The following is a 72,089-nucleotide window of genomic DNA, read 5'->3' as shown; positions in this document are numbered from 1 at the left end:
GACATTTTTATTAATGATATGTCATCCATACAAAATACCTCCCTATAATGTTGACATTTTTTATGATATGCTAATATGTTTTTTGCAATCTAATTGATATAAAATTTTAGACTTTCAAAACACGAGTTTTTATCGATTGCATCTACTTAAACCTTGATATAGTACTTATTTTTTTTATGTGTTATCTACTTAAACCTTGATATAATACATATTTTTTTATGTGTAGTGTAAGTTTTAATCATGTATCTGTACATAGGAATACATGACCAGATGCTGGAGGATAAGGTAAAGACATTTTGAAACTACCTTCTGCTGATGATATATGGTCTGAATTTAGGTAAAATTTTCAATCTTATACGATTATTATTCGAAATGATCCTTTTTTATACAATTTTGAATTTTAATTAGTTGAATAGTTGAATTAAATTGGGTTTCAGATCTGAAAGTTAGATTTAATTGGAACAACTAACATCATATACAGCTTCTTATAGTATAATTGTTTCGATCATTTACATCAATCTAATTATGTTAGATTTTTTTTTTTTTTTTTGAAAAATGAACTTCATTAAAAAACCAACCAAAACCGACAACTATCTCCAAGACGGAGAAAGAAGCCGAACACCAAGAAAATACAAAACAACCAATTACATTACATCAAAGGAACACCAACGGTTCCAGTCTACTACCCCACCCTTAAACCTATGTTTGTACCATAAAAACCCTAAAGTCTTGATATCCGCAACCATATCCACCACATTAGACACCTTACTATTGAAGACCTTATTTGAATTGTATGCAAGTATTTAACAAATTTCGAAAGTTCTTTTTTATAGTAACCACCTCTCACAACTTACCTTTTGACATATTTTGGTAACATTTTGACAGCTACTTCGGTGCTGTTTGTTTTTGCTTATAACATCTGCAAAATGCTTATGTCTGCAGGCGGACAGACATAAAATGTTGAAGACTGTTTGTTTTTTTTTTAAACAGATCTACAAATAGCTTCTTTCATCTTAAAAAAAGCTCAGAACCTTTGCTTCAAACATCTTCACAAAACCTAATCCAAACACCTCACACCACAAAAACTTCTCCCCTGCCACTACCACCTCCGCCACCACCACCGCACCACCTCCGCCACCACCTCCACCACCATCGTCAAAACCCACCACCACCAAACCCATCACCACCAAACCCATCTGTGAGAGAGAGAGAGAGCGTAGAGAGAGAGAGAGACCTGTAGAGAGAGAGACATGTGAGAGAGAGAGAGAGAGACCGTAGAGAGAGAGAGACCCGTCGGAACAAGGCACCGCTGCTGCCGCCGCCGCGTGTCGCTTCTGCTGCGTCATCACCATCAAACGCCGCCACCACTGTTGGTGGCCGGCTGGTCACCTTCGAGCGAGGGAGAAAGAGATCGAGTGGGTGGGGGGGGTGGTGCGGTGGTGGTTAATCAGGAGGAGGGAAGGGGGTATCGAGCTGGATGTTGTGGATGTTGTGGCTGGATGTGCTTCTTTTGTGCTTCATGGCGGTGGTGTGATGGCGGAGGTGGTGCGGTGGTGGTGGCAGAGGTGGTGAGGTGGTGGTGGTGGTTGTAGAGAGAGAGAGTTTCTAGAGAGAGAGAGCAGAGAGAGAGAGCTTGTGTGTGTTGTTTGGTTGAAATTGTTTTTGAAAAAAAAAAACAAACCCTCTTCTCCTTGCAGACTGCAGACATTTGGGTCACATCTTCTCTTGCAGATGCCTGCAGATGTGGTTCGCAGACTACAGACATTTTACATCTGAAAAAACAAACAGCTTCAAGTGGTAAAAATGATGTCTGTGTTTACAACACATAGTAAAAAAATATGAAAGTTATCTACATCACATCATAAGTTAAAATAGGTGATAAGTTAGATACATGTTGATGCAGTTAAACCTTTAATTTTGTACAACCTCTTAAATCATTTTATTTAAAACCTTTAATTTTGTACAACCTCTTAAATCATTTTATTTAAAAGATAAGATTGTGGCAATATAAAAAGTTTCTAATCAAATGGTGAGTAAATTTGAAAAGAGGAAAATGCAAAGAACAGGCAAGCCCGGCCCAGAATGAGTGAAGTGGTTGAATGATTAGGAAAATCATCAATGATTTGTTAGTTCCACAAGCTGTAAACAATCCCATAAACGAATTCTAGTTCGTTACAGAAGAAACTGCAATAGAAATAGTAACAAAAAGTTATCTGTTTTGACCCATTACCTAACCCACTTATTTTTTAGCATGTTTTTTTTTACCATTTGATTCTAAATATAACGACAGTTTTAATATAGTTTCTTGAGATTTGAGAGGTTCTTCTTATAGGATTTTTACTAGATTTGTTCATTTTTTGCATTTGTGCGTGTGTGTAAATGCAACATTATCATATATGATACGTATGGCGACTCACTCATCCTTTAAGATAATCAATCATCTGATAAAAAGGTCGAGCACGAGGCAAGGTACCACTAGGGATGAGATTTTTTATCGAAATACCGGTACCGTACCGTACCGGTACCGTACCGTACCGGTACCGTACCGTACCGGTACCGTACCGATCATAAACGGTACCGGTATCGGTAATAGATTTTTCAAGATTCGGTATCGGTAAAAAACGGTATTGGTACCGGTATTTTTCGGTAAATACCGGTATTAATACCGAATTTAATAATGACTTTATGTATTTTGCTATTATCTTAGATCTCACTATGAAGTTATATTTTCTTGAACATTGTTTTACAAAAACCAATATTAAATTTCTTTTTTTTTTTGTTATTTTTAATCAATTATGATGATTTTTTAGACATGTTGGAATTTGAATGTTAAAAGTCAAACGCGCATGGATGCTTACCTTTTGATTTTTTTGACTACTTAATATGTTTACCCTTTGTTTACATTCCTCTATATATTACTCTAGTTCAATTAATAATCGATGGATGAGTTGCACATGAAATTTTTTTAGGTAAAACAATGGATTACACCAAAGCGGTACCAATACGGTAAAGTACCGAAATACCGGTACCGATACCGATACCGGTACCGAATCTATAAATACGGTACGGTAATCAGTATCCACATTTTCTCAATTACGGTAACGGTATTTACGGTATCGGTACCGGTACGGTACCGGTATCGTACCGATCTCATCCCTAGGTACCACTACCAGGTTCCTGAAAAAGGTCCTCTTATTTCTTCAATTATCTAAAGTCTCATCTTAAAATTTGTTTCATGTTAAAAACTATCTTCCTGTTATGTTTGTAACCTGAAGAGTTGACCCTTAGGCTACATGGTATGGGGTCGTCCCCCATCCGTCCTAGACCGTCGACGCGCGCTACACCAAACCACCGCCCCCGTCCCCGTCCTCGCCGTCTCTTCTTGGACGTTGGCGACGAAGCAAAATGTGGGTCCCCTCCTTCAAAAAGTTACCGTTATTAAAAAAAATAATTTCCATTTTACAAAGACAAACAAACGGTCATAAATTTAAAATATATATATTTCCATTCCATTTTCACTTCCATTCACAAATTTAACCCCAAAATTTCATCTCTCTCACATAATTTTTATAAATCTTCTTCCACTTTTATAAACCTTATACTCTATCATGGATCCCTTCAACAACCCGAACAATCCCAACAATCCAAACAATCCCAACAACCCGACCCAACCGAATGTTTTCTCGGTTCCGGGATATTATCCGACGCTAGAACCGAACCAATTCTCGCAATATTCATCAAATGCATTTGCATCGTTCGAATACTCGCCAAACCAATTCGCTCAATTCTCTCAAAATCAAGCCCTTCAACAAATGATGATGCGGGGTGTTTTGAGTTTCCCACCGAACCCGACACCACCCGTTCAACCCCAACCGATCCCTACGCAACCCGTTCAACAATCCGAACCCGACGATGATATCGAGGTTGTTCCCGAAACCCAACCGTCTAAAGAAAAAGGCAAATGGAAAAAAGGCAAGCAAGTGGTGGGTGAGCAACTGTCCAAACCGAAGTCGACTAAGTGGACGCCAATCGAAGAAGAAGCCTTAGCCAAGGCTTACATAGACACATCTACACACCCGACAAAAAGGTTATCTTTTTTTTTTTAAGTTTATACATTTTTTTGTTTATTTTTTCTTAACAGTTTGTTTTTTTTTTTTAAGTTTAAGCTTTTTTTTGTTTTTTTTCTTAACAGTTGGTTTTTTTTAAAGTTTAATTTTTTTTTTGTTTATTATTTTTTTAATAGTTGGTTTATAATTGTTTTAAAGTTTGTTGATTTTTTTTTAAAATATAATTTTTTGTTAACAGTTCCTATTTTTTTAAAGGTTTTTTATTTTTGTTAACACTTTATATATTTTGTTTGTTTTTTATAGGTAATAATCAAACGGGTGACGAATTTTGGTCCAAGGTTTTGGCGAAGTTTCTCGGCCTTATGGACCAAGGCCCGTATCGGATATCGACTCGGTGTCATCAAAGTGGCGGAAAATGAACGCGTCCGTCAATAGGTTTTGCGAGGAATATAATAAAATATATACAAGTGAGCGTCGTAGCGGCATGAGCGACGACGATGTGTTCAAAAAAGCGTTGGACAAGTATAAGGCGAACAATGGTAATACCAACTTTGCTCACGTTCGCGCGTGGGGAATTTTGAAAAACGAACCAAAATGGGCGCCGATTCCCAACGAGGTGGAGATGGCGAGACGCCAAAAAACATCGGAAACGGGTAGTTTTAGCGCCGGTGGATCAGACGCGAGGTGTCACATAAACTTAAATGATGACGCCGACTTTGACGAAGAGGAGTATGCCGTACATGAAGCGGAGCGTCCATCGGGCCGAGACAAATCAAAGAAGGAGCGGGCCAAGGGGAAAGAAAAGGAAAAGGTGGATCCGAAGATGGAAGAGTTTATGGAACAGTTAAAAATGTACAACGACGTCTCGGCCCAAAAGACGAAGGCGAAGGAGCGGGCCGTCGAAGAAAAAACTCGTGTAGCGGAAGAGAAGTTACGCGAGAAGGTCCGATTGTCGAATGAGAAAATCCGAATTTCCGATGAAAAAATTCGGTTCAAGGAATGGGAAATAATTACGATGGATGTCGATCAGTATCCCGAGCCGAAACATTCGATGTTGAAAAAACTACAAACCGACATCATGAAGAAGCATGATATTATTTAAGTCTATGTTTTTTTTATTAAGTTTATGTTTTGTTTTAAATTTATGTAATGTGGTTTTACTATTAATGAAAATATTTTGTTAGTTTATTTATTTGTTAAAAAAAGTAGAAGATTAAAAAAAACATAAAAATGGTGGAGAGGACTATGACTAGGACCATCCTCCCATACCCTCTACTTTTGGGGGATGGAGCATCCTTGGGAGGACTATAACGTGGCGGATCATCCTCCCTTGGAGGACCATCACCATACCTTATAGCCTTAGCTACTTGCAAGCCACCTTGGTCAAAATCGTTTTGACCTGAAGCAAACTGATTATTTTAAATGACCCATCAAGACTTGTGGCCCACAAAATAGAGTTGTGGCCCACAAAATAGAGGATAAAAACGGAGGAAAATGATATAAACTTGAGTTGTACGACGGTCGGGTCGGGTGAGTTTAAACAGGTCTAAACGGGGCATGTAAGCTGCAGGCTTGCTAAGACTTAACTCTCCACTTAGAAATTAAGAAAAAACATATTAAATAAATGAGTTAATTATTATTAAGAAAAAACAATATTGTTACATTCATAATCACATTTTTTTGTTTTTTTGAAATAAAACAGTTTAGGGCTTAACATATATAGGGTAAAGTTCTTGTACAAATAATCTTAACATACTAAACATACAAATTGAAGGAAAACTCAAAAAGACAAGGTGGCATTTTTGTAATTATCAATAACTATCAAAGTTACTCTACAAATACCTCTAAAAAAACCTAACCACTCCCCCACCCCCAAAAAAAACCTAAACCCCCCACCCCCACCCCCACCCTCAAAAACCTAAAAAAAACCTAACCCCCCCCCCCACACCCAAGCTAAAATGCTAAAAACTAAACCCCCCAAAAAACCTAAAAAAAAACCTAACCCCCCCCCCCAACCCCCAAAAAACCTAAAAAAACCTAACCCCCCCCCACCCCCTACCCCCAAAAACCTAAAAAAAACCTAACCCCCCCTCCCACCCAAGCTAAAATGCTAAAAACTAAACCTCCAAAAAACCTAAAAAATCTAAAAAAATGAAAAAAAACACACAAATTATTTTATTTTATTTTTTTAACATTTTTATTAAAAAATCGCTACTTTTAGTAGCAGCAAAAAAAAAATCTTTTTTTTTTTTTTTGCTAACGAAATGTAGCGATTTTTTAATAAAAAATGTTAAAAAAAATTGTGTTTTTTTAGGTATTTTTGGTTGTAACTTTGATAGCTGGTGGTAATTACAAAAATGCCACCTTGTCTTTTTGGGTTTTCCTTCAATTTGTATGTTTAGTATGTTAAGATTATTTGTATTTGATCTTTTGCCAACATATATATCCTGTTGGTTTGGGTTGATTTCAGAATTTGTGAAATTCTATGTTATGCCCCTGGTATGGTACCTTTAAATTGACCCGTTTCAACCCAACCAGCCTGTTTTAGCCAGGCTTAGCGAAAACTATAAAGAAATGCCCAATGAAAACTATAAAAAATAAGAAGTACAAGAACATATCCGCATTCAGATTTTGCTTCATTACTCATTGTTTAGATTATATTTCTGTCACGGCCCCCGACCCGGTTTGACCCGTTTCAGGAGCCGCGGAACAGAAATCCCGTGATATTTATTTATGTGATTTTAGCAGCGGAAATTTTAACATCAGGATCGTTGTAAAGCTAAAACTTTTCCCGATTATTCTATTTCACAATTCGGGATAAACCCCGATAATTCACAATACATAAGTTTTAGTGATAAATCCTTATTTCAAAACATATTTCTTTATTTTATACTGAGCCACTATTTTAAGCTTGAAATGCTCCTCAGCACTTTTCCTGATTTACAGTAGATCACCTGAAACATGTTTGAAAAAGGTTTTGTCAGCGGGGAAATACTGAGTGAATCATTCTATTTACTGAAAACGACACATTTGTTATAATTTACAGTATCAAGAGTTTTTACATATGTTTATTATCAACCAACTTTCAAGAATAGGTATTTGTCACAGACCAGCTCTGTGACTGTGGTCATATCACCATTGGCTGTCCCAATGAGTGACGTATATCACTTTAGGCTCGCCCACCTAATGTGAAGGAAACAATAATAATAATAATAATATTGTGCACAATACCCCACATACCGGCTGTAATTTGGTGATTACATAAACTTAATCACTGTAATTATAACTTTGAAAAATGATTTGGAGTATTGTGAAATAGTTGATAAAAAGAGAATGACTCACAAACTGTGAGAAAAGAGTTTATAAAAGAGGAATGACTCACATTGCAGATTTAGTATGGATAGAATATGATTTAGCCCTGTTAACCTAATTTCAACAATAATGCACACAAAACAGGGTTAGTGATCAATACAGCAGTTACGATAACTCACAAGATCAAATTCTCACAATGAACGACAAAGTGCGATACTTAAACTCATTCATCGAATTAACGACGAACGACAAAGTATAACCCTAATGTGGGCGGCACTTAAACATCCATTGGATATATTGATCTCGGAAAATGAATCGTAATAGCGATCGAGTGATTACCCTGTTCCGCGACAGCAATTCGATAACAGTGTGTGTGTTTAATTGTAGTAAAACGACCTTAACTCGACGTACAGACAACGATTTTACGTCGTTCCAACTCCCAGATTCAAGTCCCAAGGCCCTCTATTTATACTGAAAATTGGCTTCTCCCGTGTGTCGCGGCAGAATTCGGGGAACCTCCCGCGTATCGCCTGGGATGCCAATTTAGGGTAGGGTAGGTTTCGTGTCCAGTAGCTTGGGTGAGTTGACAGTTTTATTAAATTCAATTCAGACAACGAATAATAAGGATAATATCGATTAGGGTTTAACCCCCCCCCCCCTCCTAAGTTTTAGGGGCCCTGATCCTGATTCCGATTGTTTCGAAAATTTTAGGGTTAGTACAGAATTACTTGGGTGTCTCAATTAGGATTTCCTTATTGAGTAATTATTATTCTAATTACGGATTTTAATGAGAGTTGTTACATCCTCCCCACCTTAAGAAAAATCTCGTCCTCGAGATTCACTGAAATAGATGAGGGTATTTCCGCTTCATTTCTGACTCTAGCTCCCAAGTATATTCAGCTCCTCTCTTTGAATTCCATTTGACTTTCACCAATACTAGTCGCTTGTGTTTGAGAAACTTGACTTTTCGATCTTCTATTTGTAAAGGTTTCTCTATGAATTTCAGTTTTTCGTTTACCTCTACATCTTGAAGAGGTACTACCAGGGATTCGTCTGATAGACATTTCTTGAGATTGGATACATGAAATACATCATGTACTCCAGCTAGTTCTTCTGGTAGTTGTAAGCGATAAGCAACTGGTCCGATTCGTTGAATCACTGGGAATGGTCCAACATATCTTGGACTCAGTTTTCCTTTCTTACCGAATCGTACTACTCCTTTCCAAGGAGATACTTTCAAAAGTACTTTGTCTCCTATCTGGAATTCGAGTGGCTTGCGACGATTGTCTGCATAGCTTTTCTGGCGATCTCTGGCTGTTTTCAATCTTTCCTTAATTTGAGTTATCTTGTCTGTGGTTTCTTGCACAATTTCCGGACCTGATAATTGACTTTCTCCTATTTCTGCCCAACATACGGGTGTTCTGCACTTGCGTCCATACAGTGCTTCGAATGGAGCGGCTTCGATACTTGAGTGATAACTATTGTTATAGGAGAATTCAATTAATGGTAAATGATTATCCCAATTACCTCCAAAGTCAATTACACATGCACGGAGCATGTCTTCCAGAGTTTGGATCGTCCTTTCACTTTGTCCGTCCGTTTGTGGATGATATGCAGTACTTAGATTGAGTCGGGTTCCCATTGATTCTTGGAAACTTATCCAGAAACGGGAAGTGAAACGACTATCTCTATCCGATACAATGGAGAGTGGAACTCCATGTAAGGATACTATTTCATCTACATACAACTTGGCTAACCTTTCCATACTAAAGGTTTCCTTTATTGGTAGAAAATGAGCTGATTTGGTTAATCGATCCACGATTACCCAAATGGCATCATTACCTTTTCTGGTTTTGGGTAACTTAGTAACAAAGTCCATTGTTATGAGTTCCCATTAACTGTTGTAGTAGACCTGAGGGTTTCTGATGTTCGGCTTTAACTCGTGAACAAGTTAAACACTTAGATACGTATTCGCCTATATCCTTTTTCATTCCTATCCACCAAAAATTCTTTCTTAAATCTTGGTTCATCTTATTGTTTCCTGGGTGTATAGTATATCTAGATTTATGAGCTTCCTCTAAAATCTTTAATCTTAAATTTCCCTAATTAGGTATCCAAATTCTGCTTTTGTGGAATTTCCAAATTCCATCATTTCCTTGTTCCAATTCTTTTAGGTAACCTTTCATTCCTTCGGCATCGTCCTTGATTGCCATTTCCTGAATTTCCTTCAATTGTTCCATTAAGTCTACTTGTAGATTTATTCTAAGGGCACGGACTCGCTTTTGCTTTTCATGATACTTACGACTTAAGGCATCTGCAACTATGTTTGCCTTTCCTTCGTGATATTGAATATCACAATCGTAATCACTCAGGATTTCCATCCATCTTCTTTGCCTCATGTTTAACTCTTTTTGCCCAAATATATACCTTAAACTCTTATGATCTGTATAAACAGTAAACTTACTTCCATACAGATAATGTCTCCATATCTTAAGGGCAAAAACTATAGCTCCTAATTCTAAATCATGAGTCGTGTAGTTTTCCTCGTGCTTCTTCAATTGTCTGGAAGCATACGCAATTACCTTTTTGCGTTGCATTAACACACATCCGTATCCTAATTTTGAAGCATCACAATATACCTCAAAATCTTCTGTTCCTTCTAGTAAGGCTAAGATTGGAGCATTGGTTAATTTCTGCTTTAGAATTCTGAAGGCTTTTTCTTGTTTATGTCCCCACTCAAACTTACTTGCTTTACAGGTTAGCTTAGTTAATGGTACAGCTATTTTGGAAAAATCCTTAATAAACCGTCTATAATAACCGGCCAAACCTATAAAACTTCTAATTTCCATTGTAGTTTGCGGAACCTTCCAATTGGTAATTGCTTCTATCTTAGCAGGATCTACGTGAATACCTTCGTGATTCACCATGTGTCCTAAGAATTGCACTTCTTGTAGCCAAAATTCACACTTTGAGAATTTAGCGTACAACTTTTCTTTTCTTAACAAAGTTAAGAGTGCATGCAAGTGCTGGCAATGTTCGACCTGACTTTTTGAATAAATAAGTATATCGTCTATGAAAACAATTACAAATTTATCCAAATATGGTTTACAGATCCTGTTCATCATGTCCATAAATGTTGCGGGTGCATTAGTTAATCCAAAGGGCATGACTGTAAACTCATAATGTCCATACCTAGTCCTAAAAGCAGTTTTAGGTATGTCCTCTTCTTGAACCTTTAATTGATGATATCCGGAGCGTAAGTCTATCTTAGAAAAATATTTAGCGCCTTGTAATTGATCGAAAAGATCATCAATCCTAGGTAATGGGTATCGATTCTTAATTGTAACCTTATTCAATTCTCTATAATCGATACACATTCTCATCGATCCATCTTTCTTTTTCACAAACAACACCGGTGCACCCCAAGGGGATGAACTAGGTTGTATAAATCCTTTGCTTAGTAATTCATCTAATTGCTTCTTCAATTCTAACATTTCGGTAGGAGCTAATCGATAAGGTGCCTTGGCTATCGGTGTAGTTCCTGGAATTAGATGAATCCTAAATTCTACCTCCCTATCTGGTGGCAACCCAGGTAAATCTTCCGGAAATACATCTGGGTATTCTGAGACTACAAGAATTTCCTTAAGTTCTTTTCCTTTAGTACAAATGATTACTGAAATCATATATACTATTCCTTGTTTCCGTTCATAATTAGCAACTTTCATTACTGATATGAACTTCAGCGGCTTTCGAGGTTTATCTCCTGTAATCATGATTACTTTCCCAGTAGGTGATTGAATTTTTATAGAGTTTCTATCACAAATGATTTGAGCATGGTTGGCTATTAACCAATCCATTCCTAACACAACATCAAATTCAGCTAATTTCATAGGCAATAGGTTTGCATCAAATTTATGACCTGAGAGTTCTATTTCTACTTTTTGCAAAACCTGATTGATTTTTACTGAATTCCCATCTGCAGTTTCGACTGTAAAAATCTGCCTAACGGTAGTTAAGGGTAACTTAAGAGCTTGACAGAATGAAGTATTTATAAAACTTTGGTTTGCACCAGAGTTAAATAATACTTTTGCATAAACGTTGTGAACTAAAAACGTACCGGCTATCACATCCGGGATGAGCTCTGCTTCTTGAGTAGTTAGCTGGAATGCTCTGGCATTCTTCTTAGTAGCTCCTTCGGTCGCTTTGGGTTTGTTGTCTACGGGTTTGACTAACTTAGGACATTCTGTTTTGAAATGTCCGGCTTCTCCACAATTGTAACAAATTATGGATTTCTTCCTGCAGTTTTCTTCACGATGTCCTGTTGTCTTGCAAAAATTGCAAATTCTATTACATTTTCCAAAAATGGTTCTTCCTGCAAATTTTGCAGAACGGCACAGTTGAAGATTGCCCTGTTCCTTTCTTCTTGAAATTACTACTATTACCCATCCTAAATCCTTGGGTAATTTTCTGAGCTAATTCCTTCTTCCTATCTTCGTCTCGTGTGCGTATCAGTTCATCAGTTAAGGTGTTAGCTAATTCTACTGCATCGTCAATAGTGCGAGGTCTCGCAGCCTTAACGATATTTCGAATTTCGCTAATTAATCCCCAAATATAGCGAGAAATGAGTACCGGTTCTGGCGAAGCCAGGTTAGGTACTACTCTAGCATATTCAAAGAATGTCGAAGTATAACCACGACAATCCACACCTATCATCCGATGAGTTAGGAACTTATTTGCCATTTGGTCCTTTTCATACTCAGGACATAATTTTCTTTCTACCAGACTCTTAAATTCTTCCCAAGTTATAGCATAAGCCCTATCTCTTCCTTTAGCTTGTAACACAGTGTTCCACCATTCGAGTGCTCCTTCTTTAAACAGATTTGACGCGTACATGACCTGATCATCTTTGGCACACTTGCTTATTGCAATCACTGCTTCGGTTTTCTCTAACCAACGCAGCGATGCAGTTGCCCCTTCATTGCCTGCAAATTCAGTGGATTTACAAGCAAGGAATTCTTTGAAAGTGCAACCAGGTGTTGTAGCTTTCTGTTTCTTAGGGAGCGGCGTGTGCTGGGATTCATTATCATGATTAACATGATTATGGCCACCGTTTATACTATTACTGAAGTTATCTTCAGTAGTACGTTTACTAGGAATGATATGTTGTGGTTCGATTGGACCTTTTACAGCAGCAACAAATGCTGGAATAGCATTGGCTATCCCTTGAGCAACAATATTTTCAATATCTTGTCTAGTCATAAATTGATCCCCTGGATGTTGCTCTGACTGATTAGCTTCATTTACCGGTTCATTACCATTATTAGCCATCTGATAATATATATTAATTAGTATCTTGATAAATAGCAATTTATACACAAACACTCAGAAAATTCATAATGCACATAAAGTCAAAACTATCGATTTCTCGATTCCATTTCATATCCGTTATAGTATGCATCACTACACACAGATATTTTACAAAGTTTTATTTGGAGTTATGTTACAGACTGATTTCACTATTTACTATACTATTACACAACTATAGTTTTACCATCTTCCTATTCCTCACCATTTGTTGTTCTAAAAACGCATTTCCCTTTCATCATACTTCCAAGCAATCTGTCCCCCTATCTCCCTGATTCTATTCCCTGCATCCATCAACTCTTCACCGAAATGGCGAAGTTCAGCCATATTCTCAGTGCTCATTGGTGGATTAGGTAGGGGTTCTGGATCGAATTGCGGAAAGAAGGAATAAGGGTCGTTGACAATATTTTGAAATTGCCAATCATTCGTCCACCATTCTTCCATTTCTACAGGTTGAGCATGGACTATTGGTTCTGGGATTGCTGGTGCAAAATTCATAGGGATTGGATTTTCACTAGGATAGGTAAAAACATTCGTATTGACAGGCTGAATAGTTTCACAGTTTGCCAATAGAAAATCTATTTTATCCTGAAAAGTTATTCCCTGGTTTTGGTTTTGATTGGAGCTCTCTCCGATTTCTATCTGAGTTGGTCTAGAACCTTGTCCTACTTCCATTTCTATTTCTTTAGAATATTCCTCAAACTGTATTTCCATTTGCCTAGAATCTTTCTTAACTTCAGTTTCCATCTCTTGCTGTTTAGAACTCTCCTTAATTACAATTTCCTTTCCTTTTTCTAAAGGGTTGTTTATTTTAGGAAGTTTCGGAACTGGCTTTTTCCTACGAATACGACTACCCCATACATAATTCTTCTTTTTCTTTCGTTTTGGCTTTGTCAAAGGTGGAGCATGGAATTCTACAGGTTGGTCCACATCAGCAAAGTATCCAGTAAACTCTTGGGAAACTTCTATATTCACCGGGTAAAGATTGAGGTTCTGAAAAGCTTCAGATATCTCGTTCATGCTGTGTAGCATATATGCAAAATGCACAAAAATGCTAAGTTAAAACTTTGGAACAAAGTTTAACAAATAAACATCGAAGTTTTATTGCACACTATTTGTACAAAATAACAGGAAAGAACACACTCAGATTTATTTATTTACTGAGAAGTGTTATTACTAGACTTAGGGTATTTAAAGATTTGCAAGTTCTGCTACAGTGGCTAGCATATATAAATTTGTCCATTTTTCATCCAACTTATCTTCCCACGGTGATTTATTAATTATCTCCTGGGTTTCCTTTTTAATTCTCTTTTCTCGGATTTGCTCCTTACTTTTCTTAATAATCATACTCCTTTTTCTAGGAGAAAGTGGGTTTTCATACTGTGCTTTACGCACAAATATTCCGTCTTCAGGAATTGTAGGGAGCTTTGAAAATTTAGTTTTGGATGAACTTCCCTCTTCGTAGACTGACCTATCTAGTTTAAGATAGATATCTTGCAACTTTTGCTTACCCATACTGTAACTAACAAATAGTCAATTAAAAACACATAATCACATAACAGTAATCGGGAAAGATTAAGTATCTGTTAAATACTTAATTAGCTTAACTCAGTGGCTCTGATACCACCTTATTTCTGTCACGGCCCCCGACCCGATTTGACCCGTTTCAGGAGCCGCGGGACAGAAATCCCGTGATATTTATTTATGTGATTTTAGCAGCGGAAATTTTAACATCAGGATCGTTGTAAAGCTAAAACTTTTCCCGATTATTCTATTTCACAATTCGGGATAAACCCCGATAATTTACAATACATAAGTTTTAGTGATAAATCCTTATTTCAAAACATATTTCTTTATTTTATACTGAGCCACTATTTTAAGCTTGAAATGCTCCTCAGCACTTTTCCTGATTTACAGTAGATCACCTGAAACATGTTTGAAAAAGGTTTTGTCAGCGGGGAAATACTGAGTGAATCATTCTATTTACTGAAAATGACACATTTGTTATAATTTACAGTATCAAGAGTTTTTACATATGTTTATTATCAACCAACTTTCAAGAATAGGTATTTGTCACAGACCAGCTCTGTGACTGTGGTCATATCACCATTGGCTGTCCTAATGAGTGACGTATATCACTTTAGGCTCGCCCACCTAATGTGAAGGAAACAATAATAATAATAATAATAATATTGTGCACAATACCCCACATACCGGCTGTAATTTGGTGATTACATAAACTTAATCACTGTAATTATAACTTTGAAAAATGATTTGGAGTATTGTGAAATAGTTGATAAAAAGAGAATGACTCACAAACTGTGAGAAAAGAGTTTATAAAAGAGGAATGACTCACATTGCAGATTTAGTATGGATAGAATATGATTTAGCCCTGTTAACCTAATTTCAACAATAATGCACACAAAACAGGGTTAGTGATCAATACAGCAGTTACGATAACTCACAAGATCAAATTCTCACAATGAACGACAAAGTGCGATACTTAAACTCATTCATCGAATTAACGACGAACGACAAAGTATAACCCTAATGTGGGCGGCACTTAAACATCCATTGGATATATTGATCTCGGAAAATGAATCGTAATAGCGATCGAGTGATTACCCTGTTCCGCGGCAGCAATTCGATAACAGTGTGTGTGTTTAATTGTAGTAAAACGACCTTAACTCGACGTACAGACAACGATTTTACGTCGTTCCAACTCCCAGATTCAAGTCCCAAGGCCCTCTATTTATACTGAAAATTGGCTTCTCCCGTGTGTCGCGGCAGAATTCGGGGAACCTCCCGCGTATCGCCTGGGATGCCAATTTAGGGTAGGGTAGGTTTCGTGTCCAGTAGCTTGGGTGAGTTGACAGTTTTATTAAATTCAATTCAGACAACGAATAATAAGGATAATATCGATTAGGGTTTAACCCCCCCTAAGTTTTAGGGGCCCTGATCCTGATTCCGATTGTTTCGAAAATTTTAGGGTTAGTGCAGAATTACTTGGGTGTCTCAATTAGGGTTTCCTTATTGAGTAATTATTATTCTAATTACGGATTTTAATGAGAGTTGTTACAATATCATTGGGCATTTCTTTATAGTTTTCGCTAAGCCTGGCTAAAACAGGCCGGTTGGGTCAAAACGGGTCAATCTAAAGGTACCATACTAGGTGCATGAGATAGAATTCCACAAATTCTGAAATCAACAGGATATCTATGCTAAGCCCTAAACTGTATTATTTCAAAAAATATGTGATATTAATGTAGTAATATTGTTTTTTATAAATAATTAACTCATTCATTTAATATGTTTTTTCTTAATTTTTAAGTGGAGAGTTAAGTCTTAGAGAGCCAGCTTAATTACATGCCCCGTTTAGACCCGTTCAAATTCACCTGACCCGACCGTCTGGCAACTCTAGTTTATATCATTTTCTTCTATTTGTGGTCCATAAGTCATGATGGGTCATGAAAAAAATCAGTTTGCTTCAGGTCAAAGCGGTTTTGACCAAGGTGGCTTATGAGATAATAATGCCACTGTGTCACGGCTCCTCGTCATAGACCGATAAAGTTTGATGCTTCGCGGATAAATCCTTATATATGAAGAAAATGGGATGTTGGTCATGCATACTGTTCCTATACCCTTGAAGAAGCAAGCACCCGTTTCTGTAACGAATCGCCTGGTAATAAGGATTTTCATTTCAAATCAAATTAAGAAAGAGTAAAAGTTGAGAGAGAAAGATTGTTTGTATTAAGTTATTTAAGTGTTACCCTCTCAAGCATTATTACATAGTTTAAGTATCTCTCTGTCACTAACTGCTATAAACGACATAACTAAGTTGTTGGTCAAAAGTATGTTAGAAGCTTTGGATATGGCAAAAGAACGTTTAAGTTAAATCAAACAAATTATGCTATAAAAAATAATCATTTTTGAAGAGGTATGGTCCCATTTCCTTGCCTACATGGCAAGGACCACATCACTTTTCCATCCTACATGGTGTATACATCAGCAAGCGAATCCAAAGGCTTCTAGAAGCTTCTGGAATATGGCAAAGTGGCACCAAAGATGCTCCATCCGACAAAAAGGACAAAACGTGTCACTATTCATCAAGCGCCATGTAGGCCTGTAACAAATCAAGGAGCAGACCGACATCAGCGGTACGACGTTTCCAGCATGAGCAAATACAGGCACGCCACGTGTACCACTACCCTGACCACAGCAGAGGAGACCAAGAGGATATTCCCCTTGGTCAGACAGTTGGCGCCCAATAACAGCTGGCAATGCTGCTCCTCCCTCTTTCACCATCCGGCTATAAATAGAACCCTTCATCATTCAGGTGAAAGGATCTTACTCTCTATACTCTCACACTATACACACATTGTTTATCCCCCTCAGAATAGTACTTATTCTCACGCCGGAGCCTGGTTAAGAGGAAAACCCCCCCATACTCCCCTCTTAACGAGACTAACGGTGTTGCTGTTTTGCAGGATCTTAGTCATTTGACGAGCGGAAAAGGAGATGGAACCCACAGAAGAGACAACCCCTCAGATTAACCTCGGTGTTAGTCTGTGTTTCATCAATTTTGTTTTCAAATACACCACCCACTTATTAAACTTCAGTTACGTTTTTTTTTTAATCTACGTTGCAAGTTTAACAATGTTTATATTAGATTTGCATGTGATCCGAAGTTCTTTATAAACTTTAGTTATGGACCATCACGATGAGTGCCATGTCATTGACGCCCGAACGACAAGACATAACATATAATTGCTCGGGTGACAGAGTACAAAGCCATATAAAAGATAAACGTATCATGGGGGATCATGCAATTAGGAGCACAAGATCTAACGTCTACTGCATGCTATAATATATATACTAGTCATATAACAATACAAAACAGAAAAAATCTAACGAAAACATCTGTGCTACAAAGTAACGGATATGAATAAAATACTATGATGTCGAGAACAAGAATCCGTACCTTATTAGCAAGCAAAGCAAAACAACTCGATCTCGTCGTTAAGTCGTACAAAAACTACTTGTGGTTCAGATTAGAAGTAGGGAATGTAATTTACTTTGTGTCATCCGTTGGCTAGTTCAATGTCCCTGGGACGAAAACTTTGAAGATGATTTTCTTGATTATCTGCTAACCATTATTCCTTTACATATATCTCTATTTACATTTATAAGTAACATTCATTTAAACTATTAATCCCATACTTGCAAGTACTTATAATAATAAAAGTTTTAATGATAAAGGATCATTGGTATATTAGTAAATTCAAAAGGGTCCTAATTTCATAATTGGATATCCAATTACTACTTACTGATTTCTTTTTATTAACACCATTATTATGGAATCACTCAACACATAAATTGACTAGCAGTTGCTACATCTTTTAGTTGGAAAATTAGATTTTAGCACTTAACCAATTCATTCGTATGTGTCTGTGCTAGTGAACAAATCAAAGATTACTTCAATAAACTAATATCCCATAATTTTAACATAACCAAACGAAAAGACTCCTTTAAACAAATTGAACGTATGCATGTTATTATATTTTACAAACTTCACATAGTCTCTCACTTAGAATCTTGATTTAGATGTTTTCGTCGTTGGGTCATAACAGCCGTATTCGAACATAAATTCCAAGCATTAATGTTGTACCGATACGATTAAAGAAGGGTCGGAATCATTACCGCAACAGTCGAATGGTAACGAATCTTCGAATGAACAGCAACGGTCATGCACGGATGAGTGACGTTGGCTAGATTGTGATTTGAAATCCATCTCAGCGACGTCGAAGCTAAACGTGACGTTTAACATAACTGAGTGCGGCCAAGGTCTGCGGCTAGGTAACACCACTGGTTCGTGGCTCGTGGCGAGCAATGGTGGCGCTGCAGCTGGTTATTGACTAAGTAAATGGTAGTTGTGTGATGCTACGGAGTTAGACCGAACAAGAACATATTCATTTTCTTCATTCGCTAACGTTTGTTCATTTATGTCGATTTAGATTTTAAATGAACGAACATAAACGAATAGGAACACGTTAGTTCTTCTAATGAACGAGCATGAACAAGAAAATCAATTTGTTTGAATGTTTGTATTGATCTGTTTCTTTACTTAAAGTTAAGAGTAAATTACAAGTTTTGTCCTTTATGTTTGTCCCCAATTTCAGGCGTTGTCATTTACCTTTAAAATTGATGAGTTTTGTCCTTAATGTTTCAAAATCCTGCACATTATGTCCCTTAGGGCAAACCCAGTTAATTTTTTTTTTTTTTTTTTTGTTAAAACTGATCATGTGCAAGGCACATGAGGGCATTTTTGTAATTTCGTTTTTTTAGAGAAATTTATGTAATTAACTTAAAATAAATACCCCACCATCTTCAAAAGTTGCAGACCCACCACTTGCCATCACCTGCCGCCACCACCTCCCACCCAGACCTGCCGCCGACCACCACCTCCCACCCTCACCTGCCGCCGACCACCACCACCTCCCACCCTCATCAACCCATGAAAAAAAGTCAAAATCCATTTCTTTCTTTGAATAAAAGCTAGTTAAAAAACTTCAATCAATCAATTTAAACACTAATCCGACCAAATACAATAAGAAGCAAGACAAAAACACCCATCAGAAAAACAAGTTCTAACTTATGTTCTACGTTTGACCATCAAAAGTCAAACCTATAATTCCCCTATTTACAACTAAGTTTAATCCATTTTGCCACTGACCCAACACCAAAGATCTCAACTTTATCAGAATAATAACAATGAGTTTGAACCCAGAAACTAAAAACAAATACCTCGTGTAAAAATCAGTAGAAAGATTGATGAAAGGTTGGAGCTGCTTAACGCCGCTCCATTCTGAAGCTTTCTGTTGCAGAGTCTGCATATTGACGGTAGCAATTGCAGGGAGGATCGTGTGGGTTGGTGGTTGTATTTATAGGCTCGTGGGCGATGCGTGGAGGGAACGCTTTCTTTTTTTAGTCAAATCTCCAACGACCACACACAGAAATTATGGGGTTTTGAAATGTGAAGAATATGTGGGCTGATGATAAATTCTTTATAAGATTAGTTCGAAGGTGGTGTTAACAGTGGCGGTGGTAGGTGGGGGCTGGTGGCGCCGGTGGTGGTTGGGTATAGATAAAGAGATAGAGTGGGGTGGTGGATGGTGGTTGCAGGGGTGGCCGGCGAGGATGGTGGTTGCAGGGGTGGCCGGCGGCTGAGGCGGTGGTTGATATGGTGGTAGAGATAGAGATAGAAACAGAGAGCTATAGTCAGTTGCAGAGAGAAGAGATAGAGGCGGTGGTAGATGTATTGTCTCATATATATAAATAATAGTAATAATAATAATAATATTTTTTTAATAATAATATTAAATATATAGGTAAAAAGACAAAAATACCCTTAGGTGATCAATTTTAACAAAAAAAATTAACTGGGTTTGCCCTAAAGGACATAACATGCATGATTTTGAAACATTAAGGACAAAACTTATCAATTTTAAAAGTAAAAGACAACGGCTGAAATTTGGGACAAACATAAAGGACAAAACTTGTAATTTACTCTAAAGTTAAATAAACGAATATTAACAAACCCTGTTTTTGTTAATTCGATTCGTTTATGATCCATATATTTTGTAATACTCTTGCCTCTCTACTAGATTAAGCTTAGGTAGGTAGATGTCATGTAAACATTTCAAGTGGGCCCATAGCCCAAATAGAGTTTATCCACTTACTAGGCCCTATCAATTTTAGTCACTCCACAAGTTTACCTTATATGATTGGACCACGTGTCACTATACAGGCAATATCTCAATGGTTTGGCCTCTTATGAAAAGTTAAAAATTAGAAGAAACAACATCGGGTTCTCTTACGCAATCGTTTTGGACCAAAGTCGAAAAGTACCAATGTTATGGATAAGTTTGATCTAGTTTTATAGACATTATATATTTATATTATATATTAGCAGCTGAATAAAAAAAACATTGATGGTATGATTATTTTACACCCCACTTCGTGAAAAGATACATGCACTAATCGGTCTTTGTCTCGATGAGTGTTATGTGTCTTATGTCCAACGCTTGATACAAAACTACTATCAAGCTGGGGTCTCACTGGAATAGTCTCTCTATTCATAGGTGGTAGAGGTAAGATTATCTACATCTTACCCTCCTCATAAACTTCCCTATTCCATATTGCTTTGAGTATGATGATGATGATTGGTGGTATGATTATTTCAGAATAGCTTATTTATTTTTTAAAGTATTGAAAATGGTTATGTTTTTCTTTTTCTTTTTGGTTTAGTGATTTAAAAATGTGATATTAATTATTCATTTAGTATTTGTTTTTTCTCCTTGTCTCTATCACTCACCTTTTATGATAGCGTTTAGAGATGTAGTTGTCTTCCTCATGTTTCTTATCACTTGTAAAGATCAAATCATAATAACCACAATTATGTATCTAAGTAATCTAAGAGTCTGAAATAATCAAGATTGATGGCATAGGCATCTTCGAGAATTCACGTATCATGTTCGAGCTTGAAAAAATATGCCCTCCATTAATGTTTTATTATTATTTAAAAAATAATAATCAAATTAATGTTGGGCTCAATAAACCTAATGACAAGTGGGCTAAATTCTAAAACATAAAAAAATATTTGTAAATGGACCTATATTGGTATTGTTATGAGTTTACTATTTAAAAAAATAACATATGCATATCAAATTTTTTTTTGAATTGCGTGCCTCTCGAAAACATATGGCTTGTGCGGAGGTTAGGTTCTCCCCACACACCATCAAAGTCGCCACTGATTGATGGATTCGATAGATAAGCCCAAACACAACTCATGCATTTATTTATATCAACTGATTAATATTAATTTATAAATAGAGTAACACATGATGTGTTTCCTTATTTGTATATTGAAACAATGAATTGTTATGGACTAATACCATTGCAAGGTATAAGACTTGTCCCATATCGGTTGTATGGGCAAGTAATGTGGGGTTTATATACCAAATAGGCTATCTCACCCACCAGACTAGTCTTTTGGGTTGTGTTCTCCCGTTTGGTATGTAACATTGGTATCAGAGCCAGAACTCGGAGTGGTGGCCCATGGAGTGGTGGCCCAGAGAGAGCCAGCCGTGACCAACGAGGCTCGGAGTGGTGGCCTGGAAAGAGCCAGCCGTGACCAACATGGCCGTGACCAACGAGGACGTTGGCCATTAAGGAGGGTCAATTGTTATGGACTAATACCATTGCAAGGTATGAGACTTGTCCCACATCGGTTGTATGGGCAACTAATGTGGGGTTTATATACCAAATGGGCTCTCTCACCCATCAGACTAGTCTTTTGGGTTGTGTTCTCCCGTTTGATATGTAACATGAATATAACTATAAGTCCCGTGTTACAATGTTTTGATATTTAACATAAAAAAGTTAACTTTTTATTGGTATTGGTAAATTTGATATTCTTCTTTTTATTCTATTTGTTGAAAGGTTTAAACAAATTAGAAGTCCTCGTATAAGTATAACAATGTAATTCAAATACAAGTCACAATAATGTAAGATTAAAGAAATACTGTAATATATTTTATTCGCATTGATTGATTTAAGCTCCATACAAAAGATCCAATTCTATAATTTTTAATACTTTCAATTTATAATCAAGAAAAATGTCTTAGTCATTTTGCAATATTAATAATATTGATTTTAATTACTTTGGTATTTTGTTGATATAATAACATGCATTAAACATTATATTATGTTTTCACACCTTTAATTGAGACATTACGATATGAATAGAAAATCTACCATCAATATTTTTGTTTTCATAATAGTATATCTTTGTTTTAAACTTGTAGTATTTAATTTGTCTATCAAAGAAACTCTCATTGGAAAAAAGTGAAAATTTTTGTTTGGAGTAAAAAATGTTATTTGTATTGAAATATTTGATAACTATAGCTAAAAGTATAAGATTATATAAAAAGACATACAAATAGACCTTAATACAATAAACATAACGAGTTTATAGGACCCGCGCATTGCGGCGGAAACATTATGCAAAACAAAAAAAAAAAGACGTAAACGTGTGGACCGATGCTCGCACGTTGTATCATGTTAACTCGCAAAACACAGACCTATACTAAACAGAATTTTAATAATCTGAAAGCTTGTTAAACCGAAAAAAATAGAAGTAAAATCGATACGTAAATGTTATGATTAATAGTAAAAATATATTTCTTTTATTTCATCAACTTTATTCAATTATCTCAGGAGAAGAGTAAACTATATCTTGTAAAATTGTACAAAAAGAAAAAAAAGATTAGTAGATAACACGTGACATCCGCCGTCGAACACTTAAATTAATAGTGTTATGTGAGAACACTTTTTTTTCTTCAGGTTAGTAAAGAATGGGTAATTTCATGAATCATTAACCAATATAATGAGTCTCTACTGAATTCATATTCAAATGATAAAACTTAATGTCATACAAAAATATATTGTTGCAAATATTAATTTTTCTTTAGTAAAAAAATAAAAAGAAAAAATAGACTAAAAAGAAGAGGAAGGTTGTGAAGAAGTAAAGTATTTAACAAAAAACAAAGTAAATTTTCTGATGAGATTTAACATATGCATAAAAGGATAGTATGAAAGCATCATGTAAATTGAATGATTGTACAAAGTTGAATAGTATTTTTGTGAGAGTAAAAGAAATAAGGGTAAATTAATTTTTGAGTCCCTGTCTTTTATGGGTTTTAACTAGTTGAGTTCAAAAGCAAAAAGTTTAATGACCTGAGTCCCCATAAGCATTTTTTTTAAACATTTGAGTCCAAATTTCTAACACTATTAAAATTATTCTGTTAACTTTTGTTAAATGACCAAATTATCCTTTTAATTAAAAAAAAAACCATTTTATTATTAAATACATATACATTCTATAATAGATCATTTCAGATCATAACTCATACCAAAATCTCCAGAACTTTCTCTCTCTCTACCTAAACCATCTCCAACCCACCACCACACCTCCATCATCAACACCACCACCACCACACCATCAACACCACCGTCGCCACCACACCTCCGCCGTCATCACCACCACAACAACCACCACCGCTGCACCTACACAATTAGTTGGAAACTCTTCAAAATCATCATCACATTGACAGTAGCAATTTGTGCGAAGATATTTCGTGAGATTGCGTCGGTAAAACGCTAGTCGGAGTTGTAGTTCCGTTTGATTTTGAATCCAATTTGTGGTGGTTACTGGACTCCAATTTGTAGTTCCGTTTGATTTTTGAATCCAATTACTAGTTCCGTCGGTAAAACATGTGCTTACCCCAGTAAACAATTAATGAAAAAAGAATCTCAAGCAAATGCAGTGTCTATCTATAGCATTAGTTGGAAACTCTTCAAAATCATCATCGCATTGACAGCAGCAAATAGAATCCATCTCTCAAGTGAATTATCCACGACACTGTACAAAACTCTACACCCTTTTTGTGCAACCAAATAGCTTAAAACTGCAACTCTAAAGTGTGTTGCGTTTGAGATCTGGTAACGGAGGAATCGAACGACGGCATTTGAGATCTGGAAAGTGTGTTGCGTTTTTTGGATCTGAAGAGGTTCTTAGGGTTGATTTTTGCGGTGAGTTTCATGAGTGGAAAGGATGATCGGAAAGGTTGATGATTAAGAAGATGAAGATGCTAATAGAGATTGATGATGAAAAGTGTGAGGAAGATGATAAGGACAGAGATTTTTTTTTTATTTTTTAATTATAAGGGTATTTTAGTCATTTAATAATAGTTAACCAAAAAATTTTAACAGTGTTAGAAATTTGGACTCAAATGGTTAAAGAAAATGCTTATGGGGACTCAGGTCGTTAAACTTTTTGCTTTTGGACTCAAATGGTTAAAACCTATAAAACACAGGGACTCAAAAAGTAATTTACCCAAGAAATAATTATATTAGGGGGTAATTAGTTAAAGATGATTATGGTTAAGAAGTAAACTTGAATAACTAATTTTATAAACACCTATTATTTCTAAAAGTATAGTAGTGTTTGATATTGACACACTAGTTTCTATATGTTTATTATTAACTAATTTTCGTTGAAAAAAAAAACTTATTCTGGCGAATGTTTATTATTATAAAATCTATACTTTATATAAGTTAAATAAGAAAATACAATCTATACAAAACATAAAGAATAGTTTAAGATAAGTAGGGCCAATAGCAATGTCACTTACGATTTATAGCATAATTTAGTTGATCCAAAATCTCTATTATTGATCACATAAAGGGTCCACCACAAGATGAGGACACACGTCGACGCTATTCCCCTTGGCCTACTATAATAGTGCTTATCACCCCCTCATGTTCAGTCTATTTACATAATAGTCTCATATCAAAGATTGTATCACATACCTGGTATAATCAGGGCCGTCTCCGAAAATCACAAAAAAAAAAATTTGGCCCCGTACGAGATAAAAAATTTGGGCCCTATTCGCACTAAAAAAATTGGAAGTAATGCTCTTGTTCAAGTATTTATAGTCCATACATATTCTTCTCTATATTTCAGTATATCACAATTATCCATTTCATATATAGAGTGACTACACAACTCAAATAAGTAGCGATTAAAAACAATAAATCCTAGTTTTATGGTACAAATAAATTAATACACCTAGCATTAGTTTCAACACCCTCCAAACAAACAAAAATAACTAACACTTAAATCCTTTCGGTAAAAAGAACTCTAAATATATGTAAGCATATCCAAATTGGTTTCGCAACACGAACCTTTTTATACAAATAAAATAAATAGAACTAAAAATTGAGTTCTACTAGGTTTATATTGTAAATAGTTAAATAAGAAATAATAAACAAAAACTTACAAATTAAAACAAGAAAATATAAAGTTTTTTTATGTAAATAGTTAAATGAGAAAAAAAATAACTTACAAATACATGGATTCCTAAATTTATATGTGAAAAATCAAATTTATAGACTAAAATGTGAAAAAATAAATTTAAAGACTAAAACGTGAAAAATCAAATTTAAAGACTAAAAAAGAGGATACCGAACAAAAAAAACAACCGAATAATGAATAAGTCCCATAGGCCCAATACAAAACAAAGAGGATACCAAAAACAACACAACCGGATGTGAGAGTTGAACATGGAACAATCAGTTACATGATAAGTTCAACACCCATTGAGGCGGAGGGGGAATCTAAATAAATTTTTCTACGATACCTTTATATATAAAACTCTACATCTTTAAAACAACTTTGGGCCTCTTGATCTTTTGAGCCCTGTGCGGTTGCACCTCTCGCACAGGCCCAAATCCGGCCCTGGGTATAATACTCATCGACTACCAGATTACTTATTATCTATCCGTAAGATTCACACGTTTAGATCAATGTTTACTATTTTATGTTGTTAAAACATACTTGTTGAAATTTCTCTTGCGATCTCAAAAAAAATGATTTAAAATGTCAAATATTAAGTATTTTTATAGCAGTTCTATATATTTACCAAGTTAAGTTTTGATACGGTTAACCTGCTATGGAATTAAATTTTAGTAATCACACGAGCAGTTCTACAACACTATATGTCCCAAGCACAAGAAACATTTTTAATTAATCTTATACGCAGTCACATACCTATATACATATATTGTTACCTGTTGCAACTAATTTTGATTCTTCCTATTGGTTTCATTTTTTCTACGATCCCTAAATACATAAAACTCGTCACGTGCCAATTTATACATGGGAAGGTGTCAAGAATCAAGATACCCGTTTAATGTTTGAAGTTTACAAAGGTGCCAATTCGAGTAGGCGGCGATCGCTAGTTCGATCATTGAACTGAGCGGGTTTTATCTCACCGCACTGTTGTGCCTTCGGGCGAGTATTCACGGACTTCGGCCCTAGGTGAGGGTTTTCCCCGGTTCGGAAGGTGAGTGTATCCCGATATGGTGAATTTCGCCAGTAGCCCATTTGAAGGATTCGTTGGCCGTTAAAAAAAAAAAAAACAAAGGTGCCAATTATTATGAATAGAGGAATGTAAATATGTAATATAACTACATCAATTCATCAAGGGTGATATATCGTATATGTAACTTCACATCAAACTATTTTTCATACAACCCCTCGTAATAAAAAAGTGTTACAAAACTAGCACAAAGCTTATCCATTACGCAATTATATATACCATGGTGACCCATCACCAAACCAATCAATCCACCACACCCACTTTTTAATCATTTCACAAAAAAACACACACACCATTTTAGTTTTCTCTCCGATGACAACAAGAAAATTATATCATGATCAAACACCAAAGTTCCTTTATTTCTGCGGCGGTGACGGCGACAACGATAAGAGAATCAATCCACTCGGTGCTGACGGATTCGAGATGAACGAAGCCGACTTGTGGAGCACCGAAATGGATGATCATTCAAACGCGCCACAAAACCACGTACCAAGAAGATCAAAGTTTCCATTGAAAGCTCATCAACAACGAAAAGTGCCCATGTCGAATGCGGCTAGATCATTGCCGGTCAACGTACCCGATTGGTCAATGATTTTGAGAGATGAGTACAAGCATCATGGGAGGACAAACAATGATCATGATGACCTAGAGTTTGATGGTGATAATGAGATCATGTTGCCACCTCATGAGTATTTAGCAAGAACTAGAATTGCTTCATTTTCGGTTCATGAAGGTGTTGGAAGAACACTAAAAGGGAGAGATTTGAGTAGGGTTAGAAATGCTATTTGGAAGCAAACCGGTTTTGAACAAGATTAATTAGAGAGAACACCAAGGTACAATATACGTCTAATTAATCTATAACTAATTTGACATTAACCGATGAGTTGTAACACGTTATGGATCGTTACTCACGTATATTTTAACGTGTATTTTTGTGTGTGTGGTGATATTTTATAAGATTTATCTTCAAACATGGGTATGTAACGCTAGGTACATGAAAAATAAGTGGTTGGTTTAGGTAACCCTATTTTTGGTCACGGGCCAAAAAGGAATGCAATTGTAGTGACGCTTTGTAAAAGTCATATTAAAGTTTTCTAGACCGAAAAATTTAGTTTAGATTAATGAAGTTACTTAAAAGACGATGTCCCGCATGCGTTATGCGCATATAATGTATATATGTGTGAGTGCTCGGGGGGGAGCAAAAGTGAAAGTATACAAATTTTAATGTTATTTACTAATTTCGTGAAAATAATGTTAAAAGGGGGGATTGTTAATTATGCATCATGTGGTGGTACATGCACTAATTGGCTTTTGTCTCAATTGCTGAGTGTTATGTGTTTTATGTCCAAAGCTTGATGTAAAACTACTATGAAACCGAGGGTCTCACTGGAAGCAGTCTCTCTATTCGTACGGGGTAGAGGTAAGGTTGTCTACATCTTACCATTCTCAAATCCTACCTTAGCTTTGCTATTGGTGATGGTTAAGTTAGTTAAAGACATAAACTTGATTAATAAGAAGTTATGACGTATCTAAATCATGCAAGATATATAAATCTGTTGTCTAATCAACTATTTTGAAACAAGACGAGTAAAGCATCGTCTACCTTTTTCTCTATGTTTCTTAAATTATTTGTATTTATAAAGTATACAGAAAAAAAAAAGACATTTTTTAAAGAAACTTTTTAATATTTGTCGTACTTCATTTATATGTAGTGTACGTAGAGGTGGTAAAATTGGTGTATTGGATTGGGTTGGTTTACGGTTAGAATAGGTTTGGATTAGTATGGATTTGAATAAGATAGATGATTTTTTTTTGAACGGCTAATTTGGATCACTGACGGACCACTGGAGTATCATCGTGTCACCAGCGGAACCACCCGATCATATCCATCCCCATTAGGCATAATGTCTATACACCAATTCAGGAGGAAACCCAATAAATATGGGAAAAACCCCTTGTAGGAATAGAATCGAACCCAAGACCTATAGGTCCCATAGTCTTATCTCACCTCAAGAATGTCAGTAGGCTATAAAGCCATGGGCAAGATAGATGAATTAAATAAAGGGTCATGATGGTTTTGGTCAAGATAGGTTGAAGTCAAAGTGGGCTAAAAAGATAGATAAATTAATAATAAAAAAATGAAAATAAACGAAAAATTAAAAACAAATAATAATAATTAAAAAAACACTAGAAGGCAGTTCAAATACTTGCTATCATGGTTCATCTATACAAATAAGGACCAAAAATGTAAAAGTCAAAGTTAAACACATTTTACCCACGGCAGGAGCGTGGTATAGAACGGGGTAGGAGGGTTGTGGTAAAAAATAAAGCACGGGGTGGGTGAGGGCGCGAGGCGTGAAAGTTGCGTTTAAAAAAATAAATAAATATCAATCAATTAAAACAAACCCAAACTACACCCACCAATCAAGAACCTTCACATCACCAAAGCAACGCGCCCCACGCCGGTGAAGATTGTGCCGCCCCACCCACCATGCCGCCCTCCCACATGGGTCGGCGTACCCAACGTGAAGTGGCTTCCACGCCCACTCCGTATGGTCTAATGGTGTAGACTTCTCAAAAGTTAATTCTTTATGTATCGTTTCCAAAAAAAAGGGTAACAAGACACAAGAGTTGAATAATCGCCTAAAATATACAAGAGAGTAGCAATTCGATCAACTTTATTCATCTTGAGACTGTAGCATTTTGATCAACTTTATTCATCTTTTGAGATGCTCGGCCTTCAAGCTCATAAAAATCGACGTCTCGCTGTAAAAAACGAAACAAAGCAAAAAAGACAGCTTGATTGCAATCTCACTTATTCTCTTCCAGTTTCTACCATATTGCATTTCTTCACTTGTTCGGTTAACATAGTGTTCCATAATGCAAAGTCTAAGAAGTATTTAGTATCCTCCATCAACGTTTAAAGTGTGAAATAGGTAGAACACAAATTAGATGCTAACGTTACAATTCTCATATGAGCATTTTACAAGGGGAATTCTATTGGCACACCGACATATCTATCCGCACACTTTGACAGTTCGATGCGGATCGTATAGGCCTATAAAATCAACGTCTCGCTATAAAAAACGAAACAAAGCAAAAGGACAGCTTGATTGCAATCTCACTTATTCTCTTCCAGTTTCTACCATATTGTACTTCTTTACTTGTTCGGTTAACATAGTGTTCCACAATGCAAACTTTAAGAAGTATTTAGTATCCCGCATCAACGTCAACGTTTAAAGTGTGAAAAGGTAGAACACAAAATAGATGTTGACGTTACAATTCTCATATGAGCATTTTACAAAAAAAAAAAAAACAAAAAACAAAAAAACCTATTATTAGCGCATGCAAACTGCAACAATGATTTAAAATAGAGAAAAATGAACGTTTGGTCATATTTGTTTGTTCCATCCAAAATGATTTTTTAATCCATCTGTGGCCTCCAGGTTTGCGTTTTATTGTCATTTTTATCCAAATCATTAATTCGGTTTATCTTATTTTTGTTGAGATGAAGGACATTTTTTCCCTTTTGGATGAAACAAGCAAATATAAAATCTCATGGACGATTTTGGCATTTTAATTTTACATTTTTGTTTCGTATTTTTTTAGTACTTGATTCTCCCTTTATGTAGCTTAATGTTTATTATTTTTAATAACTTATATGATATATCTTTACAACTATATAAAGCATTTCCCATGTAATTTCCAAGCAAATTTTAATACGCCAGTTCAACAGCTATGCCATATTTCCCTAATTTTTCATTCCCTCTTCCAAATTTTCCATCCATTCAATGATTCCTTCTACATATTGTGTGTAAATTGAAGACTAAATGAAACGGTACCTGTGTAAGTTGAAGAGGCAAATCAAACGGTGGGAGCAATTAATCTTGAAATCAATTAGGTTTCCATGATTAAGTCCTTGATGATTGGTGATTGAAACCGAATGTGGGATTTACTGCATATAGTTTATCTTCATGATTGCTCTTCACACTAGTTTTGGTTTCGTTTGTATGTTGAATCTAAGCCTCAAAAAAGGAAAAAAGCTCCACCTTTGTTGCCTAAACTGGTCAAATTCGGCAATGCAAAGTAGAAAAAGGTCATTAATCAATCAATTAAAGGTTTATATCGCGACCCTTTATCCACTTTCCACTCACACAACAAACTACTTTTAGACTCGATAAGAACTTTAACGTGACAGACCAGTCTATCCGTCAAGACCTTGTAATGTTGGTTTTCTGATATGAGAGATCAGCACAAAGGCAACAGTCACAACGCACACTTGATCTGAACCTTAGAAAGGGAGAGCAAGAACGCTATAGCTCTGATACGAGATTGGGGGGGGGGGTATTGTTGATCTTTAGAAGACCGGTAAAACTTAAAGAAGGTAATGGGTCAAACGAGGTAGATGTTTTATCAGGCATGAATAAAGAAAGATGTTTGATAACAATGAAATTCAGAAAAGACGCCTCCATTTTTCGTTTCGCTTTATGCCACCAAAATGGTCGTGTCACGTACCACCTCACTCTGATGTTTCATATTTCAAATTTCAAGATCACGACGTGAAATTGTCATATCATGTAATATGCAATCGCGGGCTTTGAACCCCCTCCCTTTCCTTCACATTGGCATTTGTCCAAAGAAAAAGCCACATATCACAATAAATACCACGAACCTCCCTATTTCCTCCTTTATCCCTCTCACAAAACTGAAAGCCCCATTCCTCGACCACAAATCGTCCATGCTCATGAACCTCACTTCCTCACCCACCTCAACCTTCTCTCATCCATATTGGCATTTATGAAGGTCGGTGGATGAGACAAATGTAACTAGTAAAACGTAGTAGACTCAATTACTTTAAAGGAACAAAGAGGAAAAAACTAAGGGTGGGCGGGGCACCCACCGAAAACCCACGCGGGGACCATTTTGCCGTGCGGGGATGGTACCGCCATCCAAGAGGGGAGTGAGATAGGGGACCAATTTTGGTGAGGAGGCACCGAAGAGAGAAGAGGAGAGAGAAGGTGGGCCCCATTCAATCAACCAATGAAAAATTTCCTTTTTTTTTCTAATAAAAAACCAAATCACCTAAGAGGGGAGTGCCGCCATCAAAAAGGGGTATTAGGGGAGTATTAGAGGGGAGTTGACGTGGCACTAGTTGGTTGGTTGGGCGTAAGAGAGGGGACTCACCTCTTAGGTGAGCACCCCTTACACCCTAAGAGAAGAGAAACCCACTAGTTGTTTGAACAATTAAAAAAACAATGGTTATGAAAAATAAAAGCTCAATATACTAAAATATAAGGGTGAGCAATAACCAAAGAGCTAACCGATACCGAATTGAAAACCTAACTGAAATCAACCGAACCAAACCGAACCGTTCATATTTTAAAATATTTATAGCTTCTAGACATTCATTTCATGTATTTATACCTACATTTCACGTATTATAAGCAAAAAGTTTAGCCAAATTTGGTAATTAACCAATATATTAACTAAATCAAATAAAAAACTAAAAAACCAACCCAATTAACCGAAAAACCAAACCAATCGTCCGTACTCACGTTCCTCACTCTCTTACCCACTTCAACCTTCTCTCATCCATTACAAATGCCCAAACCTCAACTAAACAAACATAACCAGCAAATAATACCACACTCAATTATATAATTATATAAATATTATTGACGAAGGACAGTAAATAGTAACTTTATTTTTATAATAATATATAGTTTTTTATTTTATTTGATATATTATAATAGTTTATTATTATATTAACTTTTAATAACATATTTCTATTTTTTCCTTTTTTTTAAACCATATATTTCCTATACCATTTCTTTAATAATTCTTTTTTTAGAACATATATTAATTTATCGATTAATTTGATACTTCTTTAATAATTTACGTTTATTACTTTTTTTCTAAAAACTTAAGTACGTAGTTATGCTTGATTCTTCTATGATATTCTATTATAAGTTTTGTTAGAAACGAAGTTGTACTTTAAATAAAGTATTTATTTGGTATCTGTTGACGAAAGACGATGAATAGCAATGTTATTTTATAACAATATATAGTTTTTGTTTTTCTTTTATTTATTATATTATAATAGTTTATTATTATATTTACTTTTAATAACATATTTTTAAGAGTTAATTGCCCGGATGGTCCCTGTGGTTTTACGTTTTTTCATGTTTAGTCCTCACCTTTCGGAAATAGTAGGTATGTTCCCTATGGTTTGTCATTTTTTTACTCGGATAGTCCCCTGTCTTTACTCATGGGACTATCCGAGTAACAAAATGACAAACCATAGGGAACATACATGATATTTCCAAACTAACTGACATCTACTCAAGGGACTATCCGAGTAACAAAATAACAAACCATAGGGAGCATACATGCTATTTTCAAAAGGTGGGACTAAACGTATAAAAACGTGAAACCACAGGGACCATCCGGGCAATTAACTCTATTTTTAATTTTTCCCTTTTTTAAAACCATATATTTCCTATACCATTTTTAACAATTCTTTTTTAGAACATATATTAATTTATCGATTAATTTGATACTTCTTTAATAATTTACGTTTACAATTTTTTTTCTAAAAACTAAAGTACGTAATTGTGCTTGATTTTCCCCCCGACATTCTGTTATAAGTTTTGTTAAAAACGAAGTTGTACTCTAAATAAAGTATTTACGTGGTATCATAAAACGATATGATGATAAACTAAACCGTTTTAATAGTTTGACTTTCTAAACAATATACTTTATTTTCAAATCCCGTTTGTTTTATATTATTCTTTTGGTCAAAAATCACACAAGGATAATACAACCAAACTCCAAGTACGGGGAATGATGCTTGAAATGAAGAACTATGATAAGGATCACTATGAAATAAATTGCACGAACAACACGAGGATTTATACGAGGAAAAAGCCCTTGATCAATGAATGATCTCCGGCATAAAAAACCTCGGGTGATGGAAACTACCGATCACCAAGCTCAAATAAATCCATTAAAGTTTACAACTTCGGATAGTGACGAGCTAAGTACAAGGATCACTATGCTTAAACGTGTAAAAGTGTGGGAAATGTGAAGTGTTTGCCGAAAGCTTTGTGACTGCAAGTGTACGAGAGTGTGTGTAAGCAAAAATGGCTAAGTGTTCTAATTTTAGCTCGTCACCCCATTTAAATATCAAAGCTAAACTAAGCTAACTAACTGCCCGACTTTCGTGCCATTCTCCCACGTTCTCCACAACGTCCATTTTCGTTCAAACGAGTGCGAAAGACCAGGGGAATATTCCACAGCAACGTTGCCAAGACCAAGTCAAGCTCAATACTCATGCAAAATAATACGAAGTACAAACAGCCAATCGTTAGTATGAGGATCCTTAAGGTGATCCATGATCCTTAAGGTGATCCATGATCCTGATCCCTGAAGCTCCTCTGAGGATCACTATCTGTCACAGAAGTAAGGATCACTTGTCAGGATAATAAGTAAGGATCACTAATTGTTAGAAAATCCTCCCCTAACAATTGCCCCCAAAATATAAGGAGTGAAATGTAAAAGTAACGAATTATGTTTTCTTGATCTTATCTGCAACTAACTCAACGGATTTATAGCCGTTAAATTCTAACTAGCCGTTGCATTGTGACGTCACAGAAGTGACATTCCTGCAAAAATCATGATTATAAATAGAGATAGGGATATGATCAAATGCATTTAAATTCAAAGCCACTCCCTTTATAACTGTATTCAGAAGATCAACCAGGTATTATCCCCTTCATCTTCTCTCTTGCTTGCTCTGTTTTTCTTTCTTTTACTATTCTGTTCAAAATGCTGCTTCGGAGCTCCCCTGCTAAGGATCACCAGAAGAATAGCCCACTAAAAAGCCAAGGAATCATTGAAGATTCCATAAAGGAACGATGCTGCTTCACCGATCCACAAATCAATAGGATCCGTTATTGCTTCCCGGCGACCACTGTTTTCAAATCCTTTAACCCCAATGCTCTTAGTGATCAAATCTCCGATAACTGGGTTGCATTCCCTGTTACCCCATTTACCATAGGCTACACATATCCTTTCCCAGCTTTCACCCAATCCTTCTTTTCCCTGACCGACATATCCTACATCCAAGCTATGCCGATGATCTGGAGGGTCTTATACACCCTGGAAAGGATCATCGAGCAGGAGGGGATAGATTTAGGCATGGCTGAGTTAGGAGAGCTGTATGACCTGACCACCTTTGGTTCCCATCGCTATCTATTCAAACGAAAACCTGGGGAGGAGCATCCAATCTTCAAGGCCACCAAGAATGACACCAACTGGAAGCGACGCTTCTTCTTTGTGAGGATAGATTCTATCCCAGACGGGAAGGATCTACCCAAGATGTGGGCTATTCATGGTAGGATGAAGGATCCTGGGGAGGATCACCAGAGAACCCTTATTCTGATATAAAGATCACTGGCTTTTTATTGTTCTTTTGTTGTACAGCTATCTCCGTTGCACATCTCCGACTGACTCCGGCTGCTAAAGAGAGACTCTTGGCTTTCAAGAGACTGGACCCTGAAACAAGAACTTTCAAGACTACCACCCAAGACTCTCAGGAAGTATCCTCTGGTTCTGTCACAATGTCAAGTAAGTATCCTTGTTTATAGATTAAATAAAGAAAAATAAAATTCAGATACTTATCTTGTTTTGGTTGTGTAGGTGCCGGAAAGTCCACCAAGTCAGCTTCGAAGTTCAGCATCACCGATCTCACCAACGTCAAATCCTCAAGGAAGAAGACTCCTGCCAGTCCGAGTGCTTCTATCCCCAAGGCACCCGTCAGAGGAGATGCTTCAGTGGTTTGGACTGTCTATAAATGTAACAGTACTCTGTATTGTTACATTTGATTGACTGAGTGGATTCTTCTTCTTCAGTCCAATCCTTTCATCTTGTACAACCAACCCTGAAGTATCAGGCTGAGGGGGAGCTTAGTACTGTAAGCATGCTTGTAATCTTTTGATTTGCTTTGTAACCTTTCGACTGATGAAAAGCAAATGTTTATCAAACTACTCTCTCCTTTGGATTGTGTTTAACAAAGTTTGTATTCATTTCCGCTGCACTTTTTACTGTTTCATATTCTCTGAATGTTCAAATTATACAAATAAACACAATCATGACAGCCTCTGATCCTAACAATTGGTATCAGAGCTTGGACAGTCAAATTCGATCTAACAATCAATTTGACATAACAGTTCAGCTCAAAATTCATTGATACCAAGGTTGATTGTATTTAGTTGAAAAACAGAGGAAGTGAAATCATGTTCAAAATGATGAACCTGATTCTCTGTAAAACAACCAAGATGTCATAAGATTCACAAATTTTAATCAACAAGTGATGTCATGCACAAATCATTCATAGTGTCCAGATCTAGAAACTTATCTGGTTACTATGGTATGTCCATCTTCATTCAAAATTGACTTCAATGATTGTTATGGAATTTGTGATGATTTCATCATATTTTATACTAAAGAATGTACCTCAGATTAGCAAAACCTATGTTCATATAAACACTAGTGTTTTGCTAACATAAGAAAGAGGGAAATAAAGCTTTAGTCAAAATTTCTTATAGCTGAGTGAAAATCATAACCAAGTGTGGGAATCACCCCTATCTTGATGAATCATTTCGATTGTGTTGTAAGAGTGTCTTCAAAGCCTCCAAGTGTGTATTGTGTTAGCCTTAGAGAAGGCATGCATATTAAGAGTCCAAAGGAAAGTAGAGGGAAGTAAAGAAGATAGAAGGGAAGTTGTTTTAAGCAACACATAGTTAAAAAGCTCATAAACTATAGACTAGGCAAGGCATTCCTAATTCCCTATAGTTATGGCTCTGATACCAATCTGGTATCAGAATACTCCTACTATAGACTAGGGAAAAGTATGGCAATCCTACCTAATTCCCTATAGTTATGGCTCTGATACCAATCTGTCACACCCCAACCGATGGCGGAAACATCGGGATGAGACGAACAAATTGCTCAAAACAACATAACACTAAATGTGACAACATAAATTAAATCATTTTATTAAATTCTAAAGTAGGGTACATTGTCTCAAATAAACAAACATAAATTCAATCGTTAACTAAAATGCTAAAATGGGTTTCTAAAGCCATCCAGGCTTGTTTCTTGATTCTTGAACATTCAACCTGCAATATGTATTAAAATAAAGTCAACAAAAGCATGTTGGCGAGTATACAAGTTTTCATACATAGCATAATACGTGTTTAAAATGTTGCTCATATCCAAATGTGAAATACAATATCATATTGACAGTATATACTCGAAACGATGTTACTCTATGTGTCCAAACCAAAGTTTAACGCAATTAAAGTGTCCAACCCAAAAGTGTAAGGGTGGTTTTAACATAGTTTAACCTAACAATACTCGTTAATATAACGAGAGGGGCGTTTCTCAACCTATAGCGCTACCATTGTTAGGGGAGGCTTGTACGAAGTTAATGAACACATAGTCATGAATGTTTACATTAGCATAACATGTCTAACATGATTAATATGTATCACATAGGGTAAGGATAGAGTGTGCGTAAAATGTTTGATGTGATTGTGATGTTTGATATAGAATACATATTGCACCCAAAAGTGGAAAATAGAAAATGGGTCATGTATACTCACCTTAGTTTGCGTTGCGTTTCTTGGTAAGAGATTAAGAGAAAGAGTTGTCCAAGAGATTTGTAACGAGCGCAAGAGATCACCCTATTTGATTTTAAGTATATGTTAAGAACAATGCTTAAAATGATGATGGGGAATTAATGGGGATTAATAATAATGTGCAGATTATTAATTTGTTAAATAATAGTATTTTAATAGTACTCGATGCAAATATGGTAATAATAGTATGAATAATAATAAAAATGTAATAATAATAATAATGATAATAAAATGATATTCTTAATGTTAATATTTACTGATATTAAGAACAATAAATATAATATTAGAAATAACAATAATAATATAACTAATTTTATAATACTTGAATTTATTTTGTTATTAATAATAGTAAATGGTTTTTATCTTAATAATGATAATAATTTATATTATAAATAATTGAATTCATATTAAATATATTAAATACAGATAACAATTTAATATAATAATTACCGAATTTTGATTAAATATCGGATTATAATTATATAATTACTGAATTTATATCAATTAGCTTTATATAATCTATTTTTTTTTATAATACTAATAGATGATGAATTTTTAACTAATTAAATAGTATTTACTGAATTTTTTATTAATTATATGAATAATAACTGATTTTGTATTAACATTAATATTAATAATAACAATACTGATTTATATTAATAATAATATTAACAATAATACTGATTATATATCAACAAGAATATTAATAATAATAGTTATAATAATAGTAATAATAATAGTTGAATTTATACATTAATAATAATGATAATAAAAATTCTGATTAATATATATATTAATAATAATAATAATTCTGATAATTAATAGTATTATAATTTTGATATTTATTTAATGATAATAATAATAATAAAATAAGAATAAAAGAAATGAATGGGGTTCATCACCTTCCCCTCTAATCGACTGTATATGTTTCTTTCTTTCTTTTTTTTTTTTTCAAACTTGTGTTTAGAGGATTAGTAAGATAAAAAGGTTAATAACAATGCTCACGGGACATTAACAAGGGTAATTGGATAGAAAGTATTATACCGAATCGAGTCAAGTCGAGTCCGTCGAAAGCTCCGGTAAGTTCTTCTCTTAAGACCGAACAAGAACAAGGATCCGGTCGCTGTTAGTATCGTCTGTATTAATCACGAATACCATTACTCGAAACCGAAATAAAAAGAAAGAAAGATAGACAGGAACGAATACCGAATCGTTGGACATGAATCCTTGTCGTGCTTCGGATGTCTCCGGCAACGAGTAGCTTTCTCCGGCAAGAGTTTCGAGCTGTGAAGGTGTGAGATATTTTCGAGAATGATATGAGGGTGTCGAGCAGTGACGAAGGGTTTCGGTATTTATAGCCGTTCGGATGTCTCGTATTTGCGGAAACGAAATCATGTATGAATGGTAATGGACGTGTTTTTGGAAATAATTGATAAACCGGTATTTGGAATGATTTTACTACCGCACATAGTCCGGATCATAAAAGGAAAGGATTTCTGTAAATCGTTTTAGGCGGCAAGGTTTGAAGGAAAAAAAAGAAAGTCTGAAATACCGCATAATATTAATTAGTTCCCTTATATGGTTGGATGTGGCATGCCCGGCCGGATGGTTGAGAGATCCTTTGTTATGCACGAGGTCGCGAGTTCGATTCCAAGGGGGGCCGGTTCTCACCCAGGAGACCCCCCCTTTTTGTTCTTTTTTTTACTTAACCAAACTAACTGAGTTTTTTAACTCAGTTAGTGGTTTCCTTTGGTAATTATTGACCTGGTTAGACTTAACCAGGTTAAGTCCGTTGTTACAAAGGATTAGCTAACCAAGTTAGTTTAAACTAACTAAAATTCATTAAAATCCCTTTTTATTTATTTACAATACTAATTTATTTAATTAATTTATTTAATTATTATAAATACTATATTTAGTTATTTAACTAATATATATAATTATAATTATTTGATTTAGCCCAGATTTCTGGAAATTTATCGAATTATCGTACGAATTCCCGATTTTTGTCTAGTCTAGGGTAATCTCTAGATAATACTTGATTTAAGAGTTGGGATTTGGAATATCTTTCAATCGTTTTTACGTGTTTGACATAGTTTAACATGTAATAACATAACATAGTATTAAAACAAGCATATGATCAAAACGATGTATTTTTCATTATGATCCAAGTCTCAAAATACAAAATAGGGTAAAGTGAGAGTATACTGACTGAAATTAGAAAGTTTAATACGACTTGCTCACGGGACATTAACCACTTTCGAACCTCTTTGAAAGAGATTAGTCCAAACGTTATATGATGCATTAACTATATGAAAACATCGTAAATATTGAATGGATTAGTCCAAACGTTATATGATGCATTAACTATATGAAAACACATATTTCGACGTATTCAGTTGAACTCAGTGTAACCTGTATAAGCATTGTGATTGGATCAAACGTAAAGTAAATGGAATTCATATCGAACAATCATAACGTATTATATGTGACCCAACTCATACACAAAAAACGTAACAGGTATGAAGGAAAATATGCACATGTAATCGAAAGAGATTAATTAGAGCTTTCGAAAAAAAAAAAGGAGAAAAAAAAACCATAATTTGACTCCACTCGGTTCGAAACAAACTTTACGAAACATAAATAAAATAAACACGAAAACATATTATATTTGACCTAAATCATTTCCCAAAAAAGTATACGTCAAAACGTAGCACAACTTGAATTTATACCAAAAGGTACGTAAAAATATGCATGCAAAAATGGTTTCTTTAAACGAAAACGTATTATATTTGACATGACTCGTCTATAAAAAAATTTACGTCGGAATATAGAACAAATCTTATTTATACATACCGGCACATAAAATATGCATACAAAAATAGTTTTTAAGTAAAGGAACAATAGGGGTAAACCGAAAAAAAAATATTAGTAAAAAATTTAATTGGTTAAAAATGTTCGTAAAACCGTGCCAAGTAGTACCAATGCCACAACGACATCGACTCTCAACATCGTAAAAATAAAATAGATAAAATGGTAAAAATTACACAGAACGAAAAGTAGACTAAAATCGTTGAACCATGCACACCCGTTACAGTGTCTTAATGCGAAGAAATTAAGTAGAAATGTAAAATGTAGAAAATAATAACTTACGCCCGTTGCGGCGAACTTTACAAAAGGGGAAAAATGAACGCGTTGCGACGGATCTGTCAAATATGAAAAAATAGAGCAAAAACGTTTAACCTCACATGCACGCTACGACATGTTAACTCGCAAAATTTAGAACGAAACGTAAAACGAAAAACTTGCAAAAGATAAAAAGTATGGGGGACCAAAGTTGTAAATAACAAAGTGTTGTGTTAGATTATAAAAGATGAAAAACTTAGTGTTAAAAGTAAAAAAAAAAATAAATAAAAGGGGTCAAAATGTAAAAGATAAAACTTGGTTGAAAGTGAAAAATTAAGTTTTTTTTGGAAAACTCCCCAACACAAGTTACAAGTGCTAATGCATCAAAAAGTTACTAACTTATATATGGAATAATACTTTTATATTTACATTTTCATTTTCATGTTATCACATTTTTATATTATTTTTCATAACTAAACTATATGTTATAATAAACTATTTAATTTTTATTCTCATATTATTAAATTACATAATTTATAGCTCACAAAGTTTATAATAAAGTATTTTTTTTTCTAACAAAGTTTACACAATTTTAAAATATATTTGTTAAAGTTGCAAATTATTATTATTATAATATAATATATATATATATATACATATATAAAGAAAAGAAATTAATAAAATAAAAGGAAATGAATTTTTTTGCTTGCCCACTCATTTTATATATCCTTCATGGATAACCTTTAAGGTTTTATGGTGCCCGAAATCAAAATAGTCTTAGACCAAGTGTGTAATTCACATATCTGAACTAGTATGAATGCTTATTCATATTTCTCATTTGGTCTTTAAGTAAGTCATGCTTACTAAAATGGCTTGATGACACCAAAATCGAAAAAGGAGAGTCGCACTAGAAGGAAGACTTTAAGCTAGACCTTTCACCACCTCAACAATGACACCCACTTTAATTATAAATGGTTAGACCATATGTACTGGTTTAGCTCAATAATGCTCTCATCATGGGGCGTTTTGCGACACGTGGCAGTCCAGTCAGCATGGAACATTATTGGGGGTTATTGCAAAAGTGCCGTAGTGGAAATAATGCCCAATAACGCCCCTTCCAATCATTAAACAATTATTTTTTAATTAAAAACTTAAAATACTTCATTAAATTAAAAAAAAAATACAATACTAGAAATTAAAAAAAATAAAATCCAACTAAATTAAAAAAAAAATACACTAGTTTTCGTCTTCGCTTTCTTCACCATCGCCAACTAATTCGTCTTCCTCGTCCTCCGTTTCTTCCTCACCCTCAGGTGGTACATACCGAACCGACAATGCTTCACATATCTCACCGCTAGTTGACAAGCACTCGTAACCGCCTCTTGCTTGACCTCCTCATCGGTGGAATCATCGCCATCCGTAAAAAAACTCTTTGAAGTAAAAATTTACCATGGATGAAGAACTAGGGGAATCCATTAATTTTTATAAAATGGTAGTGTTTTTGAGAGAGTTTTGATTATATTTGAAAGAGATATATATATATATATATATATATATATATATATATATATATATATATATAGGGGATGGTTCAAATGAAAACCACTTTTATTGTGAAAACTCGAAAACTAACTAAAAAAAGCCTAAAAAACACACAAAATTTTTTTTTTTCAATTTTTTTTATAAAAATCGCTAGTTTTTATATATAAAAAAACTTCTTTTCAAAAAAAAAAAAAATTTGTGTAGTGCACATGTGTAATACTGCACATGTGTATACACATGTGCAGTATTACACATGTACACTACACAAAAAAAAATTTTTTTTTTTTTTTGAAATTTTTTTTTATATATTAAAAAAGCTGCGAAATTTGGTTTGCAAAAAAAAAATTAAAAAAAAAATTTTTTTGTATGTTTTTTTGGCTTTTTTTAATTAGTTTTCGAGTTTTCACAATAACTAGTGGTTTTCATTTGAACCTTCCCCTATATATATATATAGGTAAAAGGTTAATATATATATATATATATATATATATAAACTAGCTGTTTATAACTAGCCATTGCTAGTTTTTGATTGGTTGGTCAAAGTTCTCGCGGCGTGCTTAAAACAACGCGGACCCAATTTTTTTCGAAAAAACGCCCGAAAACGCCCCTATGTAATGGGATTTGGGCGTTTTTCTGCGTTATTTTTGAATTTAAAAAAAAACGCCCCACTACGGGGGTCTTAGGATAGGCTCTAGTGCTCTATATATAAGTGTCATGCGTACGCTAACCACATGTTCTTTGTTTAAAGGGGCATAAAACCCGATAAAATCTCGCAATTTCAAAGATTAGTACACATAATCTATGCTTGAGAGGAATAGAAATGATAAACCAATAAAATATAACATTTTTATGGTCAAACGGGGTTTAACTTTTCACAACCCTCCCCAGTCACCATTAATATCCAAAGTCAAATGGTGATGAGTGATGACCACCGGTAGTAGTTGTTACGAAAAGCTGGTAAATAACCCTGCTATGTAGCGGAAGTATGTGCTATGTGTTCACGCTAAGAAGACCCCCTTTGATTTGTGATGGGCAACCCATATGGTAATTTGATGCGTCTACATAGACGTACGATCTCAAAGCTATTCATGCCCGCCTAGAAAACTATAGGTTGTCCGAAGAATAATAGTGTTAAAACTAAACAAGAGTTTGAAGGCTTAACCGCTCATACTTTTATAAGTTTATTATACTTTTATAAAAATATACAACATGAGTGAACTAAATTGGGCATGGTTATCCTAAATTTCCATTTTATAACTTTTAAGTTATTCTAATATGTCATCTAAAAACTTATAAAGTTATAATGGGAAACCACTTAGATTATTCAATTTCCAATTTAAACGTGCCTCCTATGTGTAATTATCAATTTATCATCATTGACAGTCTCTACAAATCCAATATAAACCATTTCTTCCGTTTTCATTAATCTTTTCATCAAACGAAAATATCAAAGATAATTTTCATAGCCATAAAGCACTCAATTATAATTACAATTTAGTAATTTACAACAAACAAGAGGGACTGAAGACGAAACTCAAAAGAAAATCAAAGGACTTGAAAGTAAAGTATTTTGGGCACCTTAAAAAACCAAGCGCCCCAAGACAATTACACACATTAAACAAGACACAAATTTGTACAATTTCTTCCAAAAGTACTCACATGCTCCTAGAGGATCCAAGAGCTTTGACTGCGCCGGCTCTCAAAACGAACTGGTGGTAGAAGGCGGCGATGGCGGCTCCGATCATCGGTCCCACCCAGAACAACCACTGCACAAAGTTCACATATTTGATTAACTTGTGTGACAAATTTTGATTAAGATGGTGGTAGACATGACATGAATAATAAAACTTACTTGGTCATCCCAGGCCTTTTCTTTTCCGTACATGACGGCCGCACCAAAACTACGAGCCGGGTTGATTCCAGTGCCGGTGATTGGGATGGTGGCCAAGTGAACCATGAATACGGCAAATCCGATAGGGAGAGGTGCCAATACCTTAAAAGTTAAATAAAAACAATTATATATAGAAAAAAACATAAAGAGTACCGTATAAATGTCACTACTAGAAAACTGGGCGGTTTTTTATGCCAAATTTGTCAGAAGTACTTACGGGAACATGGGAATCTCGTGCATTTCTTTTGGGGTCAGTGGCTGAAAAGACGGTGTAAACGAGGACAAATGTGCCGATGATTTCAGCACCCAAACCGGTGCCTTTGCTGTAGCCATCTGCGAGCTCGTTGGCACCGCCACCATAAGTATTGTAGTAAGTCTTTTGGAAAGCTTTCACCAGACCGCAACCGCATACGGCACCCAAGCATTGAGCCACAATGTACATGAATGCCCTCGGGAGTGTCACCTTTCTAGCCAAAAACAGCCCAAAAGTCACCGCAGGGTTAATGTGTCCTCCTGGTCAAAATTATTCACCACAACATTATTATCAAATTAATTAACTAGTTAATAGATTATACTAAACTCTTAAGCATATGCCTATCACCGAAGACATTTCCGTCAAAAATCTGTTGGTAACGCTTTTACCGACGAGAATTCGTCGGTGATAGTTTGTCAGGCATATAAGACCATATGTAATGGGGCTTTATAAGGGCATGAAAGATTTTGATAATGCCCTTACACCATTACTAATGGGCATTATAGGGGCATGAAGAGTGAGGGGCATTTCTATAATAATGCCCAAAGAGAAGAAAAATAATGGAAAGTAATAAATGAAATGGGCATTAACCATTACACTTTTTTTAAAAGGGCATTATGATGATGATGTGGTGAAAAATGCCCCTTAGTGGGCATTAACCATTACCTATGGTCTAACCATCGGTAATTTAATTTCCGATACCCACAAATATTAGCGACGGATTGCCGATAGGCATTTTAGCGACGAATTACCGACGCGTTGTAAAAAATAATTAATAAAATTATTTTTCACTAACATGATGACTTTAATTTTCCGTTGGTAATACTCATTTTGTTTAGTAGTGAAAGGGGAAAAGTTATCAACCTGAGATGCCGGCAGTGCAATATACTAGAACGAAGATCATGCCACCGAATGCCCAGGCAATACCAAGAATGCCAACACCACCGCATTGGTCGGAACTGTGGGCTGGGTCGGTTTGGGACTTGTAGCCGATTACAGTCAAGACAGTGATGTAAAGGAAGAGAAGGGTAGCAATGAACTCAGCAATGATGGCTCGGTAAAAAGACCACTTGGTGAGCTCTTCCGCATCGAAGAGGTCAGCCGGGGGAGGGTCTTGGTAATCTTTTGCACTGTACTCATGCTCACCAACCTCAACGTCTTTGCCCATTGTTAGACTATAATATAAGTTAAGGGTACTATTGTATCTTAATTAATTACTCTTCAAAGGGAAAGAAAGAATGGAGTGGTGGATGAGGAGAAAGCAAGTGAGAGTGTATTTATATACATAATGTTTTGTCATGTAACGTTTTTTTTTTTTTTTTTATAAAAAGTACCCGTTATTCATCACTCTCACTCACCGCCGCCCATTCTATTTTTTATCATCCAATTACAACTAACTTTTATGCCACCTGGATTCCACTAGCCAATCAGTGATCAGAGTTGGTAAGGAGTAATTTTTTTTTTGCTAACCCAGCCAATCATTTTATTAGCATTATCTTTACCGGAAAATAATTCATGGCTATAAGTCCACCGTCCAGCATACTATATTTTGTCTCTTGGATTACCGTTTATTTTATGTTTATACATCCAAGGGTTAGTGTTGTTAAAACTTTTTGGATTAATGGGTTGAATTGTTGAACTCGAATACGGACCCGTTTAACCCATTTATCTAAATACGGCAAAATGGTTGACGGGTGTAAACAAGATGCAAACATGTTCATCGGGTTGGCAGGTTGGAAAAAATTGGCTAAAGGTTACCGATTCGACATATGTTTAATTAACTAAACAAGTTGGTTGACCGACTTGTTTAGATAAGCGAGTTAAACAGGTCAACATGGACACAACTAGTTTTATTAAACTAGGCAACCCGGACACGACCCCTTTATTAAACGGGCTACATGTAAAAATCCAAAACCTAATTATTTTCAAATTATATATATATATATATATGGAACCCATTAAGTCTAACCAATTTTTAGAATAATCTTAACCATCTAAACTCATCAACTTTTGATTTTGACCTTTTAAACTCAAATAAAAAACTGTAATAGAAGTTATATTCTCTCTCTCCCACGTCGTATCCTCCCCACGTTCCTGTAACTTCCTCCCCACGTTCCTGTAACTTCCATGTACACTTCCTTTTAAATGTATCTCAAACCTACATTTTTGCCCCCATTCCCCTCCATCGCTCTCTATCTCTCAATTGCGCTTTCAAAAGTAAAATTGAAGCATCGATTTCTGGCAACACAACCTGTCTTTGAAGCACCGATTCCAAGAATCACCGCTTCTTTACCTCCGAAAATGTCAAAAGCATGGGCTTAGTTCTCCGGCGACGTGAAGATATCTCGCCGATCAATGGAATAAATGTCTTCTTCGCTTGTATAAACACACTAATCTTCCACCTTCAACCGTGAATCATCATCCCTAGATCTCAATAAAGATGGTAAGTTCTTTTAATTTTCAACTTCTAATTTCTGGTTTGAATCGATTAATTCTGTAATTTATTTTGTTAAGATAACGGGGGATGTTTATGTTCCTCCATAATCCAATATAAGCTAAACAACGAGTTGTTATTCTGATTCATGGAAGGCTAAAATCGAACACAATGGAAATTAGGGAACAAATTTTGTTTCTATTTGATTTAATTTGACCTAATTTTAACCTATTTATTTACATCTGATGTTGCAGCGTTCTAGGGTTTAAACAGAGAAATTAGGGATCAAGATGGAGCCAACAAAAATAGTAGATGGAAGTTCGTTAAGGTAATTTGCATAAATCGTTTATTTCACATCACGATTTTGTTTCTTTGTCTCAGAACCTAAATGGGTTTAAGGGATCTTGAAGATTATTAGAATGTTTGATGAAACAATCTATATAATTTGATATTTCTTATTGAAATTCTAAGGCTTTGTTTGTTGATTGTAGCATGGTTAATGTTGGATTTATTGCATGTACTTATGCTGTCAGTATCACTATGCCCTCATTCTTCTTCTTATGGTTAAAGGCATTGGGTATTGATAATATCTTAGGGTTTGATTGGCTGCATCACCATCATCTGAATCAATGGTCAAAGCTCTTCAAGTATTGTATTCACTTGGAGTTCTTGATGATGATGCAAAACTTACTTCGCCAGTAGGATTTCAAGTTGCGGAGCTACCATTGGTATATTAATCTTAATCTTTTATATCCTCCATTTATTTATCTGAAAAACACATTATTCATTAAAATTATTCACACAAACTATGCACCGTAAAATTGTTGGTTTTAGGATCCCATGATCTCAAAAATGATCATAGCATCAGATCAACTTGGATGTTCTGAAGAAATAATAATTCTCTCTGCCGTCCTCTCAGTTCAGTTGATTTAAATTGTACCATGGCCCATTGTTTCTCATTCTTATCTTTATAGATTGTTCATATTCTAATAAATAAAGATATAACTTTTCAGTCAATATGGATATCCGTTAAGGGGCAGAGAGAACTCGATGAGGCCAAAGTGAGATTTGTCACAGCCAAGGTGTGTTATAGTAAGTATATTACATAAAAGCCCTTTGTATATGCAACAACTGAAGAGTGGCGGCCTGATGTCTCACGTTATGTCCCCCTGATATTGAGCTAGATGGAAGCAGGCTTTTTCCCATTGACAAGCTCAATATCGTGCAGCCCACACCCGGGTGGTGGAGGAGTCTGAGAATTAGATGAGGCGGCACAAATTTGCTGATATGTATGACTCCTTTGGTTCTTTCTAAATGTGCGAATTAGGCGGGTTGAAACGGTATTTTCTTCTTCTAAAGCTTTAAGTTTTTTTTTTATAAATATTACTTTATCAAATATGATCGTCATAATCATATTATACAATACTATGCTATTTTATTTTATTTTATTAAAGTGATTAAAGATTTATGTCAAGGTGACAAAATGAACGGGTCAGGTCGGGTAACATGTCAAAATGTGTTAAAGTTGAAACGTGTAATTTTATAGTGAGGGCCAAAATGCGTTTAGGTTGAAACAAATAATTTTATATCATTTGCAGGTGTTATGTAGAAGGTATAATATCATTTGCAGGTGAAGCAACTTAATTGCTTTCCTAAAAAGTTGATGATTGTTTCATTTGTCAAATGCATACATCTATATTTCTATAAATTAAGGTGTTTGAGATGGGAAAATAGCAACGAGAAGGTATACTAATTAGTTGTGATTTCACGCTTCCCCATGATTTATACATTGCAGTACTACTTACTATTACTAATCAACTTGAAGATCTTTTTTCTCCATTCTTAAGTTCTAATAAATAATAAGTGATTCAAATATTATAGGAAAAATATAGTTAATTTTCAAACAACCCATCAAATTTAATTTGTTATATGCTATAGGTTTTGTAAGCTCAAATGGCGTTTATTAGGCCATATGTTATGGGGTGCCGTTGAGGCGAGGGCTTGGGGCAAATTACGGGAGTTAGGAAGGAGAAAAAGAAGGAACCATGTGGGCGTCGTTGGAAGACGGGAGCGTGGAACCATAACATAGAGGCGTTGTTGGAGCGTGGAGCACCTATTCGTTTGATTAACTCAAAATATATTATTAATTTTCATGTTTTTTTATTTACTTAATAGGGATACATCAAAATATCCGGTGGAAACTCCCCTAGAGCTCCAACATTCTTGTCATGTAAATGAATATCTGATAACATTTATTCATGAATCATAAGTTCATAATTTTGTATTGTTATTCTTAATTTCATTATTATTTTAAAGACATCAAAAGATGGTATATAATCTTTTATTTTTGTTGATTGGAATGTAGTTATGCAATTTGCAAGGCCTTTCTTGCAAATTATTATTTTAAGGACATTTTTTTTCCCTGAGTTTTTGTTCTAGAAAGGTCAAAAATGAAAAATTGTTATGGGGTTTGAGGATTAAATATTAAGAGCCTTTATTTAAATACACTTTATAAGCTATAACTGAACAAGTAGGATGTTTCAACTATCTAACTACTTATCCATATACATGTGGATTAATATGCCCCCTTCGAGCTAAACGAAACGTAATAACATGAAACTTGGACTTAATAGTAGTAAAAATTAGGAGAGATTTCCATTGAAGACCTGCCAAGTGTCTTGAAGTTGAGAAATGAACTTTGCCTAGCGCGCGCACGCGCATACACACCGGACGTGTATACAACTAATGTTTTTGTTTGGAATGGAAGGAAAAGATACTAATGTTATTATGACATGAAAAAGCCCGTCCACCGGACGGGTATTAAACTAGTTATGTTTCGGACCATCTCAGAATTATCATCCCTAATAATATATTAATGATGTGTTAAAAATGTATTTCTTGATATCTAAGACAAAATAAATGGGATTACCTTCTTATAATCTTGACATTTTTATTAATGATATGTCATCCATACAAAATACCTCCCTATAATGTTGACATTTTTTATGATATGCTAATATGTTTTTTGCAATCTAATTGATATAAAATTTTAGACTTTCAAAACACGAGTTTTTATCGATTGCATCTACTTAAACCTTGATATAGTACTTATTTTTTTTATGTGTTATCTACTTAAACCTTGATATAATACATATTTTTTTATGTGTAGTGTAAGTTTTAATCATGTATCTGTACATAGGAATACATGACCAGATGCTGGAGGATAAGGTAAAGACATTTTGAAACTACCTTCTGCTGATGATATATGGTCTGAATTTAGGTAAAATTTTCAATCTTATACGATTATTATTCGAAATGATCCTTTTTTATACAATTTTGAATTTTAATTAGTTGAATAGTTGAATTAAATTGGGTTTCAGATCTGAAAGTTAGATTTAATTGGAACAACTAACATCATATACAGCTTCTTATAGTATAATTGTTTCGATCATTTACATCGATCTAATTATGTTAGATGATTAGCAAGTTATTTGAATTGTATGCAAGTATTTAACAAATTTCGAAAGTTCTTTTTTATAGTAACCACCTCTCACAACTTACCTTTTGACATATTTTGGTAACATTTTGACAGCTACTTCGGTGCTGTTTGTTTTTGCTTATAACATCTGCAAAATGCTTATGTGTGCAGGCGGACAGACATAAGATGTTGAAGACTGTTTGTTTTTTTTTTTAAACAGATCTACAAATAGCTTCTTTCATCTTAAAAAAAAAGCTCAGAATCTTTGCTTCAAACATCTTCACAAAACCTAATCCAAACACCTCACACCACAAAAACTTCTCCCCTGCCACCACCACCTCCGCCACCACCACCGCACCACCTCCGCCACCACCTCCACCACCACCATCGTCAAAACCCACCACCACCAAACCCATCACCACCAAACCCATCTGTGAGAGAGAGAGAGAGAGAGCGTAGAGAGAGAGAGAGAGACCTGTAGAGAGAGAGACATGTGAGAGAGAGAGACCGTAGAGAGAGAGAGACCCGTCGGAATAAGGCACCGCTGCTGCCGCCGCCGCGTGTCGCTTCTGCTGCGTCATCACCATCAAACGCCGCCACCACTGTTGGTGGCCGGCTGGTCACCTTCGAGCGAGGGAGAAAGAGATCGAGTGGGTGGGGGGGGTGCGGAGGTGGTGCGGAGGTGGTTAATCAGGGGGAGGGAAGGGGGTATCGAGCTGGATGTTGTGGCTGGATGTGCTTCTTTTGTGCTTCATGGCGGTGGTGTGATGGCGGAGGTGGTGGCAGAGGTGGTGAGGTGGTGGTGGTGGTTGTAGAGAGAGAGAGAGTTTCTAGAGAGAGAGCAGAGAGAGAGAGAGCTTGTGTGTATTGTGTGGTTGAAATTGTTTTTGAAAAAAAAAAAACAAACCCTCTTCTCCTTGCAGACTGCAGACATTTGGGTCACATCTTCTCTTGCAGATGCCTGCAGATGTGGTTCGCAGACTACAAACATTTTACATCTGAAAAAACAAACAGCTTCAAGTGGTAAAAATGATGTCTGCGTTTACAACACATAGTAAAAAAATATGAAAGTTATCTACATCACATCATAAGTTAAAATAGGTGATAAGTTAGATACATGTTGATGCAGTTAAACCTTTAATTTTGTACAACCTCTTAAATCATTTTATTTAAAAGATAAGATTGTGGCAATATAAAAAGTTTCTAATCAAATGGTGAGTAAATTTGAAAAGAGGAAAATGCAAAGAACAGGCAAGCCCGGCCCAGAATGAGTGAAGTGGTTGAATGATTAGGAAAATCATCAATGATTTGTTACTTCCACAAGCTGTAAACAATCCCATAAACGAATTCTAGTTCGTTACAGAAGAAACTGCAATAGAAATAGTAACAAAAAGTTATCTGTTTTGACCCATTACCTAACCCACTTATTTTTTAGCATGTTTTTTTTACCATTTGATTCTAAATATAACGACAGTTTTAATATAGTTTCTTGAGATTTGAGAGGTTCTTCTTATAGGATTTTTACTAGATTTGTTCATTTTTTGCATTTGTGCGTGTGTGTAAATGCAACATTATCATATATGATATATGATACGTATGGCGACTCACTCATCCTTTAAGATAATCAATCATCTGATAAAAAGGTCGAGCACGAGGCAAGGTACCACTAGGGATGAGATATTTTATCGAAATACCGGTACCGTACCGTACCGATCATAAACGGTACCGGTATCGGTAATAGATTTTTCAAGATTCGGTATCGGTAAAAAACGGTATTGGTACCGGTATTTTTCGGTAAATACCGGTATTAATACCGAATTTAATAATGACTTTATGTATTTTGCTATTATCTTAGATTCCACTATGAAGTTATATTTTCTTTAACATTGTTTTACAAAAACCAATATTAAATTTCTTTTTTTTTGTTATTTTTAATCAATTATGATGATTTTTTAGACATGTTGGAATTTGAATGTTAAAAGTCAAACGCATGGATGCTTACCTTTTGATTTTTTTGACTACTTAATATGTTTACCCTTTGTTTACATTCCTCTATATATTACTCTAGTTCAATTAATAATGGATGGATGGGTTGCACATGAAATTTTTTTAGGTAAAACAATGGATTACACCAAAGCGGTACCAATACGGTAAAGTACCGAAATACCGGTACCGATACCGATACCGGTACCGAATCTATAAATACGGTACGGTAATCGGTATCCACATTTTCTCAATTATGGTAACGGTATTTACGGTATCGGTACCGGTACGGTACCGGTATCGTACCGATCTCATCCCTAGGTACCACTACCAGGTTCCTGAAAAAGGTCCTCTTATTTCTTCAATTATCTAAAGTCTCATCTTAAAATTTGTTTCATGTTAAAAACTATCTTCCTGTTATGTTTGTAACCTGAAGAGTTGACCCTTAGGCTACATGGTATGGGGTCGTCCCCCATCCGTCCTAGACCGTCGACGCGCGCTACACCAAACCACCGCCCCCGTCCCCGTCCTCGCCGTCTCTTCTTGGACGTTGGCGACGAAGCAAAATGTGGGTCCCCTCCTTCAAAAAGTTACCGTTATTAAAAAAAATAATTTCCATTTTACAAAGACAAACAAACGGTCATAAATTTAAAATATATATATATTTCCATTCCATTTTCACTTCCATTCACAAATTTAACCCCAAAATTTCATCTCTCTCACATAATTTTTATAAATCTTCTTCCACTTTTATAAACCTTTTACTCTATCATGGATCCCTTCAACAACCCGAACAATCCCAACAATCCAAACAATCCCAACAACCCGACCCAACCGAATGTTTTCTCGGTTCGGGGATATTATCCGACGCTAGAACCGAAACAATTCTCGCAATATTCATCAAATGCATTTGCATCATTCAAATACTCGCCAAACCAATTCGCTCAATTCTCTCAAAATCAAGCCCTTCAACAAATGATGATGCGGGGTGTTTTGAATTTCCCACCTAACCCGACACCACCCGTTCAACCCCAACCGATCCCTACGCAACCCGTTCAACAATCTGAACCCGACGATGATATCGAGGTTGTTCCCGAAACCCAACCGTCTAAAGAAAAAGGCAAACGGAAAAAAGGCAAGCAAGTGGTGGGTGAGCAACTGTCCAAACCGAAGTCGACTAAGTGGACGCCAATCGAAGAAGAAGCCTTAGCCAAGGCTTACATAGACACATCTACACACCCGACAAAAAGTTATCTTTTTTTTTAAGTTTATACATTTTTTTGTTTATTTTTTCTTAACAGTTTGTTTTTTTTTTTAAGTTTAAGCTTTTTTTTTTTGTTTTTTTTTCTTAACAGTTGGTTTTTTTTAAAGTTTAATTTTTTTTTTGTTTATTATTTTTTTAATAGTTGGTTTATAATTGTTTTAAAGTTTGTTGATTTTTTTTAAAATATAATTTTTTGTTAACAGTTCCTATTTTTTTAAAGGTTTTTTATTTTTGTTAACACTTTATATATTTTGTTTGTTTTTTTATAGGTAATAATCAAACGGGTGACGGATTTTGGTCCAAGGTTTTGGCGAAGTTTCTCGGCCTTATGGACCAAGGCCCGTATCGGATATCGACTCGGTGTCATCAAAGTGGCGGAAAATGAACGCGTCCGTCAATAGGTTTTGCGAGGAATATAATAAAATATATACAAGTGAGCGTCGTAGCGGCATGAGCGACGACGATGTGTTCAAAAAAGCGTTGGACAAGTATAAGACGAACAATGGTAATACCAACTTTGCTCACGTTCGCGCGTGGGGAATTTTGAAAAACGAACCAAAATGGGCGCCGATTCCCAACGAGGTGGAGATGGCGAGACGCCAAAAAACATCGGAAACGGGTAGTTTTAGCGCCGGTGGATCAGACGCGAGGTGTCACATAAACTTAGATGATGACGCCGACTTTGACGAAGAGGAGTATGCCGTACATGAAGCGGAGCGTCCATCGGGCCGAGACAAATCAAAGAAGGAGCGGGCCAAGGGGAAAGAAAAGGAAAAGGTGGATCCGAAGATGGAAGAGTTTATGGAACAGTTAAAAATGTACAACGACGTCTCGGCCCAAAAGACGAAGGCGAAGGAGCGGGCCGTCGAAGAAAAAACTCGTGTAGCGGAAGAAAAGTTACGCGAGAAGGTCCGATTGTCGAATGAGAAAATCCGAATTTCCGATGAAAAAATTCGGTTCAAGGAATGGGAAATAATTACGATGGATGTCGATCAGTATCCCGAGCCGAAACGTTCGATGTTGAAAAAACTACAAACCGACATCATGAAGAAGCATGATATTATTTAAGTCTATGTTTTTTTTATTAAGTTTATGTTTTGTTTTAAATTTATGTAATGTGGTTTTACTATTAATGAAAATATTTTGTTAGTTTATTTATTTGTTAAAAAAAAGTAGAAGATTAAAAAAAAACATAAAAATGGTGGAGAGGACTATGACTAGGACCATCCTCCCATACCCTCTACTTTTGGGGGATGGAACATCCTTGGGAGGACTATAACGTGGCGCCTACGTGGCGGATCATCCTCCCTTGGAGGACCATCACCATACCTTGTAGTCTTAGCTACTTGCAAGCCACCTTGGTCAAAACCGTTTTGACCTGAAGCAAACTGATTATTTTAAATGACCCATCAAGACTTGTGGCCCACAAAATAGAGGATAAAAACGGAGGAAAATGATATAAACTTGAGTTGTAAGACGGTCGGGTCGGGTGAGTTTAAACAGGTCTAAACGGGGCATGTAAGCTGCAGGCTTGCTAAGACTTAACTCTCCACTTAGAAATTAAGAAAAAACATATTAAATAAATGAGTTAATTATTATTAAGAAAAAACAATATTGTTACATTCATAATCACATTTTTTTGTTTTTTTGAAATAAAACAGTTTAGGGCTTAACATAGATATCCAGTTGGTTTGGGTTGATTTCAGAATTTGTGAAATTCTATGTTATGCCCCTGGTATGGTACCTTTAAATTGACCCGTTTCAACCCAACCAGCCTGTTTTAGCCAGGCTTAGCGAAAACTATAAAGAAATGCCCAATGAAAACTATAAAAAACAAGAAGTACAAGAACATATCCGCATTCAGATTTTGCTTCATTACTCATTGTTTAGATTATATATCATTGGGCATTTCTTTATAGTTTTCGCTAAGCCTGGCTAAGACAGGCCGGTTGGGTCAAAACGGGTCAATCTAAAGGTACCATACTAGGTGCATGAGATAGAATTCCACAAATTCTGAAATCAACAGGATATCTATGCTAAGCCCTAAACTGTATTATTTCAAAAAATATGTGATATTAATGTAGTAATATTGTTTTTTATAAATAATCAACTCATTCATTTAATATGTTTTTTCTTAATTTTTAAGTGGAGAGTTAAGTCTTAGAGAGCCAGCTTAATTACATGCCCCGTTTAGACCCGTTCAAATTCACCTGACCCGACCATCTGGCAACTCTAGTTTATATCATTTTCTTCTATTTGTGGTCCACAAGTCATGATGGGTCATGAAAAAAAAATCAGTTTGCTTCAGGTCAAAGCGGTTTTGACCAAGGTGGGTTATGAGATAATAATGCCACTGTGTCACGGCTCGTCATCATATACCGATAAAGTTTGATGCTTCGCGGATAAATCCTTATATATGAAGAAAATGGGATGTTGGTCATGCATACTGTTCCTATACCCTTGAAGAAGCAAGCACCCGTTTCTGTAACGAATCGCCTGGTAATAAGGATTTTCATTTCAAATCAAATTAAGAAAGAGTAAAAGTTGAGAGAGAAAGATTGTTTGTATTAAGTTATTTAAGTGTTACCCTCTCAAGCATTATTACATAGTTTAAGTATCTCTCTGTCACTAACTGCTATAAACGACAACTAAGTTGTTGGTCAAAAGTCTGTTAGAAGCTTTGGATATGGCAAAAGAACGTTTAAGTTAAATCAAACAAATTATGCTATAAAAAATAATCATTTTTGAAGAGGTATGGTCCCATTTCCTTGCCTACATGGCAAGGACCACATCACTTTTCCATCCTACATGGTGTATACATCAGCAAGCGAATCCAAAGGCTTCTAGAAGCTTCTGGAATATGGCAAGGTGGCACCAAAGATGCTCCATCCGACAAAAAGGACAAAACGTGTCACCATTCATCAAGCGCCATGTAGGCCTGTAACAAATCAAGGAGCAGACCGACATCAGCGGTACGACGTTTCCAGCATGAGCAAATACAGGCGCGCCACGTGTACCACTACCCTGACCACAGCAGAGGAGACCAAGAGGATATTCCCCTTGGTCAGACAGTTGGCGCCCAATAACAGCTGGCAATACTGCTCCTCCCTCTTTCACCATCCGGCTATAAATAGGACCCTTCATCATTCAGGTGAAAGGATCTTACTCTCTATACTCTCACACTATACACACATTGTTTATCCCCCTCAGAACAGTACTTATTCTCACGCCGGAGCCTGGTTAAGAGGAAAACCCCCCATACTCCCCTCTTAACGAGACTAACGGTGTGCTGTTTTGCAGGATCTTAGTCATTTGACGAGCGGAAAAGGAGATGGAACCCACAGAAGAGACAACCCCTCAGATTAACCTCGGTGTTAGTCTGTGTTTCATCAATTTTGTTTTCAAATACACCACCCACTTATTAAACTTCAGTTACGTTTTTTTTTTAATCTACGTTGCAAGTTTAACAATGTTTATATTAGATTTGCATGTGATCCGAAGTTCTTTATAAACTTTAGTTATGCACCATCACGATGAGTGCCATGTCGTTGACGCCCGAACGACAAGACATAACATATAATTGCTCGGGTGACAGAGTACAAAGCCATATAAAAGATAAACGTATCATAGGGGATCATGCAATTAGGAGCACAAGATCTAACGTCTACTGCATGCTATAATATATATACTAGTCATATAACAATACAAAACAGAAAAAATCTAACGAAAACATCTGTGTTACAAAGTAACGGATATGAATAAAATACTATGATGTCGAGAACAAGAATCCGTACCTTATTAGCAAGCAAAGCAAAACAACTCGATCTCGTCGTTAAGTCGTACAAAAACTACTTGTGGTTCAGATTAGAAGTAGGGAATGTAATTTACTTTGTGTCATCCGTTGGCTAGTTCAATGTCCCTGGGACGAAAACTTTGAAGATGATTTTCTTGATTATCTGCTAACCATTATTCTTTTACATATATCTCTATTTACATTTATAAGTAACATTCATTTAAACTATTAATCTCATACTTGCAAGTACTTATAATAGTAAAAGTTTTAATGATAAAGGATCATTGGTATATTAGTAAATTCAAAAGGGTCCTAATTTCATAATTGGATATCCAATTACTACTTACTGATTTCTTTTTATTAACACCATTATTATGGAATCACTCAACACATAAATTGACTAGCAGTTGCTACATCTTTTAGTTGGAAAATTAGATTTTAGCACTTAACCAATTCATTCGTATGTGTCTGTGCTAGTGAACAAATCAAAGATTACTTCAATAAACTAATATCCCATAATTTTAACATAACCAAACGAAAAGACTCCTTTAAACAAATTGAACGTATGCATGTTATTATATTTTACAAACTTCACATAGTCTCTCACTTAGAATCTTGATTTAGATGTTTTCGTCGTTGGGTCATAACAGCCGTATTCGAACATAAATTCCAAGCATTAATGTTGTACCGATACGATTAAAGAAGGGTCGGAATCATTACCGCAACAGTCGAATGGTAACGAATCTTCGAATGAACAGCAACGGTCATGCACGGATGAGTGACGTTGGCTAGATTGTGATTTGAAATCCATCTCAGCGACGTCGAAGCTAAACGTGACGTTTAACATAACTGAGTGCGGCCAAGGTCTGCGGCTAGGTAACACCACTGGTTCGTGGCTCGTGGCGAGCAATGGTGGCGCTGCAGCTGGTTATCGACTAAGTAAATGGTAGTTGTGTGATGCTACGGAGTTAGACCGAACAAGAACATATTCATTTTCTTCATTCGCCAACGTTTGTTCATTTATGTCGATTTAGATTTTAAATGAACGAACATAAACGAAACGAATACGAACACGTTAGTTCTTCTAATGAACGAGCATGAACAAAAAAATCAATTTGTTTGAATGTTTGTATTGATCTGTTTCTTTACTTAAAGTTAAGAGTAAATTACAAGTTTTGTCCTTTATGTTTGTCCCCAATTTCAGGCGTTGTCATTTACCTTTAAAATTGATGAGTTTTGTCCTTAATGTTTCAAAATCCTGCACATTATGTCCCTTAGGGCAAACCCAGTTTTTTTTTTTTTTTTTTTTTTTGTTAAAACAGATCATGTGCAAGGCACATGAGGGCACATGAGGGCATTTTTGTAATTTCGTTTTTTTAGAGAAATTTATGTAATTAACTTAAAATAAATACCCCACCATCTTCAAAAGTTGCAGACCCACCACTTGCCATCACCTGCCGCCACCACCTCCCACCCAGACCTGCCGCCGACCACCACCTCCCACCCTCACCTGCCGCCGACCACCACCACCTCCCACCCTCCCACCACCACCTCCCACCCTCATCAACCCATGAAAAAAAGTCAAAATCCATTTCTTTCTTTGAATAAAAGCTAGTTAAAAAACTTCAATCAATCAATTTAAACACTAATCCGACCGAATACAATAAGAAGCAAGACAAAAACACCCATCAGAAAAACAAGTTCTAACTTATGTTCTACGTTTGACCATCAAAAGTCAAACCTATAATTCCCCTATTTACAACTAAGTTTAATCCATTTTGCCACTGACCCAACACCAAAGATCTCAACTTTATCAGAATAATAACAATGAGTTTGAACCCAGAAACTAAAAACAAATACCTCGTGTAAAAATCAGTAGAAAGATTGATGAAAGGTTGGAGCCCTAATTTGTCAAAAAGATTAACTTGGTCAATAGCAAAGGCGTCTTCCTGCTTAACGCCGCTCCATTCTGAAGCTTTCTGTTGCAGAGTCTGCATATTGACCGTAGCAATTGCAGGGAGGATCGTGTGGGTTGGTGGTTGTATTTATAGGCTCGTGGGCGATGCGTGGAGGGAACGCTTTCTTTTTTTAGTCAAATCTCCAACGACCACACACAGGGGTTTTGAAATGTGAAGAATATGTGGGCTGATGATAAATTCTTTATAAGATTAGTTCGAAGGTGGTGTTAACAGTGGCGGTGGTAGGTGGGGGCTGGTGGCGCCGGTGGTGGTTGGGTATAGATAAAGAGATAGAGTGGGGTGGTGGATGGTGGTTGCAGGGGTGGCCGGCGAGGATGGTGGTTGCAGGGGTGGCCGGCGGCTGAGGCGGTGGTTGATATGGTGGTAGAGATAGAGATAGAAACAGAGAGCTATAGTCAGTTGCAGAGAGAAGAGATAGAGGCGGTGGTAGATGTATTGTCTCATATATATAAATAATAGTAATAATAATAATATTTTTTTAATAAAAATATTAAATATATAGGTAAAAAGACAAAAATACCTTTAGGTGACCAGTTTTAACAAAAAAAAATTAACTGGGTTTGCCCTAAAGGACATAACATGCATGATTTTGAAACATTAAGGACAAAACTCATCAATTTTAAAAGTAAAAGACAACGGCTGAAATTTGGGACAAACATAAAGGACAAAACTTGTAATTTACTCTAAAGTTAAATAAACGAATATTAACAAACCCTATTTTTGTTAATTCGATTCGTTTATGATCCATATATTTTGTAATACTCTTGCCTCTCTACTAGATTAAGCTTAGGTAGGTAGATGTCATGTAAACATTTCAAGTGGGCCCATAGCCCAAATAGAGTTTATCCACTTACTAGGCCCTATCAATTTTAGTCACTCCACAAGTTTACCTTATATGATTGGACCACGTGTCACTATACAGGCAATATCTCAATGGTTTGGCCTCTTATGAAAAGTTAAAAATTAGAAGAAACAACACCGGGTTCTCTTACGCAATCGTTTTGGACCAAAGTCGAAAAGTACCAATGTTATGGATAAGCTTGATCTAGTTTTATAGACATTATATATTTATATTATATATTAGCAGCTGAATAAAAAAAACATTGATGGTATGATTATTTTACACCCCACTTCGTGAAAAGATACATGCACTAATCGGTGTTTGTCTCGATGAGTGTTATGTGTCTTATGTCCAACACTTGATACAAAACTACTATCAAGCTGGGGTCTCACTGGAATAGTCTCTCTATTCATACGGGGTAGAGGTAAGATTATCTACATCTTACCCTCCTCATAAACTTCCCTATTCCATATTGCTTTGAGTATGATGATGATGATTGGTGGTATGATTATTTCAGAATAGCTTATTTATTTTTAAAGTATTGAAAATGGTTATGTTTTTCTTTTTCTTTTTTGGTTTAGTGATTTAAAAATGTGATATTAATTATTCATTTAGTATTTGTTTTTTCTCCTTGTCTCTATCACTCACCTTTTATGATAGCGTTTAGAGATGTAGTTGTCTTCCTCATGTTTCTTATCACTTGTAAAGATCAAATCATAATAACCACAATTATGTATCTAAGTAATCTAAGAGTCTGAAATAATCAAGATTGATGGCATAGGCATCTTCGAGAATTCACGTATCATGTTCGAGCTTGAAAAAATATGCCCTCCATTAATGTTTTATTATTATTTAAAAAATAATAATCAAATTAGTGTTGGGCTCAATAAACCTAATGACAAGTGGGCTAAATTCTAAAACATAAAAAAATATTTGTAAATGGACCTATATTGGTATTGTTATGAGTTTACTATTTAAAAAAATAACATATGCATATCAAATTTTTTTTTGAATTGCGTGCCTCTCGAAATCATATGGCTTGTGCGGAGGTTCTCCCCACACACCATCAAAGTCGCCACTGATTGATGGATTCGATAGATAAGCCCAAACACAATTCATGCATTTATTTATATCAACTGATTAATATTAATTTATAAATAGAGTAACACATGATGTGTTTCCTTATTTGTATATTGAAACAATGAATTGTTATGGACTAATACCATTGCAAGGTATGGGACTTGTCCCATATCGGTTGTATGGGCAATTAATGTGGGGTTTATATACCAAATAGGCTATCTCACCCACCAGACTAGTCTTTTGGGTTGTGTTCTCCCGTTTGGTATGTAACATTGGTATCAGAGCCAGAACTCGGAGTGGTGGCCCATGGAGTGGTGGCCCAGAGAGAGCCAGCAGTGACCAACGAGGCTCGGAGTGGTGGCCTGGAAAGAGCCAGCCGTGACCAACATGGCCGTGACCAACGAGGATGTTGGCCATTAAGGAGGATCAATTGTTATGGACTAATACCATTGCAAGGTATGAGATTTGTCCCACATCGGTTGTATGAGTAACTAATGTGGGGTTTATATACCAAATGGGCTCTCTCACCCATCAGACTAGTCTTTTGGGTTGTGTTCTCCCGTTTGATATGTAACATGAATATAACTATAAGTCCCGTGTTACAATGTTTTGATATTTAACATAAAAAAGTTAACTTTTTATTGGTATTGGTAAATGGTAAATTTGATATTCTTCTTTTTATTCTATTTGTTGAAAGGTTTAAACAAATTAGAAGTCCTCGTATAAGTATAACAATGTAATTCAAATACAAGTCACAATAATGTAAGATTAAAGAAATACTGTAATATATTTTATTCGCATTGATTGATTTAAGCTCCATACAAAAGATCCAATTCTATAATTTTTAATACTTTCAATTTATAATCAAGAAAAATGTCTTAGTCATTTTGCAATATTAATAATATTGATTTTAATTACTTTGGTATTTTGTTGATATAATAACATGCATTAAACATTATATTATGTTTTCACACCTTTAATTGAGACATTACGATATGAGGGAAAAGATCAAATAGGAAGTTAATTTTCGCTAGGAAGGATAGGAAGCCATAGGATTATGACATGTGGCAAATTTTAAAATAAAGAGAAAGGGTATTTTAGTCAATCCAACTCCTTCTTCTTCCTTTTTCAAAACCCAGTAAATTCAAAAACCCACCATTTTCAAAACCCACTATCTTCAACTATTTCTTCACTTTCTATCTCAATAATCACTACATTATAGTGCGATTTTCATCACCAATCAATGATTCAGAACCCGATCAACGTGTTCTTTAGCTTTTTTTGAAGAAAACCCAGTTTAATTTCATAAAAAAATCTCGTTTTTTCCGGTGATTTTGGAGATAATCACTCGATTCGTTCGATTAGAGCGTTGATAAGTGTTTCTATCATTCAAAATTTGTCAATTGATGAAGAAATCGGCTTCGATCCATGTAAGAAATTCTTTAATTTAATTTTCATGATCTGGGTTTTTGATTTAGTCATTGCGTTTTACAATCTTTGCGGGGGTCCGGGGGCGGCAGCCCCCGGTAGCGGGGTCCCAGGGGCGGCAGCCCCTGGCGGGGTCCAAGGGGCATAACCAGGTCAGCTCGGAAATTTTTTTTTTTTCGATTAAATTGCTGTACTAAAAACGCATCAGAAAAATTAATTTTCCATAAATTGGCTCATTTCGAAGACAGTAATTCGTAGACAATTCAGACAGTTCACAGTGACACATTTTTTAGGTGTTTTCAGTCCATTGCGTTTTAGAATGAGTCATTTTTAAGTGTTTTCTGGCCATTGCGTTTTACATATAAGACATTTCTTTGTGTTTTTGGTGCATTGCGTTTTAGGTAAAACACATTTTTATGTGTTTTCTGGCCATTGCGTTTTACAAATAAGACATTTCTGTGTGTTTTCTGGCCATTGCGTTTTACAAATAAGTCATTTCTTTGTGTTTTTGGTGCATTGCGTTTTAGGTAGAACACATTTTTATGTGTTTTCTGGCCATTGCGTTTTACAAATAAGACATTTCTGTGTGTTTTCTGGCCATTGCGTTTTACAAATAAGTCATTTCTTTGTGTTTTTGGTGCATTGCGTTTTAGGTAGAACACATTTTTATGTGTTTTCTGGCCATTGCGTTTTACAAATAAGACATTTCTGTGTGTTTTCTGGCCATTGCGTTTTACAAATAAGTCATTTCTTTGTGTTTTTGGTGCATTGCGTTTTAGAAAAATGTCATTTTTTAGGTTTTTTTTTTCATTGCGTTTTACGTAACTGGTGGTTTTTCTATTGCGTTTTACGCAACTGGGTTTTAATTTTTTTTTTTTAAATATAGCAATAGTATACTCGTTTTAAAGAAAAAAAAACGCTCGTTTTTTTGGTGCAATTTTTATAAAAAAATAATGTCGTATGAAAGAGTTATTAACGTTTAAAAAATGGGGGGGAATTGGAGGAGAGAGAAACTATTGGCTTGGATTGACTAGAATGCCCTTGAACAAACTCACGCGCCTCTTTTATTCTTTTCAATTTCCCTGATTTAATCTTAGCCCTTGATTAACTTAATGAATGGTCAAGATCACTTCCTATCCTTCCTAGCCAAATAAACTTCCTATTGTATCTCCACCCCACGATATGAATAGAAAATCTACCATCAATATTTTTGTTTTCATAATAGTATATCTTTGTTTTAAACTTGTAGTATTTAATTTGTCTATCAAAGAAACTCTCATTGGAAAAAAGTGAAAATTTTTGTTTGGAGTAAAAAATGTTATTTGTATTGAAATATTTGATAACTATAGCTAAAAGTATAAGATTATATAAAAAGACATACAAATAGACCTTAATACAATAAACATAACGAGTTTATAGGACCCGCGCATTGCGGCGGAAACATTATGCAAAACAAAAAAAAAGACGTAAACGTGTTGACCGATGCTCGCACGTTGTATCATGTTAACTCGCAAAACACAGACCTATACTAAACAGAATTTTAATAATCTGAAAGCTTGTTAAACCGAAAAAAATAGAAGTAAAATCGATACGTAAATGTTATAATTAATAGTAAAAATATATTTCTTTTATTTCATCAACTTTACTCAATTATCTCAGGAGAAGAGTAAAATATATCTTGTAAAATTGTACATAAAGAAAAAAAAGATTAGTAGATAACACGTGACATCCGCCGTCGAACACTTAAATTAATAGTGTTATGTGAGAACACTTTTTTTTCTTCAGGTTAGTAAAGAATGGATAATTTCATGAATCATTAACCAATATAATGAGTCTCTACTGAATTCATATTCAAATGATAAAACTTAATATCATACAAAAATATATTGTTGCAAATATTAATTTTTCTTTAGTAAAAAAATAAAAAGAAAAATAGACTAAAAAGAAGAGGAAGGTTGTGAAGAAGTAAAGTATTTAACAAAAAACAAAGTAAGTTTTCTGATGAGATTTAACATATGCATAAAAGGATAGTATGAAAGCATCATGTAACTTGAATGATTGTACAAAGTTGAATAGTATTTTTGTGAGAGTAAAAGAAATAAGGGTAAATTAATTTTTGAGTCCCTGTGTTTTATGCGTTTTAACTAGTTGAGTCCAAAAGCAAAAAGTTTAACGACCTGAGTCCCCATAAGCATTTTTTTTAACCATTTGAGTCCAAATTTCTAACACTGTTAAAATTATTCTGTTAACTTTTGTTAAATGACCAAATTATCCTTTTAATTAAAAAAAACCATTTTATTATTAAATACATATACATTCTATAATAGATCATTTCAGATCATAACTCATACCAAAATCTCCAGAACTTTCTCTCTCTCTACCTAAACCATCTCCAACCCACCACCACACCTCCATCATCAACACCACCACCACCACACCATCAACACCACCGTCGCCACCACACCTCCGCCGTCATCACCACCACAACAACCACCACCGCTGCACCTACACAATTAGTTGGAAACTCTTCAAAATCATCATCACATTGACAGTAGCAATTTGTGCGAAGATATTTCGTGAGATTGCGTCGGTAAAACGCTAGTCGGAGTTGTAGTTCCGTTTGATTTTGAATCCAATTTGTGGTGGTTACTGGACTCCAATTGGTAGTTCCGTTTGATTTTTGAATCCAATTACTTGTTCCGTCGGTAAAACATGTGCTTACCCCAGTAAACAATTAATGAAAAAAGAATCTCAAGCAAATGCAGTGTCTATCTATAGCATTAGTTGGAAACTCTTCAAAATCATCATCGCATTGACAACAGCAAATAGAATCCATCTCTCAAGTGAATTATCCACGACACTGTACAAAACTCTACACCCTTTTTGTGCAACCAAATAGCTTAAAACTGCAACTCTAAAGTGTGTTGCGTTTGAGATCTGGTAACGGAGGAATCGAACGACGGCATTTGAGATCTGGAAAGTGTGTTGCGTTTTTTGGATCTGAAGAGGTTCTTAGGGTTGATTTTTGCGGTGAGTTTCATGAGTGGAAAGGATGATCGGAAAGGTTGATGATTAAGAAGATGAAGATGCTAATAGAGATTGATGATGAAAAGTGTAAGGAAGATGATAAGGACAGAGTTTTTTTTTTATTTTTTAATTATAAGGGTATTTTAGTCATTTAATAATAGTTAACCAAAAAATTTTAACAGTGTTAGAAATTTGGACTCAAATGGTTAAAGAAAATGCTTATGGGGACTCAGGTCGTTAAACTTTTTGCTTTTGGACTCAAGTGGTTAAAACCTATAAAACACAGGGACTCAAAAAGTAATTTACCCAAGAAATAATTATATTAGGGGGTAATTAGTTAAAGATGATTATGGTTAAGAAGTAAACTTGAATAACTAATTTTATAAACACCTATTATTTCTAAAAGTATAGTAGTGTTTGATATTGACACACTAGTTTTTATATGTTTATTATTAACTAATTTTCGTTGAAAAAAAAAACTTATTCTGGCGAATGTTTATTATTATAAAATCTATACTTTATATAAGTTAAATAAGAAAATACAATCTATACAAAACATAAAGAATAGTTTAAGATAAGTAGGGCCAATAGCAATGTCACTTACGATTTATAGCATAATTTAGTTGATCCAAAATCTCTATTATTGATCACATAAAGGGTCCACCACAAGATGAGGACACACGTCGACGCTATTCCCCTTGGCCTACTATAATAGTGCTTATCACCCCCTCATGTTCAGTCTATTTACATAATAGTCTCATATCAAAGATTGTATCACATACCTGGTATAATCAGGGCCGTCTCCGAAAATCACAAAAAAAAATTTGGCCCCGTGCGAGATAAAAAATTTGGGCCCTATTCGCACTAAAAAAATTGGAAGTAATGCTCTTGATCAAGTATTTATAGTCCATACATATTCTTCTCTATATTTCAATATATCACAATTATCCATTTCATATATAGAGTGACTACACAACTCAAATAAGTAGCGATTAAAAACAATAAATCCTAGTTTTATGGTACAAATAAATTAATACACCTAGCATTAGTTTCAACACCCTCCAAACAAACAAAAATAACTAACACTTAAATCCTTTCGGTAAAAAGAACTCTAAATATATGTAAGCATATCCAAATTGGTTTCGCAACACGAACCTTTTTATACAAATAAAATAAATAGAACTAAAAATTGAGTTCTACTAGGTTTATATTGTAAATAGTTAAATAAGAAATAATAAACAAAAACTTACAAGTTAAAACAAGAAAATATAAAGTTTTTTTATGTAAATAGTTAAATGAGAAAAAAAAATAACTTACAAATACATGGATTCCTAAATTTATATGTGAAAAATCAAATTTATAGACTAAAATGTGAAAAAATAAATTTAAAGACTAAAACGTGAAAAATCAAATTTAAAGACTAAAAAAGAGGATACCGAACAAAAAAAACAACCGAATAATGAATAAGTCCCATAGGCCCGATACAAAACAAAGAGGATACCAAAAACAACACAACCGGATGTGAGAGTTGAACATGGAACAATCAGTTACATGATAAGTTCAACACCCATTGAGGCAGAGGGGGAATCTAAATAAATTTTTCTACGATACCTTTATATATAAAACTCTACATCTTTAAAACAACTTTGGGCCTCTTGATCTTTTGGGCCCTGTGCGGTTGCACCTCTCGCACAGGCCCAAATCCGGCCCTGGGTATAATACTCATCGACTACCAGATTACTTATTATCTATCCGTAAGATTCACACGTTTAGATCAATGTTTACTATTTTATGTTGTTAAAACATACTTGTTGAAATTTCTCTTGCGATCTCAAAAAAAATGATTTAAAATGTCAAATATTAAGTATTTTTATAGCAGTTCTATATATTTACCAAGTTGAGTTTTGATACGGTTAACCTGCTATGGAATTAAATTTTAGTAATCACACGAGCATCATCTACAACACTATATGTCCCAAGCACAAGAAACATTTTTAATTAATCTTATACGCAGTCACATACCTATATACATATATTGTTACCTGTTGCAACTAATTTTGATTCTTCCTATTGGTTTCATTTTTTCTACGATCCCTAAATACATAAAACTCGCCACGTGCCAATTTATACATGAGAAGGTGTCAAGAATCAAGATACCCGTTTAATGTTTGAAGTTTACAAAGGTGCCAATTCGAGTAGGCGGCGATCGCTAGTTCGATCATTGAACTGAGCGGGTTTTACCTCACCGCACTGTCGTGCCTTCGGGCGAGTGTTCACGGACTTCGGCCCTAGGTGAGGGTTTTCCCCGGTTCGGAAGGCGAGTGTATCCCGATGTGGTGAATTTCGTCAGTAGCCCATTTGGAGGATTCGTTGGCCGTTAAAAAAAAAAAAAACAAAGGTGCCAATTATTATGAATAGAGGAATGTAACCTTCTGGGGTAGCCCAGTTGGCCAGCCTCACCCCGCCTCTTCTTGAGGTCACCGGTTCGATTCCCGGCAATGCCCTTATGGGGTGTTGGGGCTCTTCACCGTGGGTAATCACCGCCAGGCAGCTATGGGGCTAAGCTAGCTTGCGGAGTTGCAATACTCCGACGGATGGGAGGTCCGTGCAACTACCCCCTATGAATAGAGGAATGTAAATATGTAATATAACTACATCAATTCATCAAGGGTGATATATCGTATATGTAACTTCACATCAAACTATTTTTCATACAACCCCTCGTAATAAAAAAGTGTTACAAAACTAGCACAAAGCTTATCCATTACGCAATTATATATACCATGGTGACCCATCACCAAACCAATCAATCCACCACACCCACTTTTTAATCATTTCACAAAAAAACACACACACCATTTTAGTTTTCTCTCCGATGACAACAAGAAAATTATATCATGATCAAACACCAAAGTTCCTTTATTTCTGCGGCGGTGACGGCGACAACGATAAGAGAATCAATCCACTCGGTGCTGACGGATTCGAGATGAACGAAGCCGACTTGTGGAGCACCGAAATGGATGATCATTCAAACGCGCCACAAAACCACGTACCAAGAAGATCAAAGTTTCCATTGAAAGCTCATCAACAACGAAAAGTGCCCATGTCGAATGCGGCTAGATCATTGCCGGTCAACGTACCCGATTGGTCAATGATTTTGAGAGATGAGTACAAGCATCATGGGAGGACAAACAATGATCATGATGACCTAGAGTTTGATGGTGATAATGAGATCATGTTGCCACCTCATGAGTATCTAGCAAGAACTAGAATTGCTTCATTTTCGGTTCATGAAGGTGTTGGAAGAACACTAAAAGGGAGAGATTTGAGTAGGGTTAGAAATGCTATTTGGAAGCAAACCGGTTTTGAACAAGATTAATTAGAGAGAACACCAAGGTACAATATACGTCTAATTAATCTATAACTAATTTGACATTAACCGATGAGTTTCAACACGTTATGGATCGTTACTCACGTATATTTTAACGTGTATTTTTGTGTGTGTGGTGATATTTTATAAGATTTATCTTCAAACATGGGTATGTAACGCTAGGTACATGAAAAATAAGTGGTTGGTTTAGGTAACCCTATTTTTGGTCACGGGCCAAAAAGGAATGCAATTGTAGTGACGCTTTGTAAAAGTCATATTAAAGTTTTCTAGACCGAAAAATTTAGTTTAGATTAATGAAGTTACTTAAAAGACGATGTCCCACATGCGTTATGCGCATATAATGTATATATGTGTGAGTGCTCGGGGGAGCAAAAGTGAAAGTATACAAATTTTAATGTTATTTACTAATTTCGTGAAAATAATGTTAAAAGGGGGGATTGTTAATTATGCATCATGCGGTGGTACATGCACTAATTGGCTTTTGTCTCAATTGCTGAGTGTTATGTGTTTTATGTCCAAAGCTTGATGTAAAACTACTATGAAACCGAGGGTCTCACTGGAAGCAGTCTCTCTATTCGTACGGGGTAGAGGTAAGGTTGTCTACATCTTACCATTCTCAAATCCTACCTTAGCTTTGCTATTGGTGATGGTTAAGTTAGTTAAAGACATAAACTTGATTAATAAGAAGTTATGACGTATCTAAATCATGCAAGATATATAAATCTGTTGTCTAATCAACTATTTTGAAACAAGACGAGTAAAGCATCGTCTACCTTTTTCTCTATGTTTCTTAAATTATTTGTATTTATAAAGTATACAGAAAAAAAAGACATTTTTTAAAGAAACTTTTTAATATTTGTCGTACTTCATTTATATGTAGTGTACGTAGAGGTGGTAAAATTGGTGTATTGGATTGGGTTGGTTTACGGTTAGAATAGGTTTGGATTAGTATGGATTTGAATAAGATAGATGAATTTTTTTTTTGAACGGCTAATTTGGATCACTGACGGACCACTGGAGTATCATCGTGTCACCAGCGGAACCACCCGATCATATCCATCCCCATTAGGCATAATGTCTATACACCAATTCAGGAGGAAACCTAATAAATATGGGAAAAACCCCTTGTAGGAATAGAATCGAACCCAAGACCTATAGGTCCCATAGTCTTATCTCACCTCAAGAATGTCAGTAGGCTATAAAGCCATGGGCAAGATAGATGAATTAAATAAAGGGTCATGATGGTTTTGGTCAAGATAGGTTGAAGTCAAAATGGGCTAAAAAGATAGATAAATTAATAATAAAAAAATGAAAATAAACGAAAAATTAAAAACAAATAATAATAATTAAAAAAACACTAGAAGGCAGTTCAAATACTTGCTATCATGGTTCATCTATACAAATAAGGACCAAAAATGTAAAAGTCAAAGTTAAACACATTTTACCCACGGCAGGAGCGTGGTATAGAACGGGGTAGGAGGGTTGTGGTAAAAAAATAAAGCACGGGGTGGGTGAGGGCGTGAGGCGTGAAAGTTGCGTTTAAAAAAATAAATAAATATCAATCAATTAAAACAAACCCAAACTACACCCACCAATCAAGAACCTTCACATCACCAAAGCAACGCGCCCCACGCCGGTGAAGATTGTGCCGCCCCACCCACCATGCCGCCCTCCCACATGGGTCGGCGTACCCAACGTGAAGTGGCTTCCACGCCCACTCTGTATGGTCTAATGGTGTAGACTTCTCAAAAGTTAATTCTTTATGTATCGTTTCCAAAAAAAAAGGGTAACAAGACACAAGAGTTGAATAATCGCCTAAAATATACAAGAGAGTAGCAATTCGATCAACTTTATTCATCTTGAGACTGTAGCATTTTGATCAACTTTATTCATCTTTTGAGATGCTCGGCCTTCAAGCTCATAAAAATCGACGTCTCGCTATAAAAAACGAAACAAAGCAAAAAAGACAGCTTGATTGCAATCTCACTTATTCTCTTCCAGTTTCTACCATATTGCATTTCTTCACTTGTTCGGTTAACATAGTGTTCCATAATGCAAAGTCTAAGAAGTATTTAGTATCCTCCATCAACGTTTAAAGTGTGAAATAGGTAGAACACAAATTAGATGCTAACGTTACAATTCTCATATGAGCATTTTACAAGGGGAATACTATTGGCACACCGACATATCTATCCGCACACTTTGACAGTTCGATGCGGATCGTATAGGCCTATAAAATCAACGTCTCGCTATAAAAAACGAAACAAAGCAAAAGGACAGCTTGATTGCAATCTCACTTATTCTCTTCCAGTTTCTACCATATTGTACTTCTTTACTTGTTCGGTTAACATAGTGTTCCACAATGCAAACTTTAAGAAGTATTTAGTATCCCGCATCAACGTCAACGTTTAAAGTGTGAAAAGGTAGAACACAAAATAGATGTTGACGTTACAATTCTCATATGAACATTTAAAAAAAAAAAAAAAAACAAAAAACAAAAAACAAAAAAACCTATTATTAGCGCATGCAAACTGCAACAATGATTTAAAATAGAGAAAAATGAACGTTTGGTCATATTTGTTTGTTCCATCCAAAATGATTTTTTAATCCATCTGTGGCCTCCAGGTTTGCGTTTTATTGTCGTTTTTATCCAAATCATTAATTCGGTTTATCTTATTTTTGTTGAGATGAAAGACATTTTTTCCCTTTTGGATGAAACAAGCAAATATAAAATCTTATGGACGATTTTGGCATTTTAATTTTACATTTTTGTTTCGTATTTTTTTAGTACTTGATTCTCCCTTTATGTAGCTTAATGTTTATTATTTTTAATAACTTATATGATATATCTTTACAACTATATAAAGCATTTCCCATGTAATTTCCAAGCAAATTTTAATACGCCAGTTCAACAGCTATGCCATATTTCCCTAATTTTTCATTCCCTCTTCCAAATTTTCCATCCATTCAATGATTCCTTCTACATATTGTGTGTAAATTGAAGACTAAATGAAACGGTACCTGTGTAAGTTGAAGAGGCAAATCAAACGGTGGGAGCAATTAATCTTGAAATCAATTAGGTTTCCATGATTAAGTCCTTGATGATTGGTGATTGAAACCGAATGTGGGA

At 35.4% G+C, this 72,089-nt stretch overlaps 5 protein-coding genes and 1 long non-coding RNA gene across 27 annotated transcripts; 4 read left to right on the top strand and 2 right to left on the bottom strand.

The window, feature by feature from the left end:
• Positions 1-1,760: 1,760 nt before the first annotated feature.
• On the bottom strand, positions 1,761-20,061 carry LOC110868321. 11 transcript variants are annotated; one of them, XR_004862507.1, is made up of 6 exons: positions 19,126-20,061; positions 18,444-18,647; positions 17,725-17,886; positions 3,270-3,419; positions 1,968-2,184; positions 1,761-1,926 (listed from the first exon to the last, which is right to left on the bottom strand). XR_004862507.1 is itself a non-coding variant. In XM_035975217.1 (3 exons), the coding sequence occupies exons 1-3, from the start codon at positions 19,277-19,279 to the stop codon at positions 14,655-14,657; spliced, it is 372 nt and encodes a 123-aa protein (XP_035831110.1). In that variant the 5' UTR covers positions 19,280-20,061; the 3' UTR covers positions 14,623-14,654. The 11 variants fall into 11 exon arrangements, 1 of the variants encoding a protein (XP_035831110.1); XR_004862508.1 differs by lacking the exons at positions 1,761-1,926; positions 1,968-2,184 and having other exon boundaries at positions 2,874-3,419; XR_004862515.1 differs by lacking the exons at positions 1,761-1,926; positions 1,968-2,184; positions 3,270-3,419 and adding an exon at positions 14,486-14,668 and having other exon boundaries at positions 19,548-20,061.
• Positions 20,062-26,989: 6,928 nt separating this feature from the next.
• LOC110868322 lies at positions 26,990-27,894 on the top strand. Its single transcript, XM_022117455.2, has one exon. The coding sequence runs from the start codon at positions 27,059-27,061 to the stop codon at positions 27,560-27,562; it is 504 nt and encodes a 167-aa protein (XP_021973147.1). The 5' UTR covers positions 26,990-27,058; the 3' UTR covers positions 27,563-27,894.
• Positions 27,895-43,551: 15,657 nt separating this feature from the next.
• On the bottom strand, positions 43,552-46,704 carry LOC110868323 (probable aquaporin PIP2-4). The gene is made up of 4 exons (XM_022117456.2): positions 45,126-46,704; positions 44,226-44,521; positions 43,970-44,110; positions 43,552-43,883 (listed from the first exon to the last, which is right to left on the bottom strand). Exons 1-4 carry the CDS (start codon positions 45,427-45,429, stop codon positions 43,773-43,775), a joined length of 852 nt encoding a protein of 283 aa, XP_021973148.1. The 5' UTR covers positions 45,430-46,704; the 3' UTR covers positions 43,552-43,772.
• LOC110868324 lies at positions 46,445-49,049 on the top strand. Of its 12 annotated transcripts, none has more exons than XR_004862502.1 (5): positions 46,562-46,704; positions 46,950-47,023; positions 47,291-47,423; positions 47,709-47,777; positions 47,880-49,049. It is a non-coding gene; the product is annotated as an uncharacterized LOC110868324 (long non-coding RNA). The 12 variants fall into 12 exon arrangements; XR_004862504.1 differs by having other exon boundaries at positions 47,709-47,787; XR_004862499.1 differs by having other exon boundaries at positions 47,187-47,423.
• Positions 49,050-52,927: 3,878 nt separating this feature from the next.
• On the top strand, positions 52,928-53,805 carry LOC118480246 (sporozoite surface protein 2-like). Its single transcript, XM_035974995.1, has 2 exons — positions 52,928-53,405; positions 53,690-53,805. The coding sequence occupies exons 1-2, from the start codon at positions 52,928-52,930 to the stop codon at positions 53,803-53,805; spliced, it is 594 nt and encodes a 197-aa protein (XP_035830888.1).
• Positions 53,806-68,374: 14,569 nt separating this feature from the next.
• On the top strand, positions 68,375-69,282 carry LOC110868327. The gene has a single exon (XM_022117457.2). The coding sequence runs from the start codon at positions 68,444-68,446 to the stop codon at positions 68,945-68,947; it is 504 nt and encodes a 167-aa protein (XP_021973149.1). The 5' UTR covers positions 68,375-68,443; the 3' UTR covers positions 68,948-69,282.
• Positions 69,283-72,089: the final 2,807 nt, after the last annotated feature.

The sequence above is a fragment of the Helianthus annuus genome, chromosome 7 (genome assembly GCF_002127325.2).
Source record: "Helianthus annuus cultivar XRQ/B chromosome 7, HanXRQr2.0-SUNRISE, whole genome shotgun sequence".
In the NCBI taxonomy this organism is placed as follows: domain Eukaryota; kingdom Viridiplantae; phylum Streptophyta; class Magnoliopsida; order Asterales; family Asteraceae; genus Helianthus; species Helianthus annuus.
Note: the sequence above shows the minus strand (reverse complement) of the source record. Positions and strands in the feature narration are given on the sequence as shown.

What these genes read in the sequence shown, in the direction of transcription:
- LOC110868321 (XM_035975217.1), bottom strand. Translation starts at nt 19,279, where the DNA reads ATGGATTTTGACTTTTTTTCATGGGTTGATGAGGGTGGGAGGTGGTGG. An exon ending in GTCTGCAACTTTTGAAGATG is followed by an intron (nt 18,648 to 19,125) that starts GTGGGGTATTTA and finishes GTCAATAACCAG; the next exon opens with CTGCAGCGCCACCATTGCTC.
- LOC110868322 (XM_022117455.2), top strand. Translation starts at nt 27,059, where the DNA reads ATGACAACAAGAAAATTATATCATGATCAAACACCAAAGTTCCTTTAT.
- LOC110868323 (XM_022117456.2), bottom strand. Translation starts at nt 45,429, where the DNA reads ATGGGCAAAGACGTTGAGGTTGGTGAGCATGAGTACAGTGCAAAAGAT. An exon ending in TTGCACTGCCGGCATCTCAG is followed by an intron (nt 44,522 to 45,125) that starts GTTGATAACTTT and finishes AATTTTGACCAG; the next exon opens with GAGGACACATTAACCCTGCG. An exon ending in CACGAGATTCCCATGTTCCC is followed by an intron (nt 44,111 to 44,225) that starts GTAAGTACTTCT and finishes TTAACTTTTAAG; the next exon opens with GTATTGGCACCTCTCCCTAT.
- LOC118480246 (XM_035974995.1), top strand. Translation starts at nt 52,928, where the DNA reads ATGGATCCCTTCAACAACCCGAACAATCCCAACAATCCAAACAATCCC. An exon ending in ATCTACACACCCGACAAAAA is followed by an intron (nt 53,406 to 53,689) that starts GTTATCTTTTTT and finishes GTTTTTTTATAG; the next exon opens with GTAATAATCAAACGGGTGAC.
- LOC110868327 (XM_022117457.2), top strand. Translation starts at nt 68,444, where the DNA reads ATGACAACAAGAAAATTATATCATGATCAAACACCAAAGTTCCTTTAT.